We start from the raw sequence: 51,554 nt of genomic DNA on the forward strand, positions 1-51,554 counted from the left end.
CCACCACAAAGTCTGTTTCTTGCTCCTGTGTGGGAGAGGTGGTGGGGCCGTTTCATATCTGTGCCCAGGAGCCCATTGTCTCATTATCCGCCCCTGGAATGAGGTGCAACATAAATTATTTATACAAAGGTAAAACGTTCTCTAAAAACGCCCCTGATTTACCTTTTCAAAAAAGCATTTAACGTGGATGTACTAGTAATTTGACAGGTGTCTTTTCCTATATCTCACAACGTTGTTATCTCTTTCCTATCAAAGCCTCTATACAAATTTATGTCTCTCTCTTTCAGGTCTGTTTTTGTATTTTATTCCTCGGCACTCTATAATCAGCTTAAACAAAGTCTCTCTGATGGTATTCATATTAACAAGTATTTAAACATGGAGAATATTTACTCTCAAGACAAATAACTACAGTAATCAAGCCATGTTTTTTTCCAAAGATAATACAATTATACAACTATTAGTCACAAACGATGTTGTGGGAAGATTACAGTGATGCCATGAAGGTTTAGAGATGTCATAAGGAAGACAGATTGAGTCCCATCAGGAGCATTAATATTAAAGTGTCATTGGTTAGGCGTTCATAAATAGGCTTATCCAAAGTTTATGTAGGCTAATCTGTGCTCTCTCTCCCTGTGTGTGAACGTGTCTCTCACTCTCTAAGAATACACCCAGGCTCCACCTCTTTATGATAATGTGACAGTAGCATCTCCAGCTCGGAGACAAGCCTCCTCTCTTTCTCATTCAACTATGTGATGTGTTTTTTCCACACACGGACCCTGTCTCCTCTCTCTGTTGTCCCCCTCTCCTCAATGCGCAGCTGCCTCTCGCAGACAAACCGCATTTGTTGGGCGAAGTTACTTTTCTTAAATTAGTTCACTTAGAAGTTTACTTTTCTCCTAATTCCTCGGACATGACCACCATGGCAACTCCGGCTGCTCCGGCTCTGCTCCCCGCCGCCACACTCGGGCACCACCCGGCGCCGAGTTCCGTCTCTCCGGCCACCAACTCTCCGCCACCTGCGGCCACCTCCGCCGCCTCCTCCCCGGCTCCTCCGGTGGCGCACCCGGCGCTGCTGCACCAGTTCAGGGCGGACCTCTTACTACCGAACGGGACCCCGTTGAAAACCGGAGGAGCTCCGGTGTCCGGCAGCGCCAGCAAGCCCGTGTACGCCACCCCGTCGCCCGTGGAGAGCACGCCGCAGAACAACGAGTGCAAACTGGTGGAGGTGAAAGGTGCCAAGCTGGCGTCGTTCACGGTGAAAGACACGGAGCTCATCTGCCTGCCCCAGGCTTTCGACGTGTTTCTCAAGCACCTGGTCGGCGGGCTGCACACCGTCTACACCAAGCTGAAGCGGCTGGACATTGCCCCGGTGGTATGCAACGTGGAGCAGGTGCGGGTGCTGCGGGGGCTCGGGGCCATCCAGCCCGGGGTGAACCGGTGCAAACTCATCTCCAGGCAGGACTTCGAGACGCTCTACAACGACTGTACCAATGCAAGGTGAGCAGGGTGTGGAGGGGTGACAGAGGGTGACCCGGGCTGTGTCCGAAACCATTCACTCATTCACTACTCATCTGTATAGGGAGCATTATAGGGGACTATATAGTGAGTAGAGGGGGACGCAGCCCTGGTGGTGATGCGGTTAGGGTTAGGCTGCCCAGTTTATGTGTGAAGGGGGTGGGTGCAGCAGGTGGGGTTATCTAAAGAGGTATAATCAGTGGTTTGGTGGTAGCTGATGAGGTGGGTAGATAACCATGGAGGAAGTGGGTATAACCTCCTATATGTTCCACATTTTGGCTGATAGGCGGGTATAATGTAAACAGCTAGAAAAGGAAGTGTGTATACCCGCATACCTGCATTTACCCTCCGGTACACCACTGGGTATCAAGGCACATAAAGGATTTTAGGGACATTTACCCACCCATTTTTACACTGTGGATTTTTTCTGCACATCATGACAAACATCTGAATAATAACTTTTTGCAAATTGCATTGATAATTACTGATTAGTTTGCAAAGACCTGTTGTTTGCAATTGTTTTATGTATGACATTATGTGTCCTACTGTTTGTGAATATTTGAGTACTTGGGTTTACGCTAAAATCTGCATGACATTTCTCTAAATTAAAAGCTTCTAGACGCTGTTACACATGTAACTATATGGGATAAAAGGAGTATTCAATATATGAAATGATCTGAAATTATGAATTGTTTTTGTTTGGTTGTGTACCGCTTGATGATGATGGCCGACTGGACGTCCAGTTTGCCCCTTTTTATTCCCCACATCACTGCAGCTATAGGCCCGTCTGTCACTAATTACCATTTTAAAGGGTGATAAACACTGTGATGGTGATGATGGTGTTGACGATAATGAATTTTAGTAATCCTAATAAAAAAAAAATCTTTAAAAGTTTGTCATGTTATCGTAGGCTGTGATCTCCCGCTCTCTCTGACATGCACACACACACACAGTCTCTCTCTGACACACACACATGCACACATTGAATCTGACACTGTCATTCTGAGAAATTGATTCTTCACAGAAATTAATTAATTTTCATTTGGCCCCAAGCGGCAGCTTAAATCAGGACAAGCTCACTCACTCACTCGCTGATCCCTTTGCTCTCTCTCTGCCTCTGCCTCTCTCTCCTTCCTTAATAACTCGCTGTCTTATCATATCAACACTCTTTAGCCCTGAGCATCAGAACAGAGGAGATGATTAAATGAATTCTCGGTATTTATGATGCGATTATGTAAATTAGCTGTTTTGCAGAACTCCGTTGGTGACCAACTACATGGGTCATCAATCCAGTGCGCCACAGAGATGTTTGGATAAAGGGCTATAAATTGGCTGGGATTTGTGGTTTCCTGGTGCCTCAGTCTGCTGTTGTGCAGACCACATGCTCGTAACAGCATGGGTTTGAATCCAGAGGAGTGTGGATTAGCCTTAGTTTGGGGAATTTATATTGTTTGATAGTTAATCCCTGCTCCTTGGAGCATGAATGATCCAATTTACACCTGCCATTAAATACAGATAGGGGATGTGTCAAGATGTGCAGCGATAGACACCAAAAAAACTGAATTTGCAAAGTATTAACTACTTATTTTCTACTTCTTTTATGTTTCTTGGTTTTAGGTCAAATTATTCAGATGCTTTAATCTGGCTCCACTTTTATCTTGGAGCTTTGAAACAAGCTTTGACTTGTTGAGCAAAACCAGAAACACTTTTAAAAGAAACAAGTCATTATGAGAATCAGCTTCCAGCGCCATGTGCGTGGATTAACACCTGCGCTTAAGCATCTGAGGCCCTCCAACCAAGACAAAATCCAGATGCATCTTCTGGCTGCTTTGGGATTTCTTCTATGTCAGGTGTTAATGGGAACGTTGTTATACAACCGCTGAAAATACACAGCCTCCGCTGTCTCTAATTATCCACACAACACTCAAACAGCCTTTAGTTAATGAGATCTGAAAACATCACTCGTCTGAAATCTTCAAACGACTTCCGTGATTCTTTGTCTGAAGGCTTCAAATGTGCTGTGGTGGCCATTAGCATCAGCCCCCTGCAGTAGAAGTTTCTAAGTAATCCCTGGTGTGGTTGGAGCAAATGTACAGTAGTATCAGGTAAAAGTGGGCCTCTACATGGGTGTCGTTAAAGCGGGGTCTGGCCCGGCCCTGCCGACTGAACCCAAAAGTTCATCTCTAAGAACATGATGTTACAGCTCTGTGACAGCGTCAGGGCTCAGTGAGGTTTTTGTTACTGATTAAGACAGCCATCACTTATTATTTTCCAGTCCAGTACAGTCGGACAGGCTTGAAGGGGAAGTAACAGCCTTGTCTGATAGTTTAACATGACTAACGAAACGCTTTATATGAATTCCTCCTGTTTATTCATTCATTGCCTCTTTTTTAACATTAAAACAAAACAGAGGTCATGAAAAATATCCTCTGTTTATCATTGTCTTTCCTCCTCCTCTCTGTCTCACTCATTTATCCCTGCTGTGCACACACAAACACACACACACACACACACACAAACACACACACACACACACACACACACACACACACACACACACACACACACACACCTTGACCACTGACTCATCAAACCATGAAGAAGGGCCGACTTCACCCCCAGTCAAAAGCCTAGTTATAATTCATGCATTGGTGGCACACAAACACACACACACTCCCTCTGTCATCTCCGAACACACAAGCTCACACGGTCACGCCTGTGTGTTTGCTGGCTTTGCTGCTAAATGACATTAGTTCCACAGAGAGAACATGGCGTGTAGGAGGCAACCTGATCCTCCGTCCTTTTCTTTCTCCCTCACAAAGGAACAGTTTCATTCTCTGTTAGGAACACACATCAAACAGATCGCTCAGGTCAAATTCTGTGTGTGTGTGTGTGTGTGTGTGTGTGTGTGTGTGTGTGTGTGCATATATTGTGCATTTATACTTGTGTAGAGTACACAAATGCCACCTTTCCACATATTATTAATGTGGCGAAGTAACATGATCTCTTGTTACTTTTTAACAAAGCATGTGTTAACAACAGCACATGGTTTCTGCATTTGTGCGTGTGAACATTTTTTACACACAGCGAGGACGTGTTTCCTTAGCAGTGCTACTTTAAAGGGTTGGTTCATATAAATTACACATATTTTATCATTTGCCACTTGATATCTACCATGCAGACAGTTTTGTTTTTGCTTGCCCTCATTTTAAGACGTCTTTTTTCCATTGGTGTAGATTTCCGAGGGGATGCAAGGGAAAGGTCTCCCTCAATATTTAAAATGTGCATTTGCCCGCCCATTAAAAACACAAAAGTGGCAAAAGACTTTCATTTTGATGAAGTTTGCACCATAAATTGATGCAATTGGTGCATAAAAAATCCACCAATGCAGGAAATGAAGTGTTGGTGCACAAAATTCTTTGGCTGGCTTCATGTGTGTGTGTCCCCAATGTTGAAGCGAAACTCACACCCATGTCTGTTTTTAAGATTCCTGCTTAGAGCCCAACAAATGGAGGTGGAATTTTGTTTGTGGTGGTCTGACAAGTGCCTTTCCAGACACAGTTTCCATGTTACTCTGGAGAACAGATAACATAGAGAAGGCAGATAGCAGTTTTCGGAGGACTTCTGAAGAAATAGTCCTCATAAAACTGTTGGTTGGTTATCCTGCATTAGAGGGACATTTTCTGGGAAAAGGTTGCTGAAATATCATTTGCAAGGGTGTGAACACCACAAACAAATTCCATTCACCTCCACTGTATTGGGGTGGGAGCAGAAAACTCAAAACCATGGCCAGATCGCACGGGAGATTAAAGGGAAATTATGTTTCCGTGTAATTTAGGTTAACTGACTCTTGACGTTCGACAACGTCCTGAGTTCGCACGTGTTTCTTTGCAGCTCTCACACGCAGGAACATTTACAGAAGCAGAGACAAATATGAGGCAGGTGTAGAATAAACAAACCAAAAAAAAAAAAAAAAGTTAGTTAAATGAAATGATGAATGATAAATGAGACGCAGCGGCCTGCGGAGTGCAACAAAAGCCTGCTCTTTGTGTTTCTCTGTGGCGAACCTCGGCCATGCGAGTTGGCAGCGGCGAGCCGGTGTTGTGTGTATGTGTGGGAAGGTGGACTCCTCAAAGCCGAGCCCCACCGCCACGCCATAACTCACTGTCAAAGTCAGCAGCGTTAGGATGAAGGGGAGGAGGGCTGTGTGTGTGTGTGTGTGTGTGTGTGTGTGTGTGTGTGTGTGTTAGGATGGGGTGATTAGCTCAACTTTAACCCCTGCACTCTTTTGATGTTTTATAGAGAAGAGCATGATGAGATAGAGAGGGCCTCCGTGTCTTCTACTATGACAGGTTTTAATGGAGTACACCGTGTGCACACACACACTTTTGAGCACACACACTCACTTTTGAACACACATACACACAGACTTGACATCGTCTTGACCCTGGAATGTGGGAGAGGAATGCAAGGCGGTATCAGTTTAGGAGATCAGATTCTTGCCATGATCAAACGTCCTGTGTGAGTGTGTGAGTGTGTGTGTGTGTGTGTGTGTGTGTGAGTCACTGTGTGTGTGCTGTCCTGCCTGCTTCTTTCATGACATCATCACACAGGCTTTCCTTAATAACAATGGCGCATAAAGCTTTTTTTTTTTTTTCCAGCCCTCGATTTTGAGAGAAAGATCACAACATCAATCTTTCCCTGCCTTCTCTAACCAGCAGCTCAAGTCTTCCTGCGCACAGCGGCGACGATATGATTTATCAAACCGGACCGTGACGGCGAATACAAACCCGTGTGATAAACACAGATTGAAAGGATGGGAGCATGGGAGCTGTAAACCGCTGCTAATATATTCCAAACAAAATCTTGTTTGAGCTAGTTCTCCTACACACACACACACACACACACACACTCGCATAAACACACACACAGCTGCTACCTATCAGCACCTCAGTCCCTCCAAGCCAGTAGCTGTTCCACTGTTTTGACTGTAACACTTCCTCTTCTTTCATTACTTTTCTCTTTCCTCTCCGTGTGTGTGTGTGTGAATGTGTGTGTTAGCGAGGAAGAGAGAGATCTGTCATCTTTGTTATGTTTTGTTTCTGTTCCACCTGTGCTAAGCTCCAGCTGCCATGTTTGGCGTTTCATGTTTCAGGTAACACACACACACACACACACACACACACACACACACACACACACACTAATCTAAGCTTGGAGGGCAGAACTCAATGTACAGAGTACCTCTTTTTTTTTAATGTGTGTGTTTGTGTGTGTGGCCAGAGCGTTGGCATGAGGGAGGACGTCTGGGTGAGATTTTAATTAAAGTTTGAGACAAAGAGGTCATAAGCCATACACCCCCTCCTCTGCACACACACACACCTTGTACACACACACACACGCACATGCACAATGAACTGTTTTCTCCCCCCCCCCCCCCCTCCTCTCTCTCATTCCATCCCCTCAGCTTGATGACTTTTCCATGAAAGGCTTTTTCATTAATCCTACCTCAGGGAACCGGTGCTCTCCAACCTCACACACACACACACACTCTCGCAAAAACACACTCGCATGCACAACACACACATAGACCTCCCTCTACGGGTCACTTTGATGTATCAACGCACTTGCAGACTAAACACAAAATTAGGTTCCAGTTCTTTATGCCCCCTAAAATGCAACATATACAAAGGCACACACGCCCACCAACACACACACAACACACACAGGCCATTAATTAGTTTGTGCAAATAAACAGTAGTAAGGGAAAGGGAAGCGGCTGCTGTAAAAACCAACCACAGTCTTTGGTCTCTGTGTATTTTATTTCCCCCCACCAGTGCTCGCTTCTGCATTTGTGTACATATGTGTGTGTGTGTGTGTGTGTGTGTGTGTGTGTGTGTGTGTGTGTGTGTGAGTGTGTGTTCATTTGAGGTGTTTCAACATCAGTTGCAGTGTGTTGCTTTACCTTCAAACTTTAGACCTAAAAATAAATTTCCTGCTTTTGTGAAGCACAGTATGCTGCTCTATATGCACTGCAAAAAAAAAAAAAGTGTGTGATGTGAATGCACCTCCCGAAAAAACACACATACTCCCACGGCTGCACACGTTTACAACTTCATCCCTCTTGCACATTCCTGCTGTCTGTCTGTCTGTCTGTCAGGGTGTGTGTGAATATGCGTACGTCTACCTGAGTGTCTCTCTCTCACTGTCTACGTGCCAGTGTGTGTGAGAGTGTGTGTGTGTGTGTGTGTGTGTGTGTGTGATATCTGATGTCAGCTGTCACATCCCAGTCGGTCTGGGCCCATAATAAGAGACAATAATAACAACTCATTAAAACTGAGGGCAGGAACTGTGGAGCTCATCGGCTCATCAAATTAACCTTTGAACACTTCACACACACACACACACATACCAGACACAGCCACACACACACACACACACACACATACACACAGTGATGTGCGCTCACACACACTCGAGCTACCTGTTTTTCTCCCACAGTTAGTGACTACACAATCTTTCTCTCTGTCTTTTTGTCTCTCTCCATCTCCCCCCTCTCTCAGCCAGTGGGTGTGTCAACAGGGGATTGGTCCTTTCTGCTGGGTAATTGATGAATTATATGCAATATGCAAATGAGGCGCCATTAATCTCCTGACTGACAGCTTCGTTTATGGGGCCTTAATGACGGCTGGATTAGATTCTAATTAAAATCTGCTCAAAGACACCCCACGCTAGGAAGCTGCTGCTGCTGCTGCTAGTCTATCTCTCCCTCCTTTTTTTTTTTTTACTCTTTCCCACCTTTTCTCGCTCTCTCGGACTCTCGTCTTTCTCCTCTCACCTTACATCTCCTCATCTTCCCCTTTATCTCATCTCCCCTTACATTTTTATTGTTTTGTTTCTCTTGTCCACGTCACACCCTCTTCTTCCCGCTCTTCTTTTTCCCCCTCTTTCGCTCACTGTGTCTTTTATTATCACACACACACACTCTTCACAGACTCGTACGCTCACTCGCCCACAGACTCATGTTATCCAATGTCAGGCTGGTATGAGAGGAGATGAGCTGCGCTGGTTGTCATTAAGCCTGATGTGGCCCGTGTCATTTCCCCTGTCAGGACATTCACACCGTTTAGTCAGAGCCAAAGTGATGTCTGACAGCTTTTCACATACCTCCTCCAGGATTGATTGAGCATGCCCGGCTCAATCAAACCATGTGAATCTGCTTGTAGTCGCAGCCTTTATTGAGGAAATTTGTGACATGGCGAGGGGGGGGGGTGGTATGAATGACCGAGTGAGGAAAGGATGGAAAGGAAAGGAGACGAGCAAACACATTTAATAAGCAAACAAATGAATGAGTAAGCTGAACAGTAATGAGGTGCTTTATTGATGCCATAGGGAAACTCCTTTTTTGCTTGCTCGTATCCACAGGGAGGTCAGATTTGCTGTACAGCAGCCTTCCTGGAACCGGTCAGGTTTCAGTGTTTTGCTTGTTGACACTTCAGCAGGATCAGAGGTTTACAGACTGAAGGGCAGTTTCTCTACCCAGGCCACCCATCTCAGTCTCAGCATGAAAACCTGACTGACTGAGGGGAGTATTAAGTATTAAACTGCCTAATGACTAATGTTAACTTGTGCTTTCTGCCCGCAGTTCGAGGCCAGGACGACCGCCCAAGAGGCTGCAGAGTGTGACAGAGGGCGGGACTCACCACATGCTGTCCCACAGTGGTCTGATGCACGCTGGGATCATGCCTCCTGCAGGTGACCACCCAGGCCTCGACACGCACATACAGTACATATGTACACATGTGCACACATGTGCTGCAGAAACAATATCACACAGGTGCTCAGAGGTACTAAACTACCACTGTTGAGAGGAATAATTTCTGACACCGTGTAATTATGGTGTCCACTGTGCATCTTAAAGTGACTGACATCATATGCAAGATCCAAAATGTGCACTTTAGTGTGGAAAAATATATATTTTAAATATTTTATTTGTGTTTTAATTTATTTTATTTTATTACCAGTCACAATCTAAATTAGTTTTATTAGATTTAACAATTTTTAAGATTTTATTTATTTGCCTTTTATGATTGACAAAAACATTACCTTCAACTTTGACAAACTGTTCCCTTTTTTTCTGCTCTTTGTATTTTTTTATTTTCTCCACAATAGTCCCATTTAGGTTTTCTACAGTCCGCTACTCAGCATGTTAATTAGAAAACTATCAGGGAGCAGATCTCTACACCACAAATACAGTGCTCTGAATCACACACATGTTTATCTGGTGAACTGAAGATACAGCAAACAAGCGAAAAATAAGTATTTTTGTCCCTTTACATGCCTCCAATCAAAGAATTTGCACACTTTTATAGTCAAAACTCGTCAGTAATGATGATCAGTCAGTGACACACCAGAATCTGTGTCCAAGTATTGAGGACAAAAAGACATGGGGAAGTAGATATATGTATATATATTAATAAAAATGTATGGGAAAGAAATTGCAGTTGCTGGCACATATGTAATTAGGCACAGTATTTTAATTAAAAGGTGTAAAATGTGCAAATATAAAAAATAACTGATCAGAATAAACTAATGACCAAAATTAAATAAATAAGTAAAGCAAGAAATATAATTTACTCCTTCTAATAAGCTTTGACTCATATAAATCTATTTTTAATTATGTGTAATTGATATCTGTGCTGTTTGAAGAGAAAACATACAAACTTCAGTAATTTGGCATGAACTACATTCACTCAGGTCACCTTCCAGTGTTCTGTATCAAAGACCCATTAAAAGGAAAAAGACTCTCCGACTCTCTCAACCCCCCTTTTTGTTTTTCATAAGGTCGAGGTTTGTAATTCCTCAGAAGTCGCAGCAGAAATCCCTCTTTTGGCTCCACCAGCTTCTTGAAACAGTGAATTAGTGACACATTGTTGCTCCAGCCCTCAGAGGAGCTGCTGGCAAAGTTCAGATTCTGTTCTCTTTTCAGCTGTCGGAAAGTGAAAGCAATGACCTGGCAGCCAGCTGAGTTACTCCCATCAGTTTAAAGAATAGAGCAGGCTGCTGATGCAGAGTAGACACACGGGATGGGGAGGCGGTTTTCCACCTTTTTCCTGCAGACCCCTATAATGACACATTTTACCCATCATCAATAAGTGTGAGGAGGCGGGGCTCTGAGAGGCAACCTGTGTGTTGATTAATAAAATTACCATACACGCTGCTGACACATGAGAAACAACCCATAACTTGCAAGTTGGCCTTTTTTCTTGAATTATAAGTACACAAAGTCCTCTGTTAAGTTGAGTAAGATTCATAATCTTTGGGCCTCTGAAACCGCTTTGAAATCAATTTTTATAATTTCCTTAAAAGCCTCCTGCTTGAAAACACAGCGATTAAAATATGTTTAATGTGTTTAAGATTTTCAGTTCCCCGTTTCCAAACTAGCCCATTAAATTTCTCTCAAAGAATTAAATTAAGTTTTAGGATAACTGAAATTTTCAATGTAGTGGCAGGTGAAAAGGTGAGCAAAAATGTCTGAAGGAAAACTGGTTATTTGTAACGTCAGAGTCTGTTTTATATTTTTGAACAGCCTCAGTCAAGTGCCTGCTAAAGGCCATAGTGCTGCTTGTTCTTGTCACAAACAGTTGTGTGTTTCAGTCCCCATTGTGGTGTTTGTGTGTGTGTGTGTGTGTGTGTGTGTGTGTGTGAAGCGCAGAGAAAGGCAGAAAAGTAATTGTTGGCACCTCACCGCTCTCAAAGTTGCCCTTGGCTTTGTGCTCTTCACTGCAACCTGATCTTTTCATTCCCCGCCTCAAAAGAAGCCATTTTCTGTTAGCTCCGCTTCCTCTCACTGTTCAAAGGTGCTTGAGTGTGTGTGTGTGTGTGTGAGTGTGTGTATACGTGTGTTGTGCATGCGTGAGTGTTCAAGAGCATCTTTCTCAGTGGGAAAAGAGTCTTTTTCCACCAAAGGAGAGGGCACGGCGGCAATGTCAGCGCTACTGATTAGAGCTGGCCACATGAGAGGGGAGAAAGAGACAGAGAGAGGGAGGACATTTGAGCGTAAAAGGCAGGGAGAAATCTTTGATGTGATCCTCCTTAGTCTCTTTTTCTCGCCCTCGTGCACTCACACATACACACACGCAACACAGTGGCTTATGTCCTGCTGTGATGCTGACATTTGAAAAGGTAAAGTAAGGAGAGGGGATGGGAGGAGAGCGGGGGAAGATGGCAGGGAAGAGAGGGAGAGAAGATGAGAAGAAAAGGAGCAATTTGTTGTGGTTGTCTCGGACGGACGGACGATTCACCTGAGAAAACCAATTGTGTAACGAAGAGAAAACACTCAGCAGCTCAGTTTGTTGCAAATGTTTAGTTGTATCCAAGATCAGGAAATTAAGACTTATGGTTTGTTTGTGTTTCCTGAGTCGTGTTTGCACAGTTGCGTGCTTTGTCCAACTTTAATAATTCACTGTTTGTCTGTATTAGCGCAAGAGATATTTAATTTTCTGTGGCATAAGATGGAGTTTTAAAGGTTGCTCTGTGGGTCAGACTACCTTCTGGGGTTCAAGGCACAAATTAAAATGTGGCTGCCACATTTTACCACTCTCCATTTCATTTTATCCAAAAGTGCATAACCCCTATTAACAAGTATCTTCACTTTTTTCTAATGTGTCTAATTTGTACTGATAAAGAAGTGCTTTCTGGCTAAAAGGTGGAGCTGCTGCCGCCACTGACTGTCATCCTGTGTGCTGTGCTGTGGGATGTGATGGCCCTGTGTGGGAGAGATGAATGTCTTGGCTTGTTCCTATCACTGCCGATTCCCCTGGCAGACTAAATGGCCAGTGCAGTGGTGCAGTCAGAATGAATGGCTGGCCTCTGTCTTCCCATGACAACCTCCTGCCTACCCACTGCTCTAATCCTCCACTGGGGCCATTGATCTGGCTCTTATTGATTCTTCTTTCTTTCTTTCTGTCCTTCTCTTCCCTTTTCCACCTCTCTCTATATCTGTCTCCCTCTCAGATCTGTCTGCCCTGGCCAAGAAGATCAAGCTGGAGGCGATGGCCGGTTACCACAGCAACCAGCAACATGGCGGGCCAAACGGAGAGAACGGGGACCACAACCATGGACTGGGTGAGTGGCATCCGTTGGTCCATACTCACACACGTCTGTGCGAAATGTTTAATTACGGTCGTATAACACATCGCACGGTTGTTGTCTGTACACATCCGTGATGCCAAGTCAATACGACTTCAGCAGCTGTGTTTATGTGCGGCTGCTGAACCGAGCTGATTAAAACCAGGATGTGACATCACCTCTTCTGCCGGTATGCTTCCTCTGAGCGACGGTGGATGAAAAACAAACTACAGCAGTGATGAGTTAGCTCTTCAGAAGAAGAGAAACAAACATCTGGGTCAGGTAATCCAAACCATCAGAAACATAGAGAGCATCATATTTTTTTATTACCAGTTGTGTTTTTCCATTTGTGATAAATGCCCGTAAGGACAAATATTTCCCTCAGCTTTGATTTGTTTGCATACTTGTGGGATTCAATAAGATTCAGGAAACGTTTCCTGAGAAAACACAGTTGGTCATCCGCTCTGTGGCCTCGAAATGTTGCCCGCAAATCATTAGTACATATTAGTCACGACATCAAGAGAGCGCAGACCCAAACCAGATCTGTTACTCATGCTCAACATGGCATGGGCCTCTCGTATTGACTAACATTAGATCAGGATTTACGGGAAGAAAAGTCTCTACTTTTAAGGATAAAAGTTCCTCTCCTGGCATCGATTAAACCCCTAGAATCTCATGTCTGTTTTTCAGAAGTACACATTTAGTTTTTTCCATGATGTAAGGGCCCAGACACACCAAGCTGGCGGTCAGCTGTTGGTCAGTGTCGGGCTGTTGGTGAGCCTCTGTCGCCCTAGTTGCCTGAGGCAGTGTGTCCTGCACCGTTGGCAATAGTTGGCGCCTTTTTTTGGCTGATTCAGCATCTTGAATCGTCGTCAGAGACGGTGGCACAAGAAGACAAACAGAAGTGAGGAAAGCAAATAAATGCCAAAGTCAGCAGGGTGTAAAATGAAAGCAAGTGTGTTATATTAGGTTAGATTGTTTTTGAGCCATTGAGCTCTTTAGCAGAATATGCTTTGTTCTTTCAACATTGGGTTGGGTTGTTAACGTGCTAACTGGCTAACTAGCGTCTTGAATCCGTCCTGTCGCTTTTCCTTTTTTCAATGATGAATACAGACTACCACTACCTGCTGGAATGGGGAGTTACTTCCTCTCACGCAGGTGCAGAGCGTACGTGCTAGTTGGCCATTGACCGTAGTCTTTGTGTTGTCTTCAGTTATTATTCAGTTATTTTTATACGTAAATTAAAGACCTACCTTTTTAATCTGTCATTTAATGTGGTGTAACATTACAGTCTTGATTTTTACGTTTTAACCATTGGTTTTTACCTTGTTTTATCTCCCCTGTTCATTTTCTATTCTATTTTATTTCTATGGAGTTTTACTCATTCTTTTGTTAGTTTGTTCTGTTTTGGTTGGTTTGCTTTTTTGAAAATTTATTGTTTTGTGTTTGTGTCATTCCAGTTTTGCCATGTGAAGCACTTTGGGCTGCATGTTTGTATGAAAGGTGCTATACAAATAAAGTTAAGTTGCAACTTTTTGGCTGAGACACAGGCAACGTGGGGCGATGCAACAGTCGGCCTTCATCGTTACTAGTTCTTTGATGCTGGTTTAGTGTGTTTGGGCCTTAACTCTACAAACTAGCCTCATTCAGTAGGCACATATATGAATATGCAAATTAAGACCAGCCTCTATCTCCACCCACCCCTTATAGCTGCTCATCTGTAGCGAAAGCGCACCTGCTCACCTTCGACTCTGCTAGTCAAACGCACAAACCTTTGCTTGTAAACGGTAATGGATAACATGAACCTTTGGCTTTACTACGTTATCAAACAGCTGATAATGTTTTGCTAATATTAGATAAACCTTCTTCCTGATCACCAGTTCTGACAAGTATAAGTGAAAGTGAAAATTAGTTTGCAAAATACTGATACGTACCAGCGCCTGGCTTTTCATTTCATACACCTTGTTTTGGCAGAGCATCATGCTAATGATATGCAAGTTGACAGGTCCCTCAGGTTTGTGACATATGAAACCATGGCTGTCTGAATCCGTGTTTTTGAGGCTGTCATTGGTTCACTGCAGTTCCAAGGTGAAAATGCTCAGCCATGGCGTTTACTGCTTATTTCACTCACATTATGTCTTGTCGTGTATAAAAAACATCGTATTTAACCAGTTTTAAAACTTGATTTTCATTGGAAAGGGTCCTTAAGTAAGCAAAGTGTTCACATCCTTTTGGCTACTTGTGTTGGTATATTAATTAGTCGTGTGATATTAAAACTGTTCCCTTTACTGCACCACTCCCCGGCTGTGCAGTAAAGGAAGAGCAGCCAGCAAAAAGCGGAGCACCAGTGGACAAGAGCGAGCGCACCGGGATGATAGAGAGATGAATAAGATGAGAGGCTGAAGCCAAATCAATAGTCTTCTCTCTAATTCACTATCCTGAATGCAAACGACAAATGCTGGACAATCGATGGCGGAACGGACACACGCACGCACACATGCACACACCAACACACACACACACACACACACACACAAACAAATGGGACGCGCCGCCCCCACTGTTATCGACAGGTTAAAGCGACATCAGTGTGTTTAGACAGATGACAGGGCTTATGGGGGTCTGTGTGGAATACGCTATTAACCTGGGACGCGTACACACACACACTTAACATGTGGCGCATACTGCGAGGCTTTAGGACAGAAATGAAAGGGAGGAAAGTGTCCTTGTGCTTTTTTTATAAATTAGAAGAAGGCAAAAGTGAAATTACAGCATGTTTGAGCCTGTTACTTCTCGTTTCTGGCTTTGACTGTGTGTGTGTGCGTGTGTGTGCGTGTGTGTGTGTGTGTGTGTGTGTGTGTGTGTGTGTGTGTAGTACATTTTTTTCTCTACCCATGTCTGTAAACACTCCCAGTCTTAAGCATTGTTTACCATTGTATACACTCAGTTACGACTGCCGGCATCTGTGCGCAGTTAGGTGGCATGGTTACCACCAGCCATTATAAACCTGTAAAGCTTAATCACTGTTAATGATAGAGTCAAGTGGAAACACACACACACAAACACACAGCTCAGGCATACATACACACATAAGAAACTATGTGTTTTTTCCATACCGCCACCCACGGCCTTATGGGAAGGATAGGCCCCTACCAGAGCTTTAACCACTACAAAGGCAATCTCAGATTACACACACGCACACACACACACTCACAAATGCTGAGTGTGACACCTTATGGGTCGGGGAAGAGCGGGGAGCAGCCATTTCTGCATTTAACAAGATCTTCTGGGAAATTTACAGTAACTGTTTGTTTACAGTAATGGTTTGTTTGGATAAACATAAGAGAGGCACTTTGACTTTTGATGTTTTTTAATGAAACATAAGAGAGAGTGATGGGAGGGCAGAGAAAGTGAAGAGAGGGGGAAATAAAAACAGAGTTAAGAAGAAGGAGAGTGNGTGACAAAAAGTGGAGCGCTGGTTTCTAACCAAGGCTTAATATTTGGAGTTGGCTGCTAGTTGATTGTCGGAGCATCTGGTTATTTAGCTCCATTCAGACAGATCTTTTGTTTGGATTGGTTTCTGCTCTGGGCAAGTGAGAGACTAATCTGCCAAATGCACAAAAGCACTGCACATATGTCCAGCGAGCCCGACTCATAAAGTCAACGCCTCACTCTTTATTTCTGAGTTTGCCTTTTTCCTCTCTCTTTCTTCTCTTTCTCTCCTCTCCCTCCATTATTTGTTCTATTTCATCTCTCCTCTTTGGATAGCCTTTTTTTGTTTCCATGCACTCGTTCTATTATTTGTGACAATTGTGCGGAATAGAGTCCAAGATTTTTTCCTTTGTGTTTATAATTACCCAGCGTGCATTGCTGGCCCAGCACCAGGACTGCCATCAGCTTCTTTTGTTCCACTTCCTCCCTGTGTTTCTTTTGTTTTTGTTTTTCCTTTTATTAAATGATAAATATTTATGTCATTTTATCCACCACCCCCCCCAACTGGATTGTTTGTTTCATGAATAGAGGGACTGCAACAACCCACTAGGGTGCTGTTGAGAGGAAGGATTTTCTTTAAAGATAGTGGATGCTTGTCGTAAAGAGACGAGTGCGAACAACAGATTGTCCAAGATAATAAGAGTTTGGTCTGAACCGCTGAAAACGTGTTGGATTATCGTCAAGAACACCGGGGCATTGACGGAAAAGTTAGCCAGTTTTTGTTGATTCCACAGAGGCTGTGTTTTGAGTTGTTGCAGGTGACACTTATGAAAATCATTTGAAGCATCACAAAAACACATTTAGACTATCACTGTTTTTACATCTTGGTGTTGTAATAAGCAGGATGAGTGTGTCTCAGCCATGCCCCCTCCCTTATTCTTCTGCTCGCCTCTCCACTCTCATCTTTTTCCACACTCCACATCTCTAAACCCCTGACACGCACATGCACACATTTTTCAAGTCGTGGTTTAGAAGCAGAGCAGTCATCCAGGTAATATTGACATCACAAAGGAATGACATTGGTGTCCGGTTTCAAGCTTGTCCTCGGAGAAGCAGAGACGCTGCGGGCTTTCAGCTCAGTACACAGCACAGGACGGCGCAGAGCCTTTAAGTTGTGTTGGATAAATATAACTGAAGCAAAAGTGAAAGAAGAGAGAGACGAGGCCTGTTTCATGTTGGGTGCACAGTGTATGTTGGCCTTTACACAGAGCTGCTGGTCTGACCTTATATGAGGAGCGACAGACACTTACTGTACTCTACTGTACTCGCCCTCCTTCAACACCTCTCCATTCTATTTTATTCTATTCTCCCCCACCAGTTCTGGATCAGTTGCCCTTCATGATGATGTCACATCCTCTGATCCCTGCCAGTCTGGCGCCGGCCTCGGTTTCCATGGCGATGGGCCAGATGAACCGACTGAGCACGCTGGCCAGCATGGCCAACGTGGCGCAGCTCCACGCCAAGCCCCCCGCCAGGGCTCCCACCTCCGTCATTAAGGTGAACTCAGAGGCCCATCAGCTCGGTGGATCTGACCACCGGCCAGAGTCCGTATGACACCCACGATCTCATGACATGAAATCAGAATTATAGCTACATTACACACAAATTAGATATTTGGGAAAACAAAAGACATAACACTAACTCAGTTTTAACACCCAATGACCCTTGAATCCAAGATAATTTAATAATTTAATAATTTAGCGGGCTGAATTTAGATTTACTTTCATCCAATGGTTATGGCTAAAAACTGGTAATTGTCTACTGGTGGATATCTGGACCGCTACCAGAATGTAATCAGTTGTTCTCTGGCTTGAGGCCAATCCCATATCTATTTATAAATATTTGAGATATCCTGCACACGGACAGAAACTCCGACTGTCCCAGCCAAGTTGCTACCTTTGCTTAAAAACAGTCCTGTGTTTCAGACTAATTAAAGGAGGTTTGGAAGGATTTATTTATTGCCAAAAAATTCAGATTGTGGGCGTCAGTCCTTGCAGAGTCTAACGTTACACCATGTCCTCATCAGTAGCAGGAAGTACCATCTCCGGTCATAATTTTAACGATGCGGACCATTGTTTTTTTTTAAACATTGGGCTGAGTCCCAAAGATGGTTTATGAAGTATATTGAAATGAGCGCCAAATTCTTCTGTAAACACCAGATTATGTAAAATACTAGGCTTAATATTACAGGGGTAATGCCCCCCGCCGGCCCCTCCCTTAGATCCACCAATGAAGGTAACTACCATTAGCCTAGTGTAGCTTCGCAGAGTAGCACTACCTGGAATTCACCCAATGTGGTGTGCTGTGTTTAAATCATATATTTAAATTGATTTTACTAAATAAAAGAAAGAGTAATTGAAGATAAAATGAAAGACAGTAGATAGAGATGCACAGTCCCTGAATCCAATGAAGTACTAAGTATAAATAACCAAAATAAAGTTTATTTTCTTAAACAATCTACATACTGCATTTTCCTCTTGCACTCATCTAAGATTATCCCACCAAGAATTCAGTATCTGCATCTACATTTAGGCAAAATAATCAGCCTCAAAGGGTTTAAAATAATAGCATAAAACACATTACAAACTTTATTTGTTACACAATTTTCTAGAAAAGTTTTGCTCCCAAAGTAAACACACTATGTCACTATAATAATTTTTTTGTTGTTTGGTAGGAGCGAGTGCGTGACAGCCCCTCCCCTTCTCCCTCATTGGAGGAAGCTCAGATGTCATCCAATCACAGCAGCAGTGTGTCAAGCTCCCCGTCTCACACAGAACGCACTGCGGAAAACACACGTACGTATATTTAACAGTGTAAAAGTGTTCTCACAAAATTAAGGATGCTGTAGCAGTGACAGCACCTGTGAAAAATGTCTAAGTTATAATCTCTTTGACTTTTCTTTGTATTTTCATTTCAGACCCACATGATGACGGCCTGTCATCAAGTCACAATGTGCTGGGGCACTCACCTGGTGTGGTGCACGGGGCCAGAGAGACAGATGTGACCTCAGTGGATTACAGCAAGGAGAACAAGAGGGGCCACAGCGACAGAGGTAAGACACACTGTTACTTTAATACAGCTTGAGTTGGCATTGGATCAGGTCAAGCAGAACTTTCATCTTTAAAGCAACAAAATTAGACTTTCATTTTGTGTTTATTTTGGTGGCTCCTGTGGACAAAAGCCATAGTGTTTCCATGTGCACCACCAACTCGTGTGGTAAGGATCATGATCTGGTTAGTGCGTGCATTTGTTTCAGAGGCGAGTGAAAGAAGACGTTAAGAACTTATTTTTAATACTATTTTTCTTTTTTAAACACAGCTGTTTGCAAGATGAATAAATGACATACTATATCTATTTGTAAGATTAATAACCGTAATACGACTAGGCGGCAGCCTCTTGGGCTGAAAAATGAAGCCAACGTGGAAATGCCAGAAACTGCAGTTCCTTGAATGGCCACTTGAGGCTGGCTCCAGAAGTGAGTTAATCCCCATAGACCTCCAATGTTTAAACACCCAGCTGCAGCAGAAATGAACATCTTTGTAGCCTGCTACAAAAAAAAGTTTGGTCTCTGTGGCTAGTTTACATTCATGACAACTGTACAGGGATGAATTTTCATATAATTCACTTGTTTACATTTTTTTAAAGCTTAAAGTTACGCATAATTACAAATAGGGCTTTTTGAGTGTCGACAGGCCACAGTTGGTCAGATCCACCTCTCGCCCAAATATGGTCACTTGTGGCTCCAAAAAAACAAGATGGTGACCGCAGAAATGCCAAACTTGAGGATTCAAAACGGGAGCCCACAAACCAATGGTTGATGTCACAGTAGCTGTGTCTTTTGTTTTATACATCTATGAATATGTTAAAGTAAACTTTGTTTGAACTACCAATGTAAATTCATATATTGATGTTAAACAATGTCTCGCAATATATTACATACCTATCAAGGAGGATGAGGGCCAATTAAGGATTGGTTTTGAATCCTCTCAAATCCTGCAGTTCTCTCCATCTGTTGCTGATTCTGCCCCAGTATCAGCCATAACCACAAAATATAATGTTAAAAAAAACAAATTCTCTGAAGAGAAATGTCCTCCTGCTTTCTTTTAAGTGGCTGACCGTACTACTCACTGCAAACTTTGCCTGGGAAAAGTTATACATGGGTTCTTTAGGTCTTCGTGCTGTAAATCGTTTAGTCTGATTTTGCAGGGAATCAGATCCAGGGAGAGACATTAAGAGTAACTGTACAGAAGTAGGCAAGTTTTCTCGCTGATGTTCTGGTTTGCTTATATAGGTCATATAGAGTCATCACATTTAAATGTAATTTTTAACTTGTGTTGTCTGTAGTCTCATTTTATAAGTAGCACAAACTGTCTGACGTTACTCAAATGTGTTGGATGACAATGTCAGCTTCGCTTCAGAGGTCAAGTTCTTGCTGTTTCTGAGAATGTCTTGTTCCAGTCATCAATCATTTAATGATTATTAATGAGTAATGATTATTTCTCAGACAGATCAATCGCCTTTAAACACAGTCAGTCAATACAGTAAAACAAGCACTCAGTTTCCATCCAATCCATCCATCTCTGTCATCATTTACACTTGGTGGATTTAAACACTTGTGGCAAGTGTGTGATGGTTTATTTAACACTATTTATTTTAAAAGGCTTTATGACTGTGTGACAAGAAAGAAATATCTCAGTAACAGGTCGATAAGGATTCACTGTCTTCTCTCCTCCTCCTCTCCTCCTCGCTGTCGGTGGCCCCCCCTCGGCTTCCCGCGGAGAGCAAAGACAAATAATTCTGCAAAACAGGGCTCCATTAGACCAGGAAGCAGTGTTACATTAGCGAGCCATTTGCCGGGCCGCGGCCTAACGAGCCAGGCGGCCTCCCGCGCTCTCAGCTGGACCTCATCTGCATAACGACCGCCTCCCTGTCGTTAGGGCCCGCGTTGCCACGGCGCTGCAACGTCAGTTGTTTGGTTCTCTCTGTCAGGGAGGTTTGCATTAGCTTAATGAGGACTGCTCAAGGACAAACAGTCAGCAGAAATCTACAGCGAGAGAGGGAGAGGGAGAGAAACGGAGAGTTTGTATGTGTGTGCACGCGCCTGTTTAAATGTATTCTAATACTGAATCACATTATTCAGTAATCGAATCTAAAAATCACAAAGGCCTCCCAGGTAAGGTTTCAGACGCTGTCAGGTATCTGTGAACATATTGACAAAACAGTGATGGCACCAACAACGTGAATGCCATGCATCACACATCGCATTTATGCAATTGATTTCCAATTGATTTTGCTGCATGCAAATGAAACACATGTACATTTGCTGGATTGCAGGCTTTTGTGTTTCGACCTACAACATCACAAGATAGGTTTATCGTGGATTGAACAGAGTTTCAAAGAACACTTCAGCGCTGTCATTCTGTCAATCCATTGTATGATAATCTCTGAGAGTGTGTGTGTGTGTGTGTGAGTCAGTTTTGGCTGTGTGTGCTGTTTCAGTGGTCTTTGAACAACGTATCCATGCAGCAAAGATCAGAGGCCATCCCTGACACCTCACTCCCATTAACCAAACATCAGCAGAATTTTATTCTCTGTCTGTCTCTCTCCTTCTCTTCCTCCCTCCCTCCCTCCTGTTCTCTTCCGCTGACTGGCAGTCTTCACGTGGTGAAGTTCATTAGCCCTGGGGACGGGTGGGAGAGGAATAAGAGAGGGGGGAAAAGAGAGATGAAGTTGGGAGAAAAGAGAAAAACAGACAGTGACCTTGGTTAGGGAGATGGGTAAATGATCAAACGAGCTGGCAGCCATGTGTATGTGTGTGTGTGTGTGTGTGTGTGTGTGTGTGTGTGTGTATTTATACCAAAAGTGTGTGTGTGTGTGTGAGTGTGAGGTAAAGTAGGCGTAAAACAGTAACTCAATAAAGGATCAGTCACATCCAAGGAGCCTGGGGAGCCCACGCTGCTGACTGCGCACTTCAGCGGCTACGAATGTGTGTGTGTGTGTGTCTGTATGTGAGCCACGGGAGTGTAGTTGGATGCCCTCCGCTGAGCTCGCCAGCACCTGCTAATTACCTTTCTCTACAGAGCAATGCTTTTAGCAAGAAAGAGGGAGAAAGAGGAGGAGGAGGGGGGAGTATTGCTTCTCATCTGTGAAACACCTTGAATGTGACAGTTGCCAAGACGTGAGGCCGAGGCGGAGTAGGGGAGGTGGGTGGATTTGGAGCAGAAGATGCTGTGGTCAGCTAAGTGGAGAAAACACTGTCATTTGTCACAGACAGAGAAAAGTGCCAGATATCACATCGCACGTTCACACTCGTCTCTGCTCCAGTAACTGCTGGACTCCCAGGACGTCTTCGTCCTCAGTGGCTCGGATGACAGTAAACGCGGAAAGTGAGCAACTGCCTGATGTGGGGAGGAAGAAAAAAAATGCAGAAAATGGCTAAGCTTCATCTCCCCTACCGTCACGAATCGGGAACACGCAGTTCTCAGGTTTACAAACAGATGGTCATCCATAATGCAGCTTCTTAGCTGTTTTTATGGGAGATGTCAAGCTGTGATGCATTATCAATAGGCAGAGTGCCATCTAATAAAGGGTAACCACATTTTCAAAACCCCAAACCAGGACTTTCGTGTATGTGTACACACACACACACACTGTAATTAGTTTAAACACCTATTTGCTGTTGGGCTTGATATGTTTACAAGACATTAAGTAAATGTATAAGTAAGCTATGAATTACAGAAATTTGCATTCAGCCTTGATTACATATGTTGCTGGAATGATGATCTGTGTGCAGGTTTGAAACAAACATGGCACCTGAATGCTTCAAACAATCTATTAAACAGGAAATACTTGTATGTTGGTGGTGGAAACTGCTCACTGCTTAGTCAGTGGCACAGGGAAAGACCGTATGTAAACTTAATTTACACAACACTGTTCAAGACAGGAGGGAATAAAGAAAAATAAATCTCTCTTGTTCCTGCGCACGTTGAATGTGCTTATTGTAAGATGCTTTGCACAACAGCATCTGTCAGATTATTATAATGTAATATAAAGAGTCGACAATGTATAAAAACAAAGATTCAAAATGGAACACAAAATATTTAGTTGTAAGAGCAAGAAAATGCTGCATTCATGTGTTCTCCGATAGTCCCATTTCCCATGTTGGGAAGTCGTTCTTCCAACTTTGGTGTGTTCATGAGCTTTATAATGTGGGAACAACATGGAAGCTAAGATGTGTTATATTTTCTTGCTCAGAGATTTAAAACAACATGCTGATAACAGTTTAAGCTTCATATTACAGAGTGATTTTGGCCCAGACTTGTTGGTGCACCAGCACGTCCCCAAAAACTATTAAATATTGCTGTACCTGACTAATGCTAATAAATAACTTCGCTAACTAACCTAGGTCACTCTATGTGGACTCTAGTTACAACCTAACACCATGTTACAAATCACATCTTTATAACCATCAACCGAACATTCTTTTATAGACCATTACTGTGTCTCAAATCACATACTTCCGTTAGTACCCTTCCATGTAGTATACTATGTGCACTATGTACTCATTGGCGTAGTGCGCAAATTCCGACAGGGTAGTGTTGTCTCAAACCAAACACTGCCGTTGTGCACTCACTGGAAATGACGACCGCAGAGCTAGCTAGTTAGAAAACTAGCATTAGCATTCGCGTTATCGTTCGTGGTACCAAATCATTACAGACTGCTAAATTAACCCAATAAACATACTGCTGTTATACAACAGTATAGTGGTGCTTAGTGCAAAAAACACATGTATTTGTACAATGCAGCGATATTCACGGTCGCACAGTCCTCGGCCGCCATTTCCAGTTTGAAAAGTGGTCCCTCCCCCTCCACTACATAGCCAAGATGGCGACCATTGAGGGCGAGAAGTGTCCATAGTTCCGCACTGTTTTGAGCGCACCATTCGGGTACTCATAGTGTACTGCATTTTTCCATACTTCTCAGTGTGAACGCACTTAGTACATACCACAAAACAAACAAAGCATCACTCCTTTGCAGCTATAATCACTATAGATTCACTGTACATTTAAAATTAAACCCCAAAAAAGACCAAAGCAGTAATGTTTGGTCCATCTGACTTCCCTACGCTGCCCTATGTATGTGGCTCTCATCCCAAGCCCATCTGTTCCTACTGAATATATTGGTCCTGATTACCTGAATAGTTAAAACAGGTCACAAATATGTACTTTCTTTCTTTTTTCTTTTTTTTTGTCTTTTCTTTTTTTAAGGCCAAGTTTTTCCTAAAACAGCTGGGCACTGTATTGTTCCGCACACATAAACAGTGCATTTTATGGGGAGTATTTTCAGATTTGGTGCACTACAGAGTAATTACAACCAGAGCTGCAGTGATTAATCAATTAGTTGTCAACTGTTAAATTAATCGGCAGTTAATGTGATAATGGATTAATCGGTTTGAGTAATTTATCAAGGAAAAAAAGTCAGAATACTCTGATTCCAGCTTCTTACTCGTGAATATTTCCTGTTTTCTTTACTCCTCTGTGACATTAAACTGAATATCTTTGGTTTGTGGACACAACAAGACATTTGAGGACGTTTTCTTGGGTCTTGAAAACACTGATCAACATTTTTTAACCATTTTCTCATCATTATATAGAGCAAACAATGACTCAAATGAAAATAATAGTTAGTTGCAGCGCTGTAACAGCAGAATTGTGTACGTGAGAACGACTCCTAAATAACAGTGCTCATATTAAGGGTAATGAAGGAATATGTCACCCAGTGCAACAGTGTGGAGTCAGCTATAGAATCAGGCGTTGTTGGTTTTGGTCTCTTCATGGGAAGAAAAATATAGAATAAGTCTGCAAATATTAACTGTAAACCCTTTGTGTTAATCTGATTCAGCTGAGGAAACATGAAAATGTCTCTCTGCCCCTCCAGATAGCAGCTCCATGGCCACTCAGACAACCAGGGAGAGCTGTGATAGACAAGTCTACCACAAACCCCCGTCAGGCTGTGAGAGGGTATCTTACCCCGCGGGACAGAAGCTCCCAGCAGGTCTCCACCACACTCCCTTCATCTTCCCGGAAGGCTTGTCCTCCATAGAGACCCTGCTCACGAACATCCAGGTGAGGCTCTGCCGGGGCTTTATTATTATTATACTCTGAGATGAATAGGAAGGGAGATGAGCCACTCTTTGGGATTTCCTGAAATGGTAAATAGCAGACGAGGCAGACATTTAGGATGTGCGGTAATTGGGATGGGCGTGTGCTGACCTGCTTCTCAGATTTTACATGTCTTTGTTACAGCAGAGTCACAATGAAAGCACTCACAGGCTGGGGTTTCTCAGAGAGGGAAAAAAAGGCATGTTTTTAACCTCATCTGACCCTGATGTGACGGCACTTAGCATGTAGTTAAAAGATCAGCGTTGACTTTCATGAGGTTAAAATGAGATTTAATTTTTTTTTTTTTCTTTTCCTGCCTGAGTAAATCCAGGAATTATACACCTGAGTAAAACATTAGACCAAAACATTGCCTGAGGAGCTGCCACATTCTTTGTGATCTTTCTGTGCTCTTTTTTTATACTAACTCATTTTAAATGATCTTAATCTGGAAAGTTTAAAAGCAAACCTCCTTTGTTAAAGTGATATGAAAACAGATATATTTTCTCAGGATTAGCTGAAGTAAGGCTCCTCTCTTCTTGGGTTTCTGATCAGCGTGTAACCTGTTGATGTGTGCCTGTGTGTCTCCAAGCAGGGTCTGCTGAGGGTCGCCATAGAGAACGCCCGGGCGCAGGAGAAGCAGGACCAGATGGAGAGGACGGAGCTGAAGATGGAGCTGGTCCGAGAGAGGGAGCTCAGAGAGACCTTGGAGAGACAGCTCAGCATGGAGCAGAAAAACAGAGGTAGACCGCATCACATCAAACATCACGAACACTATTGTAGGGAGGATGTGCTCAAGTAAACTTTACAGAAACATCAGAACCAACTGTCGGTGTTAATTTAAGATCCCTACCTGGAAGTTATTCTAGTTGGCAAGTGTTGATTGAAGTGTTGTTTTACCCTCATCCAGAGCTACTATACATCTGTGTTACAATTTCCCTGGTGAGTCTCTGTACACTGGCATGGTGTTGATTCTTACATCTAAACACCGACAACTCTCCTGTGACAAACCTGTCAAACCTCCTCTGTGAATGCAGCCAATTTAAGATCATGCACAGTACTATTAAACTGTGAGCAAGGAGCATATCGGCCTTATTTAGCAACTAAAATCTCACTGAAACCACAACAAGCTCACGATACCTTCAAAGCCCCTCAAATCTCTTGATGTAAAGATCTGAGAAGATCAGGGAGCAGAAACAAATTCCTACATCAATAGATACAAACTGCGACAACTATAAAAATAATAGAAGCGTATGAATAATATGATTCACTAGAGTTGTTCCAATACCCATACCGGTATTGGAAGTGCCTCAGTACTGCCTAAAATGCTGGCTCGGGTATCGGCAAGTAAGCAAGTCTATGCACTGTTTATGGTACCACAAAATCTATAAATAAACTTTAAAGAAGTTTCACACGCAGGTAAAATGGCAGTATTCCTGGAAATCAATTCGTCTTCGCTCTTATACAGAAGCCTACACAGGAAGTTGTGCTGTGCAGCCACTGGCAACTCATGTTTTAGAGCAGCGAAGAAGATAGTGTAACATTAGCCGTTAGCATAATGACAAATTAAATAATAAAACACAATTTTATGGCATTCATTCTCTGTATGATCTTTTTCATGTCCTACAAAGGGTACCTGAGCCATGCCATACAACATTAAAAGCAATTATTTCACATCCATACAGAGTTAGTTGTACACAGATGTTAATTTTCTTAATTTTTTTTAGGGCTGTCAAGCAATTAAAAAAAAAATCTAATTAATTAAATGCTTTGTGATTAATTCATCTAAATTAATCACATGCATCAACTTTTGCTGTAAAAGTATTTTAAAAAAATGTCGTTTCAGGGCATCGGTTGCTTAGTGGATAGAGCAGGAGCCCCATGTGCAAAGACTCCATCCTTGCTGCAGTGGCCCAGGTTCGATTCCAGCTTGCGGTCCTTTGCTGCATGCCGTTCCCTCTCTCTCTACTCGTTTCGCTAAACTGTCCTATCCATTAAAGGCAAAAAAATGCCCAAATAATAATCTAAAAAAAATTAAATAAAATTGTAAATTCAAATAAATTTTGACAGATGTGTCGTAGTAAAGCTGCTGGGTTTTGGACACAATAGTCCCCCTGTCCTCGACCACTGAAACTGGTCTGCAGTCCATTGCAATCCATTTTGTGAGGGAGTTAGTCAGTCGGTCACAGGTAGACTTACTCAGTTTGTGTCTGAACACCTGGTTGAGTGTGGCTTGACGAGGCTGACTGCTAGTGCTAGCATCAGAGGCTGTGCTAGCTCGGACCTCCGGGTTTGCTGCTAAATGCTTTGAGTTGAGGTGATAATTCAGGCTTTCAGTACTCTGATGGTATGAAAATTCCTTACTGCAGAAACTGCAGAGGTTGGTGCTCCTATCAACAGTTCCATCTGAGCATTTTTCAAATTTAAATGTTCCATTCACGGGGCCAAGCAGCATCATGTCGTCTGCCTCCATCATGTGACATGGCCTTCAAAGACTCACCGGGTCAAAGGTCACCACCTTTAATTTTCTTAACATGTTTTTTTTTCTGATTAATTAATCGAAATTAACGCTTTATTTTTGACAGCCCTAATTTTTTTTTTTTTTTTTTACAACAATGGTACCAGATTGGAACTTTGTATCAGATGATACACAAGTTTACGTATCGGAATCGGTATCGGGAAAGGAGGAATGATATCGGAACTTACTTTGTGATCTTTTGTCCTTCTTCTCTCTCCAGTTCTGATCCAGAAGCGCCTGAAGAAGGAAAAGAGGAGTAAGAGGAGACTACAGGAGGCCTTGGAGGAGGAGGTCAAACTGCGCGATCAGGCCGAGCACACCCTGCTGCACACCGCCAACACACACACAGGTACAGGCACAGCAACTCTTCTGACACTCTCATAAATTTGTCATGTTTTTTTGTGTGAGCTCTAAGTTTTGTAATTTTCATATTAAATGTCACCAAGCCTTCGGTGCAACACGGCCCCGACTGTTCATTTGCCTCTAATTAAGTGTCTTTATTAATTAATGACCAAAACTACAGGCCATCAATCATCGGCGGCCCCTCCTCACACAGAATCCGTGACCCAGGACGTGGATGGGAGCAGTCACGATGACAACAGGCTGGACACCAAGGCGACAGTACAAGGTACAGGTGTCCGGTTAACAAACACTGCGTCTTCAGTGTGGAGCAAAAACAAGCTTCATATTCGGACGAGTAAAAAAAAAGGGTGTAGTTGTGCAATTATTAGACAGAAAAGAGTGAAGCAGAGTGAAGTCATGAAAGGAAATGAAGACAAACAACAATTTCAAATTATATTTTTATTCCTTTCTCTATGAAAGGAGCTGCGTGATCTTTTAAATGTGAGTCTAGTTTTTTAAAAAAGCAAAGATTCGTGTGATAACATTTGTAAGGACGCTGCACCAAGTATGTGGGAATCATTTACTTATTAACAGTGGTAAATCGACTGACTACAAAACGCCATTTCAGTGTAAGAGCTGTGGAATAAACAGTGATATACCTGCTGCTGGGGATTTATTTAGCTCCTATCAACTGAGCAGGGACAACAGATTTCATTATCACTCACTGCTTTTGATGCTTAACTGACCGGTCGACTGGAAGGGTTTTCAAAGATTTCACAGCGAGACCGCTCCTGAGAAGTTGAACAAAATTAAATGAAGCATGAGGCAGTTCACTGGGGCTACCATTTTAATGGAGATGGGCGTTTAATATATTTATTTTGCCAACATTATTGTCTTCACAGGGATAGATTAATGAGAAAATCCCACATGTAACGTCTTAAATAGACAGAAAAAGAAATGGCCGTGATCTCTAGCCCGGCCTCATCAAAAGAGTGCATGGTTCCAGCCCACCTCTGCTCCGCGCCGTGCCAGGACCGCCGTACCAGACAGCGTGCTTGTTCAAAGCCAATTTTTAATTGAATGTCAGTGAAGCAAGAAGAGAACTGGCCACTAATTAACGGCTGTCTTAATTGTCCTCGTGACGAGTTTGTTTGGACATCATTTGCATAATTAACACCCAGTAATAAATCATTTAAAGGGGAATTGTCTGTCAGGCAGCAGGGCAGGATGTGGTTCCTTTGTGCCAGGAAGTTTTATCGCCAAAAACAGGGATCAGGGGCCGAAAAACACTTTCAACTGAGCCTTACTTAATAATGATCTTTTATTAATGGTCTTTGGTCAGGGTTTTATGGGACCTTGTTCAATATTTATATGAATGAATTTATAACGCGCAGCATTTGTCCTCCTACTGTTACCTAAAGGATCTAAATTCATTACAACTTATAAATTATGGTTGTGTTTCATTAGACTGGATTTCTCTCTGTGTTTCAGAGGGCCGAGTGTTCCTGCAGACCACTGGGATGTACTGAAGACCAGACGGAAGGATGAATGGACGGACGAATGGAAGAACAGAGTGACGACGATTCCTCATTTATGAGAGATACAATCGACAGGCATGCTCGGTCGCGCGGTTGCATCTGAGATACACATCTCCGCCTCCTCGAGAGGACTCCCCCTCCACCTCAAGGGTGACATTTGAACTTTCCCATCGCTCTCTCGTTTAATTTATTGCATTTATCACAGAATCTCGGCCGTAGTGGGAACAGTACTTTATTCCGATGATGTGTTTGACTGTGTTTCTTTCAATCAAGGTTTTTTAGATCCTAGATGAAGATGACCATAGTTGTTTTTTTGTCAGTGCTGTTTATCTGGACACAAGTGATGAATATAACTTGTAACAGAGTTGTGTACATATATATAGTCATCATTTTTTTGTTATTATTATTATCACAAAAACATAATGGCATGTTGTACAGTCAGTACATGACCTGTATTGTGTATGTTATGCAGTAGTGCAGTTTGACAATACAAACAATACAAATCCTTTTTATTAAATGGTGTCAGTGCTTCGTCCTTTATTTTAAATATGCACCTTTCTATGTGAAAAGATTTCATATATATATATATATTGCACCTATCTGAAATGTGGATTTCTGTTATAGTCTAATGGTACAGGAAACCCTTGAGACTTGCTCTGTGTTTGTGGAGGAAGGGAGGGTCCCTCTGCTTGCATGTCTTTACACATGCGAGGGAGTGGGGAGTGATGTGACATTGATTCTTGCACCATGTCCAAAAAACATACACGTAAGTATTGACAGAACGACAGGAAGGTGGTGAGCAGGGTCACATGTAAGCTGTCCTTTGGTGAAACATGATGACGATGCACTCTCTGTGGCTGCACTCTTTTTTTCATCACGTTTCTGTCTCAGGATGAAGAGGAGGGTGAGAGACTTTAAAGGCTAAACGTGGGTCGAGAGCAATTTAGTAAATGTGTAGGAAGATAATTTTGATTAATTGATTTCCTTTTTTTATTTATTTATGTCTGTGTCATGCACAGGAAGTGCCCACCCCTCATGGGTTTGCAAGACATCAAAAGTACAGCTGCAATGGTCAAACATTTCATTTAATTACAAAATTACGTGTCATTTTACAGCTCGGTCTGAAACAAATATATTCTGCCTTTTCTCCTGATAAAATCTGCTACGGAAAAGGTTCAATTCCTGACACACAACTCAGGTTTTTTTGAGTCATCCAGCCAAAAAAAATCCACATAAATGCATGATATGTTACTTTATGTCTTTGTAGACAGGACTGTAAAGCAAAAACTTCATCCTCAATATCACAGGAAAAAGAATTATGTTAATAAAGAACAGACATTTTTGCTGTGCTTTTTTTTAATAGTCTTCGCCGGCCAAATATTAGCACTGCAGAAGATGGAACTATATCTAATTAAACTAATGAATAATATTCTCAGACTCGTTTTGGATTGCAACCCTGAATATGTCTGGTAATATAAATCAATTGTAGCTCAACTTGTAATTTTCAATAAGTATTTCTGCAAATGTGAAAGCATCATCATCTGAAATCAGAAGTGTTTTATGGCAGTGAAAGCAAAAAGTGTGTGGCTAGAAATGTGCAAACTACACCAAGTGTTCCTCGACTGAAGCAGAGGGCAAATGAATTAATATGTAATAAATTATGCAAGAGGTCGAGGATCACAAATGCTGTTGAACTCTGATTGTTTAGAAATATTTGAAGCAGATAATTTCCTCCTCGGTAGATGCTCAGGATCCTAATTGGCAAGTGATAGTAAGTTTCCCAAAGTAATAACATCCCACATTGTTCTGAACCCATTTGTTGTGCCCAAAAAAATCCTTGAAGTAGGCCAGATTTTGCTCATGCAACCTTGTGTAAATGTGCAGTGTGCCATTTCCTGGACACAGGCAGATAAGCTGTGATGCAGGACTAAAACAATACCTCTGTTACAAGCAATTCTTCCTGAATACAGAGTGGCTGACAAGTGAATAGCAATGAGTCACATAAATGAATGTGTGAATGAGTCATCAGCTTTTCAGATGACCACCTCAGAGGCTGTCTTGACTAAAAAGGTTTGTGACTTCATTCAGCACCGCTCTACTCTTTCACGCTCCCTTGTATCTCTCACACACACAGACACACACACGCACACATCCCTCACAATTCACCGAGTCGCATTGTCCTGCCGAGAGATGTGTAATGGAAAAGATAAATGGAGGATAAAGCTAAGGTGACAGGACTGAGCATGCATGTGTGTATGTGCATTTGCATGTGCGTGTGTGTGTGTGTGTGGTGCCCGTGTGTGTGTACTGCACAACAGACCAGCAAACCATCTGCTCATCTCCTCTTAATGAACAAAGCAAACAGCAGGAGTCAAGGCTGTCTCCAAATCTGGAGTCTCTTTATTGGTAAGCACACACAAACACACACACACACACACATACGCACATCTCTGCGCTGTTTAATCTGATTATCTTTGATTGAGAACAGGGGCAAAGCAACCTTTTTAGACCTCACTCCTACATCAGTGACAGAGAAGGTCTGAAACACAATTAGCAAGCTGTTCCTGAGCTCTGCTTTGCAGTCACATCTGACCACAAGCAGCCAAATAGACCTAATGGGTGGGAACTAACCAATGGGAACTAACACGCACGCTGCATCTGTGGATGATGGGGAAATGCAACACTATTAGACAGCTGTTCGCCATATCTTTTCAAATGTACTTGGACGTAACATAAGCATTGGATCAATTGGCTCAGAAGCAATCACAGCCAGGCATGAAGGTATACACACAGTTTGACGTGAGGAAAACTGGCAGCCTGCAGTGCAAGACAAAGCCGGGCCTCTGCAAAGGAAGTCTGGACCTTGACAAGATATGACTCTGTGCGCATAAGGCCAAGAGCACCATAAGAAAAAGCCATTAATCTGGACTTTGTGCAGTCACATCCTGCTCAAGGCCCCGAGGATAATTAACACTGTTACCTCTCTGTCAGAAAGCTGACCACATGGCTTCAAGACATGAAACACTCCCTGTCTGCTGCGTCCGTGCATATCTAACCCATGAACACATATTACACACTGAGCAAATGGTCATAAATGGCAAAGATTAAACATTATTAGGCCAGCGCTTCAGGGCCTGAGAATACCCTGTCTGAGGTGCATCAGATAACAGCAGGGTGGCATCGTGGGTAAGGAGACTGCCCTTCATCAGGAGGATCATCTGGCTGCAGCTTCCCTGCTGAAATGCCTGTGAGCAAGACACTAAATCCCAGCTGCAGGGGTGCTGCGGGAGTTAGATCAGTGGTTCTCAACCGGGGGGTACAGACCTCTTGGTGATCACGATGGCTACAGATGGAGATGACCCTGCTCACACTGGGGGTGGGAACTAGATCTGCCAAATACTGTTTTACAGGTTCGCTTGAGATAATTTGCTCTCCTTCATTTAAATATATATTTTTTCTTTAGCTTCTTTTAATCTATTTCTGATATGACTTATCATTTTCCTTTGACTTCATTTTTTCATTTTTTATATAGTTTGCTTGTTTTGTTCCCCGCTTTGCTTTGAAATACATTATTATAGTGGTAGTATTACATTGTATTACACATAAACTATTTAAGTGATCCTTTAATCTAAAGTGACTTACAACAAGTGTATCAAATCACATGGTTACAACCCAAAAATTGCAATAATCATGCACCAATCAACTTCAGCAAATATGCTGAACTGCATCAAGTGCTGCATTTAAAACAATAAGAGACAGAGGGGAAAAAACTAATTTCTATTTTATTTTATTTTATTTTTTGCATTTAATTTAATTTAATTTAATTTAATTTAATTTAATTTAATTTAATTTAATTTAATTTTATTTTATTCTATTTTATTTATTTTATGGGCAAGGGTGGCAGTCTGCATGAATATCTATTTTTTTTATTGTGACTTGATTTTTAAAAATTTATATTTTGTTTTTATTTGTTTGCTGTTTTGTTTTGTTGCTACTTTGCTTATCATTATATAATAATAATAATTATTATCATTATTATCATTGTTGTTGTTGTCATAATATTATTGGTGGAAGTAGTAGTAATAGCACTGCAGACTCAAATTAATTCTCCTTTTTTAATTGTATTCATCATTTTAAATTACCGTATGATGACTTTTATTAGTAAAATAAATGTGATAAATTAAATGGAAATGGTTTTATTATTAAGTTGCATTCCTTTAGAAACTGATTACCGAAATAACTTATCCGTATTCCTAAATATCTGCTGTTCCCTCAGCATTAAAGTATTTAAGACCATCATAGAAATGCGGTGTTTATAATAAGGTTATCAGTAAAATTGTCTAGTGAGCTTCATCTCGTCTTTAACGTGGAACAACAGCGCCCTCTACAGTCCAGTTCATTATAACGTCAGCGGACCGCGAATTAACACCTTTTGGTCTTCTCGGGCTCCTGTAGCAGATCCCCTTCCCCTTGTCTCTTTCTGTTCACAGTCACAGCATGGACCTTTTCTCCAACTTTATTTCGGTGTTTGAGTGTTAGTTTCCCGTTGCCTTTGGATTAACGGCCATCGTCTGGATTCCGTGAATCACCTGGACACCATGTTTACCACCACCGGCTCCCGGGGCCTGTGTAAGTACCCCGGATCCGCCGTTAAGCGACTGCCGGGTTGTTGCATTCCTCTCACCGCTTCCCCCTGTCAGTTACAGCGGTAACGGCTAGCTTAGCCAACGGACGTTAGCATTATGCTGTCATTCATTTACCCGAGGCAGTTTCTGTCAGTTACAGCTGCGTTTAGTTAATTAACAGCATATGTGTTGCTTCACCATTTAGTCGATATGTTCAGCTAAGATGTCATTGTTAATAAAAATAATAGAAATTAGTAGAAAGAGTATCTTCTGACTAGCTAAACATCAAGCTAATTCATGGTAACGTTACTGTCTGCCCTGCCTCCATATACAAATTAGCCGTTTCTCTGTCTTCAATTATACCGTCACATATGCAAAGCTGCCTCCTTGAGAAGACGACACTGTCACTGTTTAGCTGTAAATGTGTGTGTGTGTTCTCCACAGACAAGGCTCCTCTGTCTAAAGGCCTCCTGCTGGTTCTCAATGGGTTGACTGTGATGCTCACCCTGCTGCCACAGTACCAAGAGCTGTTCATGTACAACCTGCAGGCTGTCACACAGCAGCACCAGGTATGTCTCCAACAGCTGTATGTGTGTGAGAAGCAGAGGTGAAGGACTAAGAGACAGCACCCAGTGTCTCCAGATAGTGTGTGTCACTGGGTGCCACACTCTTATCACAGAGTGTTTACCTTGGAAAGACATTAACCATCATCAAGTCTAGAGTTGCAGTGATATACCAGTTTGAAGGTATACCATGATATGAGAGTTGTTGGTACCTTTGCTTATCTACAGTATTGAAAAACAATGCAACTGGATGGAGAATATGACCTTTATTTTATTTATTTTAAAAGCGTAAACTTTTTACACATAGGTCCATTAAAAAAATAGTTTAAAGTTTCAATTAGAGGAACAAGATGTTTGAAACCATAATCATTTTTGAGATGGTTATAATACCATGAAAATCTCATATTGTTACAACCCTAATCAGGACGAGGAAGAGTTTTCAAAAACACCAGGATTCACTTTGGCTTAGACACCCAGTCCAACAACAGTCAATTTTTTTCTAAAAAAAGCTTTTAAATCAGAGAGACCTGAGGAGCGTCATTGACAGAGTGCCGGACAAATTGATGCATTTTAATGTTATCTACAATGGTGAGACTGCAAAGACCCAGGACAATAGAAGAAACTGACAACATCAGTTGTTTGTGATCAAAACTGGTGGTAGCATCGACTGAAGAAAGAGTCAAAGGTCATGGACCAGAGGAGAGTGTGTGGCTGGAGAAACATCAAACCTATTTAAATCTCAGGCCCTAACCCTGACCCTTAAAATTCTTACAATAATGACAAGAATTTCCTCTTACAGTTAAGACTAGTTGCTGGTAAAGATAAGTTATTCACAAAGCATCTTAGCCTTTAACAGAACTCCTAAGGTTCTTAGACTCCTAAGGAAAAAATGTGAGGAGTAAGGAGGAGGACTTTTAAGAGGCTTGAGAGTTTAAGAAGCAGAGCATAAAATGGTGGAAAGACAAAGAGGTAGGAGAAATAACGCTGAATGACAGTGAGTTAATTAAACATTTCAGATTAAATCGTTCATGGATGTTTGTGCTCAGTCTCATTCGAGATACACCCACAACTCCAAACCAATGCAATTACGTTATTACCCCAGAAATAAAGTGATCTCAACACTAAGATATTAGGCAACCAAAAAGAAATGTTACAGTGCAGCAGTGATGACTTGGGTCTGTCTCAGCCTTTCATCAGCAGGGTGATTACACAAACAAACACAGTCTCATATTGTGACGCAGTTCATTTAGTTTCCACTGGGTGACCACACTTTACAGGCTCTCAAAAGAGCTTTGAAAGAATGCATCATACCTAGTAACAGTGTCAATCGCACCTCCTCACTAAGGTAAATGTTTCTGTCCCTTTCTTGCTCAGAGGTGCTCTGAGAATTTTCCTGAGTCACTCCTAAGCTAGGACTCCTTGCTAGAATTTTAAGGCTAAACTAGGAGCTCTCTGAGAGTATGGACCGTTTCATTGCTATTCTGTTGCTAGGGCAACAGCTTTGGTCCCTGTTTACTTCCTGTCAGCGTCTGCATTAACATTACATTCAAACAGGAAATACAAAGGGACCCATTTAGAATGTTTATGTTGTCCAGTTTGAAACGGCCTATTCTCAGAATGTGTGTGAATACAGCCCCTGATTTTTTTAACATAGACAGGGATTACACTTCCACCCCCCATATATAATCATCTGTTATCACATGACTTCACTACCACACTATGGTGACGTGATGCAGTTGAAAGCTCTGAAAAAAGCCACTAAGTGGACTTGATATTTTGTTGTTAAATTGTTTTAAAAATGATTTGAAGTTTGTTGTTTTTAGGTGGATCAGATATGTGACATATGTATGCTGTGTTATTCAGAAAAGGCATCAGTACACAAAGTTGTAATGTCATCATTCTTCCTCTGTGCTCCCTTGCACTGTAGGTATGGAGGTTGTTGTGCGGCAGGCTGGTCTGTCTAGATGTGAAGGACTCCTTCTGCAGCAGCCTGCTCATCTACAACTTTAGAATCTTTGAGAGGAGGTTTGGCACCAGGAAGTTTGCCGTAAGTACCAAAAACCATTGATAGATGAATACGTAGATATCAAATTTATAGAACTTGCTGATATTCTTAGCCGAACTAGATTCTCCCAAATCAAGAATGAATCAATTTAACGTGATGAGTTTCCACTTTATACTCCAGTTACCTTCATAAACGAAAGCAAAAAAAATTGTAACAGAATTATAAGTATGATCATAAATCAGAATCACCTGTGTATCATGTTTCAGGGAAGAGTAGACACAACTTCCTCATCTGGCTCAAAGCAGTTCTCACTTGCCTGCTGTGTAACTGACACTGACTTTATGTTTGTGAAAATGTAGTGAAATGTTTGACGGCATGAAGAAGGCTTGTTTGCTTTGCCCGCATTGTTCCAACAGTCATATACGGTGCTCTTTTTACTCCTAGTCCTTCCTGTTGGGAACGTGGTGTCTCTCTGCGCTGATGGACTTCCTGCTGGCTCAGGCTTTCCAGTTTCTGTTTGACTATGAGGTGGAGGAACTGCCTGCAGGACTGTGAGTAGTACATGCCAAGCTTTTTAGTTTTATGGACACTGAGGATCCTGCAATAAAAATATGAATACCCTGGCATTTAGCTTTATGATGTGTGGAAAGAAGCAATGCAAAAATCATGTTTCTCTAAAGTAGAAAATCTTCATTTTTCACCTCCACATATCACCATGTAAGCCTCGGGCAGTATCCATTTTCTTCATTTCTTAATCCTCTGCCTGCATTATAATTGAGTATACGGTATTTAGATGGTGGTGGACTGTGACTGCAGCATTCAGTCCACCTCCACAAAAGGAAGGAAATAAAATGGCTCGACAGACTTGGTCAAATAATAAGATTAGGTTGTTGTTTAAATAAGTGAGATGGTAAAGTAACGATTTCAAAAACCTAATATTGTCTTTCCCAGTTTGCCTGAAATATTACTACTTCTGCCAAATATCAATTTATTTTATGTTAATGTCTTCTTGACTTTTCCACTGCTCTGCTCACAGGCTCGCTCCAGTCTTCTCTCTGTTTGTGCCTTTCTACCGGTTGATCCCCAGGATGCCGGTCACCCAGGTCCTGGGTCACATCCACATTACCAACAAGTCTCTGGTCTACATAGTAGGCTTGCAGGTAAGCCTGTGTTTTGCTCATTTGGGGAAGTAAGTATCTGTTTTGCTTTCTCTCCATGAATTTTTTAAAATCCTCACTGGTCTTATCCTCATTGTTTCTGTCTTCCTCTCTTATCGTTCTGTGGTGCAGCTGCTGACTTCAAGCCCCTTCATGTGGCTCCTTGCACTCAGTGGCCTGGTGAGTAGCCAAATTCATCTTGTTATTTATGTGTATCCAGGAAGTGAATCGGTATTAAAATCAGCAATATATAATTTATGACCAGTAGGAGGCACATGTGATTGTTGAAGTTGCACTCAGCATGTGTGTGGGCCAGAAAATCAAAATAATAAGCTTTTAGTGGCTAAAAAGTTTTGCAAAGATGCAGGTTGTGAGCTGTCATTTTATATAAGTAATTTAATTCATTGTAATATTGATTAATACAGGTTTTGCTTTGACTTCTATACTATATTATTACATATATTATTTATTTGTCTTTCATATGCCATTTCAATGTTTTCTTTATATATTTAATGTATTTCTGTGCCCCTTTAAAGCACTCTGAATTGCCCTGTGTCTGAATGGTGCTCTATGAATAAACCTATATACACACACTATATTTAATTTCCATTTATCAATGTGTCTTTCAGATCTCAGGCGGACTGTACCACTCCAACGTCCTCTGGTTACAGAAGCTCCTCTTTGTGCCCGCCTGGGTGTCTTGTATTGGACGGTATATTCTGGAGCCCGTCTTCTCAAGTGAGTCCAACCGTTAGTAATCACATACACAAATCCTGCTCAAATCCTTTTGCACAGCGACCAGCGTTGCAGGGCCCTGACATGGAGTTGTTGTCTGTCTCTGTTTAATTAAGGAATATTAATATTTGTACATTTTAGGCCTTTGAGCAGTGCTGTGAAGCAGAATGACTTAGGATTTTAACACAGGCTACATTCTTCTTCATATTTTTTAATTTTATTTTCCATTAATAAAATGGAGGAAAAGTAAAATCATGGTTTGCTGTGCTTATAATTAGACTAAAGTCAGACTCATGTTCCCAGTTTTATAGACACCACTCATTAGCAAACAGGAGATTATTATAAAAATAATCCTGGTTACTGCTTTGTTTTTGCTTCCAAAATGAAGGACATCAGTGTGCAGTAAAATAATAATGCTATAGATCAAATCACTATGTTTCCTGTTTGGTAGAACATCCCTGCATTGTGTACATAAAATGATACAGAGCTGAGCAAACTTTGCCTCAGTTGGTTAGTTTTGAGCCACGTAAAATAAGATCAATATCAGTGTAAATGTATGCTATATTTGGAATTATTTCACAGTTTTATCTTTCTTGCATTAACTATATATCTGAAAAACAGTGTAGATGCAGCTGAAAATGAAAGCCCAAATAAACAAGTTTGCGGATTTCAACTTACCTCCACAATGGAAATCAATGATCAGTTGTCTACCTGGACGTCTCAGTGATTCTATCCATTCACACAAGCAGCAGATGCATATTTTGAAACCTGTCAACAACTTTGATGATTGATGTACACATCTTTTACACAGCATTATATGTTTTTGTGGCTGCTTATTAATGTGTTATTAACGTCTGCGGTCATCAAGGCTCCCAGCCGAGCAGTGAGACACCCCTGGGGATGGGTGCCACTCTGGACATCCAGAGGCAGCAGAGGATGGACATGCTCGACCAGCAGCTACTGCTGGCCCAATACAACGAGTCCAGGAGGAACGCCAGACAACAGCAACAGGTAGGAGACACACACACACACACACACACACACTTATTGCAGCACTAATGCACACACAGACCTCTCCACAAATACAAACAGTGTCACAACTTGATTCAATTCAAGAGTCAGATGTCAGTAATGACAGTTGTACTATCTGTTCAGTCTCTACATAAAGTACTTGATTCTGCCTGGATGTGTGTGTGTGTTTAGTCTGGGTTGTTACAGTGGACCAGGTTATTCCCCTCCCTGAGACACAGAGGGCAGAACCGACCCCCAATGCAGCCCCGCCCCCAGGCTCAGTCACACCCTTCTACACAGCCTCTATTGGACAACTCTCCTGTCGCAGAGGAGCAGGTGGGTGTTTGTGTGTTTCTGTGTATAGCTCCTTTCCCCACTGAACAAAAAAACACTTACACTCAACATCTGGCTTTTGTCTTTAGTGGAAAGGCGACAATCCCCTTTCAGTCTTGAGACAAATGACTCTGCACTAGTCATGGGTATTTATCTGCTCCAGGCTTTGATTGGCAGTGATGAAATATGACTCCTGGGTGGACATGCTAATCACTGCCTATTTTGTGGCATGCCACCAGAAAATGCCGTCTGTCCCCATCCAAGCAACGCTCAAATATTGCTCCAAATTAGTCAACACCGACTTTAAATGAGAGATAGAATTAGTAACAGATATAAAAAAGAAGTAATCGCTGTAAAGCCCAGTTCAGACCAAAGATTTGCGACAAGGTGAGATGCAACAGGCAACTACTTGCAATGCGTTGTTCTGCAACGTTGTAAAAACCTGCCATTTCACACCAATGCAACTAGATGAGATGGTGTATCAGCTCTATGCAACAACTCTCTGTACCTCAGTTCTGATTTGCAGCTTTTCAGGTTTAGTTTGTGGCTGAATATAATTTGTAGCTTCTTAAAGTGTGAATGAAGATAGTGATAGTGAGATACTGGCTACAGTTGCATCTGTAGTAGTGATGAAACTGCAAAAAACAGAAACAAAACGAGCATCAGATGGACTGTATTCATGATAAATATACCACAATGATATAAGTAAGCAGCGCCAATTAGCAGCGAGCAGCAGCAGAGACCCACCATCCGAGGGTTAAAAAAAAGAAAATAGCATAAAGGGGTGTATTCATCTACTGGCAATGGGAAAGCAGTCTATCACCTAATTTTAGCAGGTTTTTCCCATGTTTAAAAAACCTGTATAAACGTGCTAGTTTTGGTGGAAAAGCGGTACAAGTTTCCTTTGTTCTATCTCCTTTCCTGTAGTGTTTTCAATCTTGGCGTAGTTGGTAATTTCTTGATATTCTTTCACATATTTTATTACCAGGATGACTCAAATCTTCATAGATAGACAGACTGCTAACTCTTGTTCACCATAACATTCTCTGGCCCACCCACACTTCACATTTTTCCGTTATGCAATACTCCCAGGTGATGATTTGTCTGCCATCTTAGCTGGTGTTTTTGTCCCTCAGGTTGCACGGTTGGTGGAAATGGGCTTTTCCAGGATCGATGCCCTCGAGGCCCTCAGAGCTTCAAACAACGACATCAACATGGCAACCAACTTCCTCTTGCAACACTGAGAGCGAGAGCCCAGTGAGAGAAACAGAGGTGAATGAGGACAGAGAGAGAGAGAAAACAGGAGGAGAAGTAACCAAAGCAGAGGAGCAAATCAGAGAATGAGAGACAGAGAACGATGGAGAATTTGTACAGATAATCTGAAGTCGGCGCCGTTGCTTGCTGAAGCAGCCGCCAGGCCGACTCAACCTGAAACGAGCCTGATTACAGGCTGATTAATGAAGATGTGTGAAGCACAAAGTCGGAGACATTTGCGTCATAGCTTTCTGATGACCGTCGTAGTGTGAAACAGGCGTCGTTGCTCGAGGCAGACGAGTTTAACTCCTAGGGGTTCCCGATGAAAAAAAATATACAGAAACCAAACAGGAGTATTCAGCGCAGTGGAGGAAATGTAAAGTGGGTTATTTCTTTAAAACAGACCTGATGCTGAAGCACACAAATCAGCTGAGATCCCACCAACCCTCCACAGGGATCCCAACTTATAACTGTGTGACATAGAGTTTTATATAACCCACTGTCATGTACTGCCACTTTACTTCCAAAATGGCTACTGTGTAACCAGCGTCTTAGACCCTGATAACTGGTTAGAGAGAAGTATGGCATGGAAAAGCTGCACAAGGTTTTTGAGTGAATGGGTGTTATATCATCTGTCAGGTTTCCATATTGTACTAGGTAGAAGATTTCAGGCTCTTGGATAGGTTTTTGTTTTTCATTGAGACAATAGGAAACAGGAACGCAGTACCTGCTGGAAGTCTGTGTTAAACTCCACGAGGAAGTGCAGAGGTCATGATTACAACTTTAGAATTTATGAGTAAGGAATCCGTGAACAATATAAACTACTTCACCACACAGTTGTTATGTCTTTATGTTGGCAGTGTTTCATGGAAGTAGCAGGGCTCAACCCTTTTCCTGCTTGAGCTGTTGTAACAAAGCCTGACTGACAGCTACCACAAGAGCCAAACTTCTTCCATTCGTAACTCCACAAGTACATCGTTGGTGACACAGCTATCTCAGGGTCTATGAGGCGACTTCTTCTGTTAATGACATAATCACATTTACAGACATGAGTGCCCGCACACACACTCACTCACACACACGCACAGTAGCCCCTCGAGGAGGTCACGTTTCACACCCTCGACTGCTTGTCGTCATTTCATGCACTCACTCCTCAAGGTTTTATTTATTCTGTCTTAACTGAGTCTTTTCTCCGCCAGCACACGTGTCTATGTCAAAGCAAGTCTTAAAAGACAGATGATATTTATTATGCAATATCATAACAAGAGAAATGTACGGTGACTATGCGCCGCATAGGAACGACTCTGTGTATATAAGCGTGCAAAACATTTTGTGCAAGAGAAGCAACATTGCAGCCACTATGTATTGATGTCAAAGACAGATGCTAGTTTTATATTTTGTGCGTAATAATATTGATAATATATGACCACTGAGATGAGTCTGTCATTTGTGTGTATGTATTTTTTAGAGTGATATACTAGCATATGGGTGTGATGAGGGAGTTGTTGCATGGACAACTTTTTGATGAACTGTAATGAATCATAATTGATCTGTGGAATAAATCATCACTTGCAGACTGAATCATTGGCGGCGCATAGGTATCATTATGACAAGCATGTGCTCAAGTGACTACAGTGTTTCCTGTTTTGTTAATCACAATCTAATACTGTTGATGCCCATATTGAGTTTGCTGACTGATCTTTTATCTTTAACCCTTTGAAACCTGAGCAAATTGGCTTGATTTCTTTTAAAAACATGGGAAGAAGGCAATGAGCAACGAAAGAAGAAATGACCCAAATAAAATTGCGAGAAATTAGTAAAAAGAGAAAATTAACAACAAGAAAATTAGTTAAAAAATAAAAATTAATAACAAACAAACAAGGGAATGACCTGGAAAGAGTGCTTAAAAATTATGAAATAAATCTAATAAATAATATATAATCATGTAATTAATATAGATTTTCCCTAGCTTTTTTCTTTAATAATTTAATTAGTCTATTCATATTTTATTTTTTTGTCATTTTAGTAAGTTGTGGGACATTTCTTAATTGCCTTTTTTCCCCCCCTTTTTTTTTTTTTTTTTAAAGAAATTGCACAAATTTGCTCGGGGTATAAAGGTCTAAATACTCGCGAAAGCAGCACAAGAAATGTGTCACTGCAGGTTTCCAAGGGTTAATCATCATCCCCAATTTCCAGTATTCAGAGTGGAGGATGCAATGCAAACATCTGTTCAACTGAAAGATTATTCCCGCTTTATTCCAGCTTTCCCATGCAACTAATGTCAAATATGATAACTCACAGAGATGATGCAGTTATGTGAATACTTCTGAAAAATACAAATGTCTAATTTAAATAACATTTAACAGGCCTAATTTGATACTAGATCATGTGCACTGAGCAGACGCTGCTGTGGTGCTGCTTTTCAACACATGATGGCACTCTTGTGATGAGATAAGGCATGGATTCATTTGTATCAAGAGAAAACATGAGATCACGACACACAAAGACATCGTGCGTAAAATGAAAAGTGAGACTGTATAATGTAGACCGGCGAAATTAAAGTAATGGCTTGTTGAAATCCCCTGTGACCAGCTGGCATAGATAGCACACACATCTTCAGACTGTAATACATTCTGATAACAAATGAGCAGTTGTTTACTGGCAGCTGATCCTCTGGGTCAGATTTCTTTCTTCTTGTGAAATGTTGGATAGTAGTTTTTATGCCTCTACAGAGGTTCTCAAACTTTTTCAATAATGTACCCCTTTTGAAATATTTTGTAGACAATACCCCTGACCAACGTAAAACAGTGGAAGAAAAAAGCCTATACAAGGAGGTACAACACAGTATCACCTCCAAATGTTTAAAATCCATCACAGTAACAGTCGGCATTATAGTTGCATTGAACCACATCTTTCTGATAAGTTGCACTTACTGTATAGTCAAGGAATACCTCCTAATCTCATTGTTTTGCGCTGCAGCACGACAATAAAGTCTAATCTATTATTTAGTGATAAAAATATTTAAGGAATTAGGCTATGAATGACTGAAATTTTTAAATTAACATTTTTAAAAAAATCTCACATACCCCCTGCAATACTCCAGGGGTATGTGTGTCTGTATCTGAGAAACACTGCTCTAACACGTGCTTAAATTTGAGAAGTTTTGAGGGGGAAGACTCGTCAGTGAAATTGCTCACAGTTTAGAGACATAAATGTTGTGATGAGGGGTCACAAATAGACACAGCTTTATATTAAGCTGTCTCAAATCATGGAAGGTTTGGAACAACTGCTATAAGGTGTATATTAGGGATGCACTATAGTTTCGGCACGTCATTGGTATCAGCTGATATTGGCTTTAAAATGAACTATCAGAATAGGCCAACATGCTTTTTCTTATTTTGCACAATGAATGAATATCACATAAGTTTAAAAGCATTGTATTTCATGTCTCCATCTGCTGGTGGGCTGTCATGATGAGAGCATACATGCATAATATGATGTTAATTCCGCTACAGAAGAGACTTGATGATCACTAAAATTACTTGGAGAAAAAACTGGATATATGTCGGTATCGGTTATCGACCAAATACGTTGTTATAAATTGGCATATCAGATATTTGCAAAAAAGAAAAATCCAATATCAAGCATCCTTAGTATATAGTATCTTCCAGCAACTCTCCCTCAACAAAGCAGCTGCTACTGTTTGAAAGGGACAGATTTACCCAGAATCAAAAATACATTTTTCCTCTTATATGTAGAGCTATTTTTAAATCTCTATTATTTTGATGTGAGTTATTCATGGATGAAAGGCTCATGCATGTGACAGCTCCTCCTTGGCTGAGCTGTGACGTTAGCTAGATCAGTGGTGCGAGGTGAGCTGGCAGTATATGCACGCTTCCTACTGCGCAGTGATATGGTTGGTGGGTGTGGTTTGGTAGAAAGAAAATAGTTCCCACATGAAACTGCTCACAACAAGCTCTGTGGATTATCTTGAGTAACCAGGTCATGATTTCTAGAAAGAGACATTGCTGTTGAGATTTTTAAATGTAGTATTTTGGCAGTTTGAGCACCACGAGCTGAGTGACATCTAGTTCCATTATATTCAACAGAAGGCAGACATCTCTACAGTCAATATCTCCAACACTCTGCAGCTCACAACAAAACAATCGAGACTAATAAACAGCACTACAGGAAAGAGGAAAAATATGTATTTTTGATTTGGTGGTGAACTGTCCCTTTAAGGATGCATTCCTCCACTTCCTCCTGGTCTGTTGTCTCCAAGACTACCTGAGATCTGTCAGGCAGAAACTAGAGTATATTAAACAGGACAATTTTGCTTACGCTTTCGTCTTTCGTCTGCTTTTTCTCACTGTCTGTCGACAGGCCTTGTTGGAGACTCTTGTATCTGCTTTTTTTTTAGACTTTTATATGGAATCCAAAGCAGAGATGCTCACTGTAGAAATATACCTCAAATACAAACTGACTGTACATATATCTTTCCTTAACATTGTGTGATACAGAAAAAAATATATAATTAAGACATCTCTCCGCCAGCTAGATGTGCATCATTAAGTAAATATGAACAATATTTAGCTCCTCCAGGGGTTAAAGGAAACGGGCACCTTTAATTCTGAAAGTGACAACAGTGGGGTCTACACATGTACAGAGGCTTCACCTGCACATTTTTTCTCCACGCTGCCTAATTTTGTACATTATTGTGTGTATTTCAGGAAAAATGCAGTAGATATTAGATTAAAAAAAAATAATGATATTGACTAGGGCTGACTGGCAATTAAAGGGCTGCATAATTAAAACATTTTTCACTCTATATAATATCACTCAACTGAAATTAGACAGCAAAATATTTTCTAAAAGAAGTCCGACTGTGCTATAACAGATTTTGGATATACTTTTATAACAGCGTGACCATGACTGCTCTGTTATTGTGAGAAAAAAAGATCCACCTGTTAGTGTTAAGCCTCCTGTCACCACTAGATGGAGACATTGAGTGAGCTGTGTGGTGTTGTTGCCAGTTCGCCCTCTGCCACACCCACCCGCTCCGATTATTCCACTGAGCAGACAGCTCCAGCAGACACTCTCGCTCCAGGGTGGCTGAATATCAATGCAGAGAAATTATCTTCAAGTCAAAGATTTTCAAAAGCATATGCTTTGCCAACTAGTCCCTGAAACACAAAGCACAAAATGATTCTTTGAGCATCAGTGATTTTCATCTTGCTTATGTTGCACTTGAAATCTCGTCTGAACTCCCACACACACTCAAGAAACATGTTTTGTTTTTAACTAAGAGGTCTCCTGAGTTCGCAGTGACACAGTTCCATCCAGCCTCAGCTGACGTCGCACCCAGTCAAGCGGCGCAACTTTTAATGGCTGCTGAATTGAAAAGCAGCTTAAACCAGAGTGATTAATATCTGTGTCTCTTTGTGTTTCGGTGTTTAATTAAAGGCACCGATGAAAGGAAAAATACTTCACTGACAACCAAGCTCATTAGAGAGATTCTTTTGTGAAATGCCCACTTAATGTGGGGGATTAATCACGCCTTGTTTGGGGGTAATGGTTTTGATTTTTTTGAGCTTTGGGAGGTCGTTTTAGTCATTTTTTATTTCAAAATTATGGTAAATTATGTGTCATGATGGGTGTTGACAAGTGAACTTATTTTGACTTCAAGTCTGAGCAGGCAGGTCTTTATATTCAAACCACTGTGTGGAAATCTATCTGAGTTTAACCAGCAGCAGTAACACAATGATGATGTATGTTTGTTCTGGGGGTTTCTCCTTGTCTAGCAGGGAAACCATTATCGTTTACAGTACAGCTGACCGTGGCCTTAAAGCATCAGCAGTATGTTTCGGGCTATTTGTCATTTCAGGTAAGCCGTCTGTGGCTCCATTAACCAAGGCCTACTGTACTGTACTGTACTGTACTGTACTGTATATTTCATGACATACCTCTACTGTACAGGAACAAAACGATGCCTGTGCATGTTTCTGCTCGAGGCTGCACTTCTGCCTGTTAGAGGAAAGTCTGAGTTTTAGGCTTTTCACAGCTGATCAGCTCCCAGGCTGAGGTTAAAATGAGCAGTAGGCTCAGGTTAACATGAGTTTAGGAGAAGACCATCGTTTATCAGTCTAGATTGTTTTGGTGTGAGTTGTCAAGTGTTAGAGATATTGTCCATAGACATGTCTGCCTTCTGTTGAAAATAATGTAACTAGACGGCACTGAACTTGTGGTGCCAAAACCGGCAAAAAAATACATTTGAAAAACTCAACACCAATGTCTTTCTCCAGAAATCATGACCCGGTTACTCAAGATAATCCACGGACCTTGTTGTAGACAGTTTCACGTAGGAACTATTTCCTTTCTACCCAACTACACCCGTCAACCATATCACTGCGCAGAAGGAAACGTGCATCTACTAATCCCTCAACTGCTACCATTGAGCTAGCTAAGGTTACATGGCTGAGGGAGACGCCAATAGTGTTTTCATCTCAGACTGTCAACATGGTTGTATAAAGAGAGTTGGCCATAGTGTTGGAGGCAGGGCCCCGTTAATTCCTATAGAAGTTGCTCAGTGGCGCATGAAGCCAAAAATGTTTGATTTCCTGGTATAAAATTTTGTTTTGCATCCATGGGCCAAGCCAACCAATTTCTGGTTTAGCCCTATGCTAATGTGAATGGGAATAAAATGATTTAATCATGTGGCTCACTTTCAAAATGTTGTCGGAGTGAATGCATCAAATTCTGATAGTGAAATGATTAATTTTTGCATTTTTTGACGCTCAAAAAAAAAAAAAAATTATCCACTGCTTTACAGACTTCTCTTTCACAATGTAAGTCTATGGGAAAAAGTCTTTTTGGACCCCATAGCATCACATGACGGCCCGTTAGTTGTAATTCCACGATTTGACCATTACAGTCCGGCACTGTTCCTATGGGCTTGGCTGTTACAAGCATGAACCCTTTGTCCATGAGTAGATGCACACTTCCTTCTGCTTAGTGATGTAGTTGGCAGGTGTAGTTCAGTAGAAAGAAAATAGTTCCTACATGAAACTGCTCACAACAAGGTCTGTGCATTATCTTGAGTAACTGGGTCATGATTTCTGCAAAGAGACATTGCTGTTGAGTTTTTCAAATGTAGTTTTTTGGCGCTTTGAGCACCACAAACCGAGTGCCATCTAGTTCCATTATAATAGAGAGAAGGCAGACATCTCTACAGCTGATATCTCCAACACTCAGTTGCTCACACCAAAACAATCAAGACTGATAAATAGCACTACAGGTAAGAGGAAAAATATGTATTTTTGATTTCCGGTTGAATTGTCCCTTTAAACATGTTTTGCAAAATGTAGAACTATTCCTTTAAAGCAAAAATATTTGGTTTGTGGAGGGTGGAATAATATCTTAAAACAACAATGACATATTATCACATACACGGTTATAGCGAGCATGTTAGCAAACAGTAATATTTTTTACACATCCAGCCGACATGGAGCATTATTAATTTGGAATCATGTTCCTGACAGGCTGGCAAATGCAAGTCCAATATTAACTTTTATTTTAGCTCTGTTTCACCAACTCCTGAGAAAAATATCTGGCTCTTCAGCTGCTAAATGCTCCATGATGTTTGCCAGCTAGTTGATAATTTGGTCCATCTACAGTTTGGTGCTGTGAAGGTAGTGTATGATGGGTTTTTAGAGCTTTTATTGATGAAAAGAAACAAGGTTGATGAGAGCTCTGAGAGTAAACCAAAACAGTAAAGTAAACCAAAATAAGGAGCTGAAAGATGCTAAAAGGGAGCTACAGAGTTTTTTTTGGAGGATTTGTATCTATACAAGCACTTCATAAGCATTTGATCCACTGATAACATAAAAATATTGATTAATATAGCTCTAAGGTCCACCTTAGAAGGTTTAAATGTCCATGTTTTGAATTGAGATGTACATGCATCATGTCAGTAGTGGTATTTATTCACAGGAGTAACATGTCAGTCTTCATGTTTCAGTGTGAGTGAACTACTTGCTGATGCTGCTGCCGGCATGTATGTATCACTTCAAACAGCCAGAGGCCAGCACCAGCTCCAACCCTGTCTCCGCTATATTCCCTCGCCAGCTCTGTTGCCATGGTGAGTGCATGCCGTTTTGTGTGGTTGCCATGGGGACCTGCGTATTACAGCCTTCCTCCTGCTCTCATCATGTTTCTGCATGATCATTTGTATGCCTCCTGTACACGAATGCTTAAAAAAAAAGCACATTAGCAGTACAGGGGAGTGCCCTCAGGGACTGCCTTCTGTAGAAACACGTCTAGGTATTCCTGACGTTGTTTCGGTGGATGGCAGAAATACCAAAACAGCTGAATGGATTTTTTCCCTGTGACACTGCATGTTTGATGGTGCAAATGTCACATGTATGAGAATACTTCAGGACAATGCTGCCTCTTTTTCTTTCTCACTTGTGAGCACATAGCTATGAGAGGCGAGAATGCCAAATGCCTCCCACTGGTATGGTAATAATATTCAAGCTAGTGTGCTTTGAGATAATGACATCATTTGTTTGCTTGAGTCCTTCTCACAGTCACAGTCTGTCCGTGTCTTTCGCGCTCACAGGTTACTGCATCTGTGTGTATGTGCTGTGCATGCATGTGCGCCTGCCCACATGTCTCCTCTTGTATTTGCGTGAGTGCGTTGTGCAGCACGTGTGAATGTTTGCATCCTGTTCTCAGGGCAGAGAGCGAGCGGCAAAGGCCACTGATGTTTTCCCCGAGTCATTTTGCGAGGAACTTCATAGTTAATGGGCCAAAACAATGTACCTGCCCTGAGGCCATTCAGGCGTTTGGCATTTCACTTCCATTGTGTGCTGGCTCCTGTATGCCACTTGTGGTCTGTTTAGTCTGTGCTTGCTTCGGTAACGTCAAAAGGAGAGCAATCTCCTTTAATCATCAGGGCTTGGCTGGGTTCACTTTAGGATTTGTGGGTTTGTACAACCTGTTTTTCATCCTCCGGCCACGACGACAGCTTGTTGATGGGCAACTTGTTTTTCTTTTTTTCCCTTTCCTTTTGTTTGTTGACATGTCTCACTAGATCTGTGCCTAGACCTGCCTGAGCCCAATTATAAGAAACCCACAATCCCACAAGATGCTCATTTGGAGAACAGTCATTTGCAACCCCGGCATCTCCAAAATGCACTCTGTGCTCCAGCTCTCTAATCAGCATTACAGTGAGGTAAGCAGCCATCACTCTTGACCATCACCCATCACTGACCCCGAGCATATGCCTGTCCTTGTGTCTACAAATTATAAAAGCTTCGTGAGTGGTTGTCCTTCCACCATCTGTACCACATAAACAGCATTTGGATGTTATGACAAAGACGTGTTGAAGTGACGAGGGGGAGATTTATTTGCGGTGAAGCTTAAATAACTCCGGATAAACAGTTTCCATCATTATATGAGATTTAAAAACCACAGCAACACAAAATTATTGGTTTTGTAAGAGCGTTTACTGGGGAAAAAAACTTGTTACCAGTCCAGCAAAGTGTCATCTCAAAAATGATGAGCTAATGTTGGCTTTACACTCTCTTACTGTCCCTCTTTGACACTCCATTTTTATCACTTAAACTCTAACAGAGAGAGTAAAAGTTTTAGTGTCTGTCCAGTTGTAGGATTTAGGGGGATATATTGGCAGAAATCGAATATATTATAGTAAAAATATTTTCTTTAGTGTGTAATCACCTGAAAATAAGAATAATAGTGTTTTTGGTTACCTTAGCCGTTTAGGGAGCAGAACCTTGTGTACAGAGATCGCCATGTTGAATCGCCATGTTTCTACAGTAGCCCAGAACAGACAACCGAACACTGCCTCTGGATAGGGGCCATTTGCATTTTTGCATTAGCCACCATAGTTAGCAGCCCCTCAACAACGAGCAGTGTTGGAAAAATCACAGAATTTTTACCCAAAACTGCTTTATTGACCCGATGCTAACCCCGCCCCTTTGTGATCATCCAACAAGCTATCAGAGTAAGCATGGAGGCCACACTGTAACTAACTGCACTCCCTGAAGAAATATCATATTTTCGGAAAATTAAAAGAGTGATCTCAGAGAGAAGCAGACAGAGGGGTCTACAGTCTGTGTTTGAAGGATATATCCAGGATGTCAAACTGACTCAGCAGC

The 51,554-nt window shown here is 41.7% G+C and overlaps 2 protein-coding genes across 3 annotated transcripts; both read left to right on the forward strand.

Annotated features, from left to right (window-relative positions):
* The first annotated feature begins 559 nt into the window (after positions 1-559).
* Positions 560-30,210, forward strand: dachc (dachshund c). 2 transcript variants are annotated; one of them, XM_050071995.1, is made up of 11 exons: positions 560-1,497; positions 9,161-9,270; positions 12,532-12,642; positions 17,456-17,634; positions 18,812-18,932; positions 19,055-19,189; positions 25,075-25,262; positions 25,891-26,038; positions 28,034-28,162; positions 28,337-28,441; positions 29,647-30,210. In XM_050071995.1, exons 1-11 carry the CDS (start codon positions 911-913, stop codon positions 29,682-29,684), a joined length of 1,851 nt encoding a protein of 616 aa, XP_049927952.1. In that variant the 5' UTR covers positions 560-910; the 3' UTR covers positions 29,685-30,210. The 2 variants fall into 2 exon arrangements, with proteins under 2 accessions (XP_049927952.1, XP_049927951.1); XM_050071994.1 differs by having other exon boundaries at positions 562-1,497; positions 25,888-26,038.
* A 3,935-nt stretch (positions 30,211-34,145) lies between these two features.
* ubac2 (UBA domain containing 2) lies at positions 34,146-42,957 on the forward strand. Its single transcript, XM_050071875.1, has 10 exons — positions 34,146-34,322; positions 34,763-34,887; positions 36,809-36,928; positions 37,331-37,437; positions 37,923-38,046; positions 38,176-38,223; positions 38,673-38,781; positions 39,647-39,789; positions 39,982-40,125; positions 41,259-42,957. The coding sequence occupies exons 1-10, from the start codon at positions 34,292-34,294 to the stop codon at positions 41,364-41,366; spliced, it is 1,059 nt and encodes a 352-aa protein (XP_049927832.1). The 5' UTR covers positions 34,146-34,291; the 3' UTR covers positions 41,367-42,957.
* The last annotated feature ends 8,597 nt before the right edge of the window (positions 42,958-51,554 follow it).

The sequence above is a fragment of the Epinephelus moara genome, chromosome 19 (assembly GCF_006386435.1).
Source record: "Epinephelus moara isolate mb chromosome 19, YSFRI_EMoa_1.0, whole genome shotgun sequence".
Taxonomy (NCBI): domain Eukaryota; kingdom Metazoa; phylum Chordata; class Actinopteri; order Perciformes; family Serranidae; genus Epinephelus; species Epinephelus moara.

What these genes read in the sequence shown, in the direction of transcription:
- dachc (XM_050071994.1), top strand. Translation starts at nt 911, where the DNA reads ATGACCACCATGGCAACTCCGGCTGCTCCGGCTCTGCTCCCCGCCGCC. An exon ending in GGACCACAACCATGGACTGG is followed by an intron (nt 12,643 to 17,455) that starts GTGAGTGGCATC and finishes CTCCCCCACCAG; the next exon opens with TTCTGGATCAGTTGCCCTTC. An exon ending in GAGGGGCCACAGCGACAGAG is followed by an intron (nt 19,190 to 25,074) that starts GTAAGACACACT and finishes CTGCCCCTCCAG; the next exon opens with ATAGCAGCTCCATGGCCACT.
- ubac2 (XM_050071875.1), top strand. Translation starts at nt 34,292, where the DNA reads ATGTTTACCACCACCGGCTCCCGGGGCCTGT. An exon ending in CACCGGCTCCCGGGGCCTGT is followed by an intron (nt 34,323 to 34,762) that starts GTAAGTACCCCG and finishes TGTTCTCCACAG; the next exon opens with ACAAGGCTCCTCTGTCTAAA. An exon ending in CTGTCACACAGCAGCACCAG is followed by an intron (nt 34,888 to 36,808) that starts GTATGTCTCCAA and finishes CTTGCACTGTAG; the next exon opens with GTATGGAGGTTGTTGTGCGG.